Raw genomic sequence first — 72,089 nt, 5'->3', positions numbered from 1 at the left:
GCATCTCTTCAATATTGCTTCTGTTGATTTCCGTTCTATATGACCAAACTATTTCAATCTATTCTCTCTCAACTTATCTTCTATCGTTACTACGCTTACCCATTCTCGAATATACTCATTCCTAACTCTATCTTTTCTAATCTTGTAACACATCCACCTTAACATCATCATCTACAAAGAGAATAAAAAAATAGAGATTTTCTTAGTTTTTTTCAATTGTAATAAAAAAAAAAATACACAATAGATTTTCTCAATAGATCAAAAAAAGGAATTTTTTTTTTTATTTTGCTAGTAAATAGTTTATTTTACATAAATTATGTTCAATAAAATAATTATGTTTATACATATACTTTTATATTAATATGGATGTATGTACTATATAAATAATATATGTTGCATATATAATCATGTAGTGCTATAGAAGTGTAGTGGGAAGAGTGTGCTGTATAAGGTTTATGGTGTAGGAGGTTGGCGGTTCGAGTCTCCGCAAGAGCGGATCAAATTGTTCTACAACGAATTATCGTCACGAATGACACTTGATAGCGTCACGAATAGTACCTACCATGACATTAAAGTGTCACTGAAAGGTTTTTGTCTTGATGGTGTAATGACACTTATAAGTGTCACTAACTCTTTTTTTAATAGCGCTTGATAGTGCCACAAATAATATCTACCATGATATCAAAATGTCATTGAAAGTTTTTAGCCATGATGGTGTAGTGGCACTTGCAAGTATCTACTGTGGCACTAGTATCTACCGTGGCACGGATACAAATGGCACTTGTTCAAAATGCCACAAGACTAAAAAATGTCATTAAACCAATAGTTTTGTGGCACTTTCAAATGTCACTAAACTAAGAAAATTTTGTGAATATGAATATCAATAAACACAAAAAAAAAATTAAAATTAGATTTTCTCAATAGATTTTTTCAAGCATGAAAATTCTTAGTACACATCTTCTTCTTTTTTTTAATATAAAAAATAAAATAAAATAAAATAAAATACACATATTAGATCAAAAATATGTAAATAGAGACATTGAAAAAAATTTAAAATCTTATTTGAAAATACATAATCAAATAATTCGAAACTATAGAACCAAAAATATATAAATTGTTCAAAAATATAAATTTAATTCGGAAGTATAGAACTAGACATTTTTCCCTTGTTCAATAGTTGTATGTCAAAAATTTATATTTTATTCAAAAATATAAAATTGAAATTTATTGTTTTATTCAGTTGTTGATCGCCCCATTTTTTAAATTTATTTGAATAACCAGTGCCAATAGTTTTCATTCTCTTTCTTAACCAATATGGAATGAATAACAAAAATAGTAAAACAATAACCTAGTTTTTTCAAAATAATAATTGTTGATTTTCGAAAATCGTATACCTTAGAGAATGCCAGAGAATATTGTACTTTAGATTCATCTTTTGTTGTGCAAATCGTCGAAATATTTTCAGAGAGTGACAGAAAATGCCGTGTGTAGGGCACAATTTAGGTTTACGCTTAAGGATGTAGTGTGGATTTATGTTTTGTGTGGTGTGTGCACATAATGTGTTGGATTTTTGTGTTGATGCGTGCACACATTATGCCTTAGGGATATATTTGAAACATTTGGTGTGTGGAATGAGTAAAACAAAAGATAAACAAATTTATAAGTGTTTGCACTGAGAAATAATGTACACAGAGAGTAAATTGTGTGTAGAAATAGACTTATCCAGTGATTAGCTGCGAAATATTTATTATACCAAATTGAAAAAAGAAATCTCACTTCTATCTCTTTTCACATACTTTGCTTTCTTACATATTCAACTATGATAGTAAAAAATACAATCATATTTTTTAGTGCTACTATTAGCACTTGCTTAAATTCTTTGGAACACCCCCCCCAATTTTTAATTTTTTTTATTACAATTATATATTGAAATAAAATTACATTAAAAGAAATTATTTAACGGAACATCCACTTATCAAATAAGAACTAACACTCTACAATATTGTACACCCGCCCCCACTCCACCCCCACATCTAACTATACATATTCCACCTTTCTGAACCCTAAACCTATTACTCCTCATAACTGTCTTAAACCCCGAATGCATCCTCTTCATCACCATCATAAACCCTTCTGAACCAGAAACCTTGAACCAACAAGCTCTTTTAAGTCTAATGTATTACTTTTCATCAGTTATTTCACCTTGCAGAGCAATGGAGAACGATGACAACAATTCTGATGAGGTTGGTGTTCCATTGGTAAGTTTATCTGTCTTGCATTAACATTCTTGGTCGTTTTTAATCGTTGTTATTTTGTTCAAACTGTTCGGTACTAGTTTGCCGACTGTTAAGATTATGTTCGATAACACAGTATTGAACACAAACATTTAGTTCAATATATGGGTTCCGAACAATAATCCAGATAATCGAAATTGGTGTGTTGAACGGTTCGATTTTTGTATCTTCAACACCAGATTGTGTGTTTATTGAGGGTTTTACCTAAGAGGAATTTCCGACGAGTTTTTCAACGGTATTTTTTGGATACGGTCGAGTCCATTCCTTCTTTCATTGAGAGTTGACAGGAATTTCAATGATGGACCATCAATGCAATGTTCTTCACTGAGACAATGATGTTTATTGATGTAATGACCGTCATTATTCTTTTCAACAGGAAATGAATGGTCATCAAAAGGAGAAGGAGAAAGGGTGTGCAAAATTACGTAGGTGTGTCCGTGGGTGTGATAATATTATGAATATGGGTAAATTTGGTATTAAGTGGAGTCTTTAAAGAAATCTTTATGAAATTTAGGGTTTAGGATGGGGGCTCAAAGAAATGGGAGGTCCAAAGAATTTAGGCATGTGCTAATAGCAACCCTCTTTTTTTCATCTAGATGATAGACGACAATTATCTCATTTATTTTCCTATCTGACCTTAGGATCCAAATAGAGTAGAAGTATGTGTTTTGGGCTAAGCTAAAGGACTTTCTGTGCTTTTTAATGCACCAACAAAAAAATTGTTCGATACTCAACGTTTTATGAAAGTAAAGAGTAAAAAATAATTTTTAGTACCATTGGCCATGGTCCTAAAAATTGAGTTTTTTTATTTTTAGTAAATTTTTAAAAATATTTTACGTAATTTTTTTTATAAATGCACCTAGTCTAAATACATTTAAAAGGGGATTTTTTTTTTTTTTTTAAGGTTCCTAGTATTAAGATTTTACAACATAAAGGACATCTAATATTTTCATAATGTCTAAGGTCTCTCAAATTAATCTAGAGAAAATTCGACTTCATAGAGAAAATCTCACCAAAGGATTTTCTAGATAAATTCACTTCAACCCAGAGAAATTCTGTCAAAACCAAAGAAATTCCCCTTTCAAACCTAGAGAAATTCTGTCAAAACCAGAGAAAATCTCTCTCCAATCCAGAGAAATTCATTCAAACTCAGAGAAAATCCCCCTCCAATCCAAAGAAATTCACTCAAACCAGAGAAATTCTCCATATCCAACCTAGAGAAATTCACTTAAACCCAGAGAAAATCCCTCTCCAACCCAAAGAAATTCACTCAAACTCAGAGAAAATCCCCCTCTAATCCAGAGAAATTCACTCAAACCATAGAAATTCTCTCTTTCAAACCCAGAGAAATTCCCATCAAAAGATTACTCCTTCAAATACATAAAAAGAAAGCAAAATCAAAACTTGACAAAAACCTAGATTTTGATTTGATTGTGATCGAAATCTGGGGTAGCTCTGCTTGTAAAGAGGAAAATGATTGAATACCTGATGGGCAGTAACTTAATATGCAAAAACAAGAACTACCTAGTTGAAATGGTGAAATGAATGAGAGATTTGGAGGATTGGCAGAGGTTTTTTCAGTAAGAAATTGAATGGCTAAAAGTCAGTGGACATGAAAATGGAAAATATAGAGGCGAAACAACCGAGAAAGATAATGAATGAAATTGGTAGTTGTCTTTTCAAATCCAAATTTATCATACTCAATATAAACACAGAGATGAAAATGAAATTCTTTCATGGTGTTTTGTTGAGTTGGACTACCAAGTTCTCTCTAGCGACGATCTCTTCGACGACAGACTTGGCGATGACGACGGCCATCGACGAACTGCCTCCTCCTATCCGAAATTCTCATGCCTAAATCGGAGGATTTCGCGATAATGGTGCCGGCGAGGAAGCTCCTGTCTTCATCTAATCTTCCTTTAATCCAGCACAACTGTCGATCTCTCTTTCTCTCTCTCTCTCTCTCTCTGTTCGTTGCCTACAAATATGTGTCTCTCTCTCTCTAGAAAAAATGATAAAGACTTCTCATATATAGGTGTGGGGTTGGAGGATCTTAGACATCATAAAATAATATTGTGGATCTCTTCCATTATTAAAAATGAGAAAGGGACCTTAGACTAATTTTCCCCATTTAAAAAATATAATATTTGTAAAAAGAAAAACTAAAAAAAATTCGCAAAATGCAAAAAATATATAATAAAAAAAATACAAAAATTCAATATATTTCGTATTTTATTGTATAATGAATTTTTTTAAAAAAATTATACAATTTTTTTACTTTTTAAGTATATTAAGATAAAGTGAATCTAAAAATTTTAAAAAAAATGATTAAAACATGGGCAAATTACATTGACAGTCCTTATAGTTTGGGGCTTATATCACTTTGATCCCTAACTTTTCAATTGTGACATATTTGACCATGAATTTTGAATCTTGTTCTAAATAAGGACAATTAAAGATATCATTGCTTAATTTCAAGAGCAAAGTTTTCAATTTTATAAAATATAAACTAATTTGACAAAAATAAATGTCAAAAAAATATTTTTTAATTTTTAAATATTATTTCTACCCACCAAAGATAAAATTATGTAAAATTGATAAATCTTTTACACATTTATTTATTTATTTATTTTTATCAAATTAATTTTTATTATGTGTTTGGATAATGATAATGTAATGGGTGGTTGTTTTTATTTTCATTAAATTAGTTTCTATTTTTTCAAAAATCAAATATAACCACAACTTTGATATCATTATTAAACCAATCGATTAAATCAAAAATCAAAAATCCAAAACTAAAAACATTTCATTTATTAAATATATCGATTACACATTAAAAGCCTAACAGCCACCCATTACATGATTATCATCTAAACAGATAATAAAAATTAATTTGGTAAAAAAAAAAAAAACTAAATGTGTAAAAGATTTATCAATATTACATAATTTTATCTTTGGTGGGTAGAAATAATTTTTAAAAATTTAAAAATATTTTTTTGATATTTATTTTTGTCAAATTAGTTTATCTTTTATCAAATTGACGACTTTGCCCTTGAAATTGAGCAATGATATCTTCAATTGTCCTTATTTGGAACAAGATTCAAAATTCAAGGTCAAATATGTCATAATTGAAAAGTCAGTGATCAAAGTGACATGAACCCCAAATTATAGGAACTGTTAGTGTAATTCACCCTTAAAACATTTAAAAAAATCATTAGAAATATAAAATTATGAATTGAAAACTCAGAAAACTATTTTTGAAAACAAACAACCAAACAGGGTGATTATATCCCCAAGTCAAATTATCATCAAGGGCAAAATTATAACTTTATGCAAACCTCAATTTCTTTGTACACCCTCTTTTAACCACCACTTCGCCTATATCTAACTGTCAACCCCCACCCCTATCTACTCTTTTCAACTCCCTCGTCATTGCCTTTTCATCTTTTCTTTCATTTGCTACCGTCGTCAATCGCTGGTCTCTCATAGTCATTCGAATGCTCTCTTACGACTACTTTTGTTTTCTTCTTTGTTTGAAATTGTAGCCCTTGATTCAAACAACTTGTGTTGAACATTATGGCAACAGTTCGAACACAGACTATTAGACCTCGTTTGTTTGACGGATTAGATTGGATGAGATTATGAGTACGGTGGGATTGAATGAAGAGATTATTAGTGTGATGGTATTAGGTTGGAAATATAAGATAAAGTATGTTTGTTTGTGTACTAGTGTAGTGGTATTAGTTAGTTAGGACTAAATTCATAAAATTACCTCAAAACCCTTATGGCACATAACATAATTTTGTTAGTTTTGTAAAGTGAAGGGTGAAATGATAATTTAGCCATCAATTTGTGTGAGGGGATTAGCTATCTCGACCCGCCCATGAGAACGTTAATCCCACCGTGGGAGGAGATTCATACTCCCATGAGATTGCTAATCTCATGACATCTTGTTGCACACAAACATAGATTTGGTAAGTCTCACAGATTGATAATCCAATCCTCTCTCCCAGATCCCTAATCAAACATGGCCTTAAAGAAATGATGGTTGGTTTGGACGTAGACCACGAATTAGGTAGGAGAGAGGGAGAGCACCAGAGCTAAGAGAAGAGTGAGATTGTAACGAAATTTAAAGAATATGGGGAAATTGCGATTCTCTATTTTAAGTGGTGGTTGGGATGCGTTTTGGTTAAAGTTTAAAAGAAATGAAATGGTGATGGATAGTGAGGATGGAAGGTAAGAGGGCTGGATGGCTTGCTAGGATGATGACGACAATGAAGGTGGATGGATGATGGATGAATAAGATATAAAATAAAAATTAGTTAGGTTTTTTTTTTTTCAAAAAAAGAACAAAATTCAAATTTAAAATTGAGGTGTTGAACAATTTTTTTGGTGCCTTTAACAAAATCAATTAAAATGATTTAATTAGCGGGCCAAATTTAATAATTTTTATATATTGGGGATTGAATGATACAATTTAAATTTGGATAAATTATAATTACCCTCTGTAAGGTTTACTTAACATATGGATTATCCCATGTTATTCTAAAAATTATATACCGGCCCTTTAAATTTTTAATTACATAACAAATAACACATTTAGTAATAATTTATCAAGTCAATTAATAGTTTTTAATAATGTCATAAATATATTTTAATTAACAATTTAGATAATTTTATTGTTGTCTATTTAGATTTTTTTTTTTGGTTAGTTTTGTTAAATAAAAAATTCTGACAAAAAAGTATTTATAATTTCTAAAACTATAAAGAGCAATCTGTATTTTAAATAAATCTAAAAATGTATATTTATAATTTACTCTTTAAATATTAAGAACAAAAATGGCACAAATTTAAAATTTGGTACAAAAAAATTATTTTCTAAATTTCGTGGCCCTACATTCAAAATTACATTTTTGAAAAAAAAATGTGATTCTAACAATCTTTGTAATTCATTTGCTCCCTAAAGAAAATGACTTTATTTCCAACTTATACAGGCCATGCATACTTGATGTCATCCTTATCTTCCTTTAGTATATCACTGGCAACTAGAAGTGTAAAAATGGTCTGCGATCTGTGAGTGGCTCGAAACCTGTTCACGGCTCAGGGTGGGCCCGGTCTGGTTAGGTCCAGTTAGGCCTTGGCCCGAGCCCAACCCGGGTGTAACACCCCAAAAATAATACTATAAATCCCACTCATAAGAGAAGTGATAACAGAAATGATATGCTTTCATTTATCAAAGTTTGTATTACAAAAGATAACACATGCAATATACATTCATAAATGTACATCCTGAATCTATAGCATATAATACTAGTTAATGCTCAACAAAATAAATACCCTACGGGCTTACATCTTTCCAAGTCATTGCTTGGTTACAATAAAAGAGAGTCATAAGCTTTGTACATATAAAGCCCTAGACTTGAACGAACATTAAATACAAAATAAATAAAAAGAGCCTTCGGCTCCAAGGTCCTCCCAAGCTACATCCTTGGAGGAGGCATGTCACCGGTACCTGAAAATGGTTTCCTAAAGTAGGGTGAGCTAAAGCCCAATAGAAATAATCTAACACAGTATATGAGAATTAACAAGATATAAGTACGATGCACATTTTCATTGTCCTACAACAAAATCTTTATAACTTTCTCCAAAACCATGGTATGCCAAACTTACATTTCATTCCTTTCATTTTGGTTCAATCGATACATCCACTGCATTTAATCCATCCAACAGAGGATACACCTCACAGGTTTCCAGCAAATTAAAATCATCACACCATACATTCACTTCTATTTGCCATTTTACGGAAATTTCGTCCGCAAAAATTGACATCCATATATACAAATGGTTTTCAGGACTTTCACCCTAGATACACAGGCCAACTTAGTTCAACGGAGTCCATCCCCTTTCTTTTCCTCAAAACATGGAGTACATCCCATTTCTCCTCCCAAATATCATACATATACAGTGTATATCATTCATAATCATATTTAATGATAATGGTTAAAGGATTAGTTTCAATTTGCCTAATCCACATGTAATGTCTACAACAATCATGACTATCTTCCACCGATAATCCAAAACAGTTATCTCTAAACTTATACAATCTCTCTAACATGTAAATCCTTAAATTTCCATAGGAGAGTGATTGAGCAAATCCAACAACACCATTCATGTGCACAACCTCCCAATTTCACATTTTTCATACCAATTTCATTATTTATAAAAAAAACAATTATTCAAGATATTCTAAGGCAAGCTCCCCATTTTCCAAATATTAACCCAAGGGCCAAAATTATCTATTTTGACACAAAATAACCTTATATCTAAACCCCATAATCATTTATATAACACCCACATAGAAACCCCTCTTCTCAAACTTGAACCCAAACCCTAAGTTTGCTCAAAACACCTTCAAATCTCATCATTTTCAATTAACAACCCATAACCAAGTTAAAATCCATATTAAGGTGTAGAGAGTCCCTACCTCAAGTTTAGAAGACCAATGGAGCAAGCACGAAACTCAAACGATACTGAAACCAAACTCCAATCGGATCAAAATGAAGCTCTCAAGATGCCCTACCTTTTTTCCAAAGCCACTAGGGCGGATAAATCAACGGATCTAGGAGAAAATTTAGAGAAAGAGTGTATTTTAGAGAGAGAGAGTCTCACTTTAGGATTTTTGGTAGAAAAGATCTGAAAAAGTGATGTAAAAAGTCATTTTCGCGATCTGATATACGCACAGCCTGCTTGAGCACAAGAGTTGACGCTCGAGCGTCAGACACAATAAGTTGTTCCGCTCGAGCGCAAAATATACACATCCAGTACTTTTGCAGATGACAGACAAACCACTCGAGCGCAACAAAGGCCGCTCGAGCGTAGGAAACGTCGTTCGAGCGAGGAAAACACCCCTCCAGTACTTTTACAGACGTGCAAAGTGCTGAGAGTTTGCAAATCCTGCTCGAGCGCAAGAAGGGCCACTCGAGCGGAGGACTAAAATTCTAAGTAACGCAAGGTTTGAAAACCAAGCAACCAACCTATTCCAAACACACTCAACACATCCAAATAACCAATTTTAAGAAGGAATAAAGAGCAAAAGACAATGAACAAATACAAAAATCATAAACCCGAGTCCGGACTACCACAAGTGTCGGGTCAAAACTGGAATCATTATACCGGGACCTTAGGCTTGGGCCTGAACCATCATTTTAAAGCCTGGCCTGCCCGAGGCCTAGTGTCATTTTTAGTAAAAAAAAATAAAATTTTACTGAAAAAAATAATTAAAAAAATTGTTCAAGCCCTACCCAAGGCCCAAGCTCGCCGACTCGCCCAAGGCCCAAATACCTCCTGGGTCTGGGCCTAACTTACTGGCATGTGGGTCAGGCCGAGTTTTAGCGGGAGCTCACGAGGTCCGACATGGGCTGGGCCGAATTTACACCCATACTAACAACCCTTTGTAAGAGCAGTATGTACAGTTTCTTAACCATGCAATTGCTATTCGATCCCCATTATCCATTGAACCTAAATCCTTTTTTTACGAGATTATTACCGATGTAATTACCAAAAACTAATTTTTCAGGAGCCATTTTATTGTTATTGTTCTAGTTATTAAAATTAGGTCTGCTTGCCTCTGACTTGATCTTGATACTTATCTATAATGATCAAAATCGAATCATGAACCTAGGAGGTTTTATTCTTTGAAAAAACTTTTTAATAAAATTTTAGCTTTAGCTAGTAATGACCCAAAAATCACTAGGCTCGCATTCAAAAATATAACCAAAATAATATTTGAATAAATTAAAAATGCGCTTTGAGATTTGTTTAAAATGCAAATTGTCCTCATATAATTCTTAAAATTACATTTCAAGTTTATAATTTCATAACAAATAACTTATTTTATTAATAAATTATCAATTTTTAATGATGTAAAAAATATATTTTAATTAATAATTTAAGTAATTTTATTATTATATAGAAGATGACGGATACAATTTTAATTTTTCTATTAATTTTGTTAAATAATTTATTTATTTATTTATTAAGGGGGCATTTATAATTTTTAAGATTATAAGAAACATTGTACTATTTGTAATTTATCTAGGGTAAATTACACTCACCTCCCCTAAGATTTCTGACAAATACAGGGACCTCTCCTATGGTTTGAATAATTACATAAACCTTCCCTACTTTACCTAATATTCTCTAGATTCGACCCTATTGTAACTTCTGTTAGCACAAGTAACAGAAAATGCTGAGGTCATCAAAGACAATCCCAAAAATGCCAATAATTCCCTCAGGGCTCTTGAACCCAGCTATATATACCTAAGGAAATATCTCATCTTCAGAACCAAGTATAACACACAGAATTGAAAGTAAATAAAGCAGAAGATAGAGCTCCACAACTAAGCACAACATAGCTCCACAACCAAGCACAACACAGGTATGCTACCATACACATTCACATTAAGTAATTATTTAAAATAAAAAATAAAAATCAAGTCCATAGTCAGCAGTCCGACACAATATATAAGTATGATGCAGTTTTTTGACTATACATCATTCCATTACATTCCCAAAATATAAATGTAAACACCAAGTGTGCACTATACATCATTCCATTACATTTTGTACTAGTTGTTATGTCCACTACAAAAATGCAAAAAATGGAACATTGTCTTCATGGTCTATGTTTACTATTTCATGTCCACTACAAAAATACAAAAAGTGGAACATGATCTTCACTAGCTGTGCACTAAAGCAATATGTATTATATACCTTAAAGTTATGATAAGTACTTGTACCAAAAACATCATCATCATCATAGCTAATTCATCTGCAAGAAACAATGAAACAAACAAAAAGAACCACTGTTGCATTCATGCTATGTGGAAAAAAAACTTACATGTGCATGCTAAAGTAATGTAATAGGAAGACTAAACAAATATGAAAGACTTACACTTAAACATGCTTGGCATTGGCTTTGACCTTGCCTCTCCTAGTTAATTTCTCCCTCCCAGTTGAAGTGCCCCTCCCAAATGAACTGCCTCTTCGAGATGAACCGCCCCTTCCAACTGAATTGCCTCTCACAAAACCTCTGCCCCTATCAGTAGTGGTGTCATTGCCCCTACCACTAGTTCTACCACTGCCACTAGCTCCACCTCTTATTGGACCTTTTTGGTAGGTTCTTCTATTGTGTCCAAATTGCGTGCACCATTTGCATTTCAAGGTACTAGACCTCTTGCTTTGACTTGTTCCAGCTGGAGGCTTATGAGCAGCCCTCTTCCTAGCATTCCTTAGTTTTCCTGGCAATCTTTTTAGAGGTGGAGGTTGTAAAGGGTCCCCTGGTATAAGTGTCCACATGGTATGGTCTAAGATGGGATGTATTATCCCACCATTAACGGTCAAGTAAGTTTGCTTAGAGTAGTATGGGTGGAAAAAATCTTCTAAGGTCAATCTACTATGAGAAATTGCAGCCACAGCATGTTTGCATGGGACCCTAGAAATTTCCCACTCTCTACACATACAAGTCATCATGCCAAGATGGACAATGTGATTCGCCCCTTCATTATCCTTCACCTCATACTCATGACCTCCTGTATACTCTACTCTACAATATCTTGACCATTTCAGTGTGACCTAAAGTTGTTTTTTAATGTTCAAAGTGACATTAGACTTCCATTGTAGAGCCTTCTGATATCTCATGTGCAACTTACCCATCAACTTGCAACTTATGTTCTCCAATATGGTTAAAATAGGCTGACATCTCATATTTCCCAGCCAATTGTTGAAGGATTCTGTCATGTTATTTGTGATGTGATCAATCCTTATTCTAGCATCAAATGCATCTTAACCCTTCTTTCAACTGGCACTTTTTGCAGCCATATGAAAAGCATTATTTGATATATCCTTAATGGCTTGTATAGCCTGCTCATACTCCCTATGATTATATGCCCTTGCTGCCTTCCAGATTTGCTTCCTCAACATCAATCCAAGAAATTTTGCTCTAAAATTGTTGAATAAGTGCATGCAACATCTTCTATGAGTAGCTTCTGGTATAATGTCACTCACAATCTTGTCAAGGCCCTGTACACACAAACAATAAAACATTAGTAACCATTACAAGTATAAAATTAGAGGATAATGCATTATGTAAATAAATTAGTTGTTGAACAAATAAGTAAATTACCTTTTGCTGATCAGACATGATGGTCCATGGCCTAGAAGGCAATGCATCTTCTATGACTGTTCTCAAGTTCTCCAAAAAGAATGCCCAGTTGTCCTTACATTCACCCTTCACTACTGCTAATGCCAATGGAAACAACCCATTATTTCCATCTAAGGCAACTGCTGAAATTAACATTCCACCATAGGGACCCTTCAAGTAACAACCATCCACCCCTATGAAAGGCTTACATCCATCAATAAAACCTTTTTTCATTGCCTCAAATGATACGAAGATTCTTTGGAACAATGGATACTGAGGAATAAAAGTAGGGTCTGGTTCTTCTCCATCTTCTGAGACTGGGGTAGGAGGCAGCTCATAATTTATGACTGCTAAGCTACTAGGGTTTGTTTTCTTAATTTCCTCAACATATGTTGGTAGCAACACATACTGGCTTTCATGATCACCCTCCAGATCCTCCTTACACTTTCTTTTAGCTCTATACAATTGCATTCTTGAGGCCTCAATCCCATAAAGTTTGTTAAGCTTGACTTGCATAGTGTCTAACCCCATGTGTGGATTCTCTTTAAAACTATCAACCAATTTCTTGGCAATCCAAGTTGATGTTGCTTCACTATTTTGGTTCATCCTACTACACGTGTGATTAGGTACCAAGGTTTTGATCTTGTAAGTGATCCCATCTAGAAGAGAAGAAGCATGAATCCTCCAAGGGCATCTCTTAGCAGCACAATAGGCTGTCACTTTGGCTTTCTCATTTTTGTCCCTCACTATCTTGAAACCAGTGTGCACTGCATAGTCCCTCAATGTAGCTCTGAACCTATGCATCTGGAAAAATCATTCCCTTTTCTAATACCACTTCTCCTTCTTGATTGAAATACGATTCTTTTCCACTGTAGGTACTATCAAATTGGTTGCCTGGATATGCCATCTCTTCATTATCCATCCACTCTACTTTACCATCAAATTCATTGTCACTACTAGAATATCTTACTTCATCATCACCATATTGGTAATCACTAAGTACGTCATCATCATCTTCATTTGACTCCTCGTTACCCTCATCACTCAAACTCTCAGTTCCATTTGATGCATGTTCATCATTAACAATTACATTCCAATCCCTATCCTCATCACTAAACCCATAGACATTGTCCTCACGGTACTCTTTATCTACATCTATAGTATGTACTCCATCACCTCTACTATTTCTATCTCCAACATCATTTATATCTTTACCATCTTCCATTCCAAGAGAATATGCAATATCAACATATAAATTAATTGTTTTACTCCTACCTTGCACATAAAACATATCCAACACATCAAGATCATTTTCTATTAATCTCATATTCTCAGTACCAGGTATATCACAATGCAATGTGATAGCTATTGCTTCACTACAAGCAATGTGAGAGAGGACTGTTACAGTCACATCCTTCAAGGCATCAATGTAGCAATACATATTTGGGTCCACATCTTATACTCTGCCACTTTGCCTTTATAGTTGATGATTAGATCAAAATAAGGGAATGCAATCATACTATGATCACAATGAGTAACAATTAATTACAAAACAACTCATTCAACAATTACTCACCCAAATATAACAAAATTCATAAGTAGGAGACATAAAAAAAAAAAAAAACCATAATAAAAACTCATATAATCATAATTGTATAACAAAAACAATTAAAAAAATTCCTTAAATCATTATTCTAAGAAAATTAAGAAGAAAACTGTTTTTACAATAAATTGACAAAACCAAATCCTCACTTTTATAACAAACATAAATAAAAGTTCATATAATACAATTATAATTGCATAAAATCAAAAATCATAACAAAAAGAAGACAAAAAAAAAAAATTGTCGAACATTTAAAAAAAAAAATATGGCTTGGCCGATTGACCGACCTGACATCCGGCAGGATATCCCTACGGACGGCCGATCACCCAACATCTCCCAATTAAACTGCTCATCCGTTCATAAAGGTGTACAAATCCGAAAGAGATTACGAATCCGAAAGGGACTACAAATCCAGAGTTTCAAAATCAAAACAAACATGAGCTAAATGACTGTTACTCCAGAAAACAAACAGGATGAAGTATGAAAGAACTGGACTGCTACTCTAGAAAACAAACAGAGACGAAGTATAAAATGTTTGAAATCTTACCTGGAAGCCCTAAAACCAACTTCTCACCGATCAATCTCTTTCACATTTTGCATTGGTAATGATGATCTCACCAAAATCTCAACTTTATTCGTCGTTTGTTCACACCGATTGGTCTTCTTCAAAGATTTCGTCTCTCTCTCTCTCTCTCTCTCTCTCTCTCTCTCTCTCTCTCTCTCTTCTTTCTCCTACAAATTCTATCGAAATCAGAATAGAAAGTGAATTAGGGATTTAGGGTACAAAGGTTATTATCATCTTTTCATGCTCCAAAGCAAGGGTAATAAGGTCATTTAGTATATGTAAGTAACGTCGTTTGTGCTAATTTAGGGAGCTTCTATTTGCACACATCCATTCCACTTTGTGCATACGCTTAATGATAATTATTTTTATTACAATTTTATTCCCAAGTGAAATTACTATTATGGACATCATACTGTTTACTTGAATTTTTGAAGGGCCGAACCAAGCACATGACTAATTTAAGCAATAAAATGCTTCGAATAATATCAACAAAGTGCTTCGAATGATATAATAGCACCAATGAAGTGTTTCGAATGAGTATGAAATTATGACTAGATGTCTCGAATGCTAGCTATTACAAACTAGTAACAAGCTTCGAAGGTGGTACAAAGGACCAAAATCATCTTTCGAAGGTTGAAAGTGCCGACAAAGGACAAATTACATCCTTAGAAATACTCGGCAAAGTTTCGAAGGTTCACAACCACCATTATTGTTTCTTCGAAGCTGTTAATGCAAGATGGAGTGCTTCGGAGCTTACAAAATTATGGCAAAAGAGCCTTCGAAGCAGCTTTTGGCCAACATTGTAGTTATTCACATTTTGTATGTTCTGGTTCATACATAATTAATGAAAATATTAATTTTGTGCTTCGAACCAATTATTAATTCTTTGAAGACACCAAAACTGTTATTCTTCGAACCAACTTATCATGCCAAAAACAGGTATTATTCGACAACTAATTAATTGTCATTTTACATATATTTGAAGAGATGTATACATTTCGAAAGTTTTCAAAGCTTTATACAGTTTTGAATGTGAAGTAGTCAACATTCGAAACAACTCTTGATGTTTCAAATGTATCTTCAAAGCTTTATACAGCTTCGAAGGTGAAGTAATCAACCTTCGAAACAACTCTTGATGCTTCGAATGTATCTTCGATGCTTTGATTGTGTACATACAAACGACTGGCCATCAATTTGAAAAGATAAGCCATTCTCAAACATTTATTTAAATGCACAGGCTTTTTCTAGCCAAGTTCATGCATTTTAAATGGTCATCCCTTGTTTTTAGTGCTTCGAACTCATAAGAACAATTTGTTAATTTTATTAGCCACATCATCAGAATTATATTTTGATGTGAACCACAAATCCAAAAAGGATTTTGAACACCAAAAGTTATGGTATAGTGTGACCATGAAAATTCATACTTTTTGACATTTTGAAAAATGTCAAAAATTTTGAATTCATGAACAATGGCTTGTTCATTATTCTTGACCATGTTTGTTTTAAAAACATGACTTTTGCCGAATGGATTTTCATAATTATTTGGCAAAGTGGGTTGTTTTTCCATGTTAGCCATTAATGACTTATGAAAATCACCCATAGATATGTTATTTTCATGACTTGACTCTCTAAAATTTGATTTTTGGACCCCCCGAGTCATATATGGAATATCATTCTTAGCCAAATTTGGCTCAAGAACATGCTCTTTCATTGTGTTAATTTCATAATTTGGCTCTTTTAAAACGGACTCTTGAACCCCCCGAGCCATTGATGAAATCAACTCTTTGGTTTTGCTATTTTTAACCATGGACAAATTCTGAAAAAATTCACCAATTCCGGCCATTAAAGCCTCAGTTAAAGACTTGGTAGTGAGAGTTGATAACTCATCATTCCATTGGCGAATTTCCATATCAGGTTGATAAATTTCTCCAATTAAATGGTGTCTTTTTTCTTCCTCCAAATAATATTGTATGGAATGAAAGTTTATTTCATCAAGAAAATGGATCTCTTCTTGAAGATCCAAAATTTCTCTTTCACGCCAATATATTTCATATTGACAAGTTCGAATGGTGAAATCCAAATCGTTTGTCATTTCTTACACTTGGCTGTCCCACTAGGCGTGCCAAAAATTGTTGGCTTATTTTTCCTATGAAGAAAAATATCATAAATGCGAGCGTGCCAGCAAGAATTGAAAAATCTTTACAGATTAAATTCAAGCCAATTATCAAGCGATTGCGTTGACGGTTCTTTTGCCTCAACAAAGAGAACTTCAAAATTGCCAAAGTGTAGAGAAAAGAAAAAGTAAAAGAAGAAAGAGGGACGGAGAAGGACGATTGAGTGAACAATCAAAGTAATAATTACTTACCTCTACTCCTATGCTTCGAAAAGGAAGTGCATAAAATGCATCGAAATGAAAATACTGAAAATAAATGCTTCGAAATATAAATTTATGTTAAACTACTCCTAAGATAAGAAAAATGACAAGAAATATTGAAATCAAGTGCCTTTGATTTAAGTTCTGGATCTTTTACAATGTAGCCATTAATGGCTATTTATAAAAGAAAAAATACAGCAATAACTATTTAGTAACTACCCATTTCTTCCATCTTCATTCTTGTCTTGCCATGTGTCCTTCCACTCATTCACTTTGTCCTCCCACTCATCCACTTTGTCCTTTATATTCTCCATTATCTCTATAACTTCTTTTAATTTCCAAATGAATAAGAGAATGTCACATGTCCTACAATTGTATAAATAATAAATAATAATAAAAATTGCAGATTTATGGTGCTAACACATACACAATTCAAATAAACACATTCGGAGTTGAATGTCGAAAAAATGAAAAAAAATTCGAAATTCTACAATCGAAAGAAATGATAATTTTCGGAATGCGACTTCCGAACAAGTTTATTTTTGGAATGCTACTTCTGAACAAGTTATTTATTGAGAAGGATGTGCATAGAGTATAATGGGTGTGTGTAAATAGAAGCTCCCGCTAATTTGACGGAATGAGAAAATTTTGACAATATTAAGGAAAACAAAAAAAAAGTTTATGTAATTATTCAAATTACAAAGAGGCTCTTGCATTTGTGAAAACCGCACGAGAGTGTAATTTACCGATTTATCTATAACTTATACATTTGAAAGCCTCACCGGAAAATTCGTAGTAGTTCCCGAGAGATTACAGAGTGGGGTGTGTGGGGATGCAGTGGACGGTTGAGATTCAGCCAGAAATGGCGGTGACGAGAGCACTGACACCGAGTCTCCTACCAGCCGTCCGATTCGAGGCCACAGAGTCCCGCAACGGTGCTCCTCCTCCGCGCAATCCAAGACCCCCTCTTCCCCTCCTCTCTGTTTCCAAGCCATCTTGGATCGTCAAAACTGAGGTAAACCCATATCTCTCTCTCTCTCTCTGCCTGTTTGGTTGCTGAGAAAATCGAGGAAAAGATAAAGAAGGTAAAATAAGCAAGAGCAAATTGCATATACTAAACTGTTTTATGTTGAACATTTCATACTTTAATCATCAATATTCTTTAATTCTTGTACAATATTGTTTGCATTTTATGGTCTTTTGGATGTGCAAATTTGAATTTTAATTATCTGAGATATTAACCAAGTTGATGTGAGTTGTGAATTTGATATGCAAACAATGATATATCTCTATATATACATATGTGTACTCAAACAAAAATTATTTGCTATTATTGCCTGCTAAATGACTCATGATAATTCATGTATGGATTGTGAGGAATTTTGTGAAGTTTCATGAAAAACTTAATCAGACAACTGCCAAAATTTGTAGACAAGTTACATTTTGTACAAAATACAAATTCATATATATGCAAGTTCGAGTGCATTATGCATTTAGTACAATTTTCTCCCCTCCTCCCCTGCATCTCCCACCCTTCCTAACGAGGAAGTGGGGCGGGGACGGCTTTTGTTTTCCCCACCCCAATTATATTTATTCAATATATTAGATTATATATCCCTTAACCTTTTTTTCAATATAGTAAGATTAATATATTACACTTAACGTTCATTTTCACCCATTTATTTCTCATCTTACATCTTTTAACTTTCATTAATTACAAAATTTTATCCATAGTATATTATATTGTCTATGAGTTTTATTAATATTCTGATTTTTTAAGTTACAAAAGTAACCCGCCCCTAACCTGCTCCCACCTTGCCCTTGACTACAATCCGATTTGCCCCATCCTAGATATAATAAGGAGTGTGTGTAGGGAATACAAACCCACCCCATTGCCATCCCTATGTGGAGGTATTTTGAGATCTTTAAATTATGACAATTGACATGTAGACACACACTAATATTGAAAGATTGGAAGGGATTGAATTTTGAAACAAAAGGTATCTTCTTTTTTGTGTTTTCTTCATGCTGGCGTAAATTTTTTTTTTTTTTCTTCGTTTCTTGTATTGGCAATACTAGAAGAAAGGGAAAATTTTCCTAATAATGTTTTCAACCCTGAGCAAATGTTTCAACATCTACTTGTTGCAGTCAAATGTTCGGATAGATCAAAAAAAGAAGCCTGATCCACCTTGCTTGGTATGCTCAGGTAGCGGAAGAGTTGATTGCCACCATTGCCGTGGAAGAGGTCTCTCTCTCTCTCTCTCTCTCTCTCTCCTTTTGTATGTAATAGCACCGACAATTTTTGGCATTGTCAAGCTTAATTTGTGAGTTTAATTAATATGAATTCTAGATCGAAATGTTGCCTAATCTAATATGAAGAGCACTTTCCATATCAGTCGAAATTAAAGAAAGACCAAGTTAGCTTGCAGCAATATGAAGCAACATTCTTCGTCATGAAGTAGAGCAGTGTAAAGCAATGAGAAACTAATTGCAATTATGTAGATCAATATTGAGGAATCATTTATACATAAATTGAAAGCTTTCAGATTTGACAAATACTAGACAATGTTGATATACACAGCTGTCTTGTCCTTGTAAACTGTAATGGCTTCTTGGATAGCATATTACATGTATTAATGTTGTACTTTCGCGTGCTAGATTTGCTTAATGACTGACTGTCTTCAATAATTTCTTATTGTATCTGGAATTTTTTTTTGCTGTGTAGTCAAATTTATTTATTTTTGGTTCACCAGCTTTTATTGTCCGAATCATATTCGGACCTACTAATATTTGTCATTTCGCTTCATGTTGGGTAGGGCAACTCATTATTGGGGAATTTGGTCACAACTGAAGAGGAAATGGTTCCTTTTTCCAAACACTTCGAATCAGATTACAAAATTTTGATTTCTCTTTGATTTCTTTACATCATAAGACACAATTTCGCTAAGGTGAAATGAAGCCCCTTCACAGAAATGATACCTAGTCAATGAAAATGAGTTTATTGACATGATTTTTCAAGTGATCTAAATGTCTTTATAAACACACTGGAATAATCTTGTTTCATCTGGCATTCAATTAACATATTTAAAAATTATAGACACTGTAGCTTTATGAATTGTTTCATTTTTCTATTCCCAAATTTACGTGTGTCTCGTATTACTGTTCTTATGTCTTAAGATCTTAGGCAGGACGAATTCTGTTCATCTAATGATGCTTCCGAAAGGGGAATGGCCAAAATGGTAAGGCACCAAGCTTTATGATATGTTAATTTAAGAAGTGGTTTTTAAAATAATTTCACCAAAACTGCCCATAACCACTCTTTGCAGGTGCAAGACCTGCGGTGGTAGTGGCCTCGGCTATTGTTCTCGTTGTGTTGGGACCGGAGAGTACAGGTATATAATGGGCTTTCATTTCATGAAGAGGGAATCGAATGACATACAAAATCACAAAAAGTATAAGGTTCGTGATTACTCTGGACCTCAGACTGCAGCTGATTTTCTTCTAAATGGTGAACAACCAAACTCAAATCAATGTCCACGCTAGCTGTGAATATAGCGTTATGTGGCCATGCAGAAACTCCAAGTAAGCTAATAGCTCTAATTGTGGGGATTTCTTAGAAAATATGCCCTTGTTTGTGTCCTTTGCTTTGGAGTTGCTAGATTAGTCGCAACTGTTTTGTAACTAGTAAACTATCACCTCAGAAAGATAACTCCCTGGACCGTTCAATTTGTATGTTTAATTCTTAATCGTGAATTGGGTTTTCATGTCTGGAGCAGCTAATTTTAGCTGTAGATATGCGTCGAAATGTATCAAGGGATTGTTGCTTCAAAGTAGTCATAACAATGGAAAATCTGTTACAATGTTTATTTTCTAATCATGAATTTGGTTTAATAGCCTGAGTGGCTAATTTTTTTTATGTCGATGTGTATGAATGTATCACGAGGTTGTTGCTGCAAAATATCTTTCCTCATTTTCTCCATTGCATAAAGTGAACTGTTTGTTCCATGAAGAGAGACTATGATAAACACATCTAGAATCGCATCTTTGTTTGAAGGAAGCTTTTTTTATTTTGATTTTTTTAGGGGTTTTTTTAAATTTTATTTTTTATTTTTTAAAATTCATTCATTTATTTTAATTTTGTTTTTAGTTACTACAAGAATCTATAAGTGACTAAACCCACCTTCTAAATAGAGCTTCCAAGCTAAATATAGGTCCACGTGTTCCCTGAGAATGAGGAAGCCCAAAAATAGAAAAATCCGTAAGTTGTGTTTGGATTATAGATTTAAGAATTTGAATAGGAAATGAAAAATGCAAGATAATTTAGGCTGGTTTGGTAATTTTAAAAAAAGTCAAAAAATTATTAAAAAAATTAAAAAGTTATCACTATTCACTAAAAAAAATATAAAATAATTAATATACATAATATTAAAATATAAATCAACTTTACGATTTTCTAGAGACTGACGTCAAAGCAAAGACTGAAAGGAAGGGAAAAAAAAATTACATGTGTATACTCACTAAGTTGGATGGTAAAGTTGTACCTGTGAGGGCTCACCATGAGTCCCGTTTTGATGATTCGAACCGTTCAATAGGTAAAACTCGTCTGGTACTATATGTCTATAAAAAATCACGTCTATCGAATATCGTTAACTACATGATCAAATCGTTTTTGTATAAAAAATAGATGGTGTTATAGTTAACAGTTGACAAAAGAAACTAACACGATCAGATAGCTATCGATATTCAATCAACGTGATTTTTTACAAACATATAGTACTCGACGAGTTCTACATATTGAATGATTCCAATTAGAAAAACGGGACCCGTGGTGGGCCCCACGAGCTGAACAATACCGTCCAATCAAAACCCGAAAAAGAGACAATCTTTTCCCATCTCCTATCCAGCTACCCAACTCGTACGGATTAATTAATTATCTTCTCCTACACATTTATTTATATAATATTTTAATACACATTTTTTCATAAAAAGTCAAAAAATTAACCTAAATATTCATATTTTTTTCCTCAACTTTTTAGTCCAAAAAAATAAAAAATACATTTATTTATAACATCCCAAACAACCCCTAAATCTCTATTCAAATTCATGATCTAAATACATTAGAATAAATAAATAGTAAAACGTGCAGTGACAGAAGAACAAAAAAATTTTCTTGCATGAATTTTGTTAAGATTGAAATTTTGCAAGGAAAAAGAGAAAATATAAGAATTCTAATTCTAATTAATTACTTTTATAACAATTTAAACTTTCTTATAAATTTAAACTTATATTTTTCTTTGTTTTTTTTGTAAGAAACTAGTAGCTTAGAAGCTTATTTTCCCTGGATCCTTTGTTTCTTGTAACTTTTACAACTCTCGTGCTAAACAAACACAAATTTTTTTTTGCTAACAAATCAATCATAGCAAATGCTTCGCACAATCTAAAAGCATTAAACAAATGTAAAGCACATTGTTTGATAACAGATCAAACTTGAAAGTTAGGAATGAAACAAACAACCTCAAAATTATTACACCAGTAAACAAAAATGTGAAAACTATAAAACAAACTTGTGTATTTATACTGGATGGAAAAGCAAATCCCTCCGATAAAATTCCTCAATGCCAATATACAATACTTTGCATCATCAGACCTACGCACTATGAATACTGGGCTAGACCCAAGAGTGAAGTTTTGTCAACATATTGGTATAGACAAGGAAACAAGAAGCTGGGGTTCACCGGGTAAAATTTTTCACTGCAATACAGTTCAATCAATGCCGTATGAGAATTCATCAATCAATGCCCAAGCTGGAAAATGATTCGAAGCCACCCTGACAAAAATAAAATAAAATCAAGATGAGTTTGGTCATTGCATTTCATTTTTTGAAGTGAACACAAAACAATGTAAACATCTCAAACTAGACTAATATACTTGGCATAGAGAAACTATCAGAGTTGGAAGTTAAAACTAGACAAAAGCACATGTGCAAAGAAGAGTGATTTCCAAACACAGACAGCTCTGTTCTCTCTTTTAATTTTATTTTCGGCGGTTAAATAGATTCTCATTTAAATTCTCAAATGTGATCTATTTCAGCATTATTTGCCGTCTTCTGGAAGACCGATGCATCACTGGCTAAGAAAAGGTATTCATAGGGACAGCTGCAACAAAATGACATTACCATGTCTAATGAAGTTAATTAACAAATTCAGTTGATTAATTTATTAATCCAACTACACCAAGAGGCTACTCACAGAGCAATCATCATGAACACGCCAAATGGTCTCGCCCAGGAGGTTAGCCACAGACAAGACTGTCAGCTGGGGAAAATAGTTCTGCTCCAACACTGGAATGGTATTTGTTATGATCACCTCTTGAAACAGGCCACTTGACAACCTTTCTATTGCAGGAGGACTGCAAAAATGTGAACTCAAATTAAAATTCTGTGTAAAAAACAGTTTTAAGGCATTTTGAGTATCGAAGATGACACTACCAACTTCCTGGTTCAACAGCATGACAATTACTTTAGCTAGCAACCTATAAACACATCCCACAAACTTGATAGATTAAAAATCTTTCAACTCTATAATACCTCCTTACTAAGTGACTAAAGGCAATAAATAAGACATAAAATTCTCTAAAAAGAATCAACTCTTGTGAAAATAATGGAAAAAAGCCATGATATCCCCCAACAAATCTCTATGTAACCATAAAAAATGTCATAATGAAACCATCCGGACCCAATGCCTTGCCCCCATTGCAGTCTTTCAAAGCTCCAAAGACTTCCTCTTTTGTGAACTGCTGCCCTTCCAGATTTTTCGATCCCTTATCGGAATAATGTCAAAGTCCAATAAATCAAGACGAGGTATCCTGACAAAAGTCTCCTCATAAAACTCCTCATAGCACTGTACCCCTCCACTCTGAATCTCCTGCTCCCTCCTTGTCTCTTCCTCATCAATCACCAAGCTTTCTTTCTATGTAGTTGTGCCTCCTGTGGGAATTAGTCAAATTGTGAAAAAAATTGGTGTTAATATTTCTTTCCTTCGCCTTATGCCTCCAATTGATCTCCTTCATAAGAATAGTCTGCCGAAATTTTACTTTTGGCTTCATCCTCAGTAAGATCACCTTCCTCTTTCCTGAGACCCAAAGCCTTGGTTTTTTGGACATTGAAGCCACCAAGCACCTCATTCCATTTTTTAACCTCATTCTTGAGCTAAATAGAATTTTAGGTTGCGTTTGGTAGAACTTTAGAATTATGATTTAAGAATAGAATTGTATTTTGAGTTTGTGAGTTTTGGAATTATGATTTGAGTTAGGAAAATTTGTTTGGTTATAAGTTTTGAAAAGAATTTTGAATTGAGTTTGAAATAATTGATGTGACATATGATATTTGATTCAAAAACTTACAACTCAACCAAATACACAACCCAAAATTCTATTCAAAGCTCATAAATTTTTTTTAAAAATTCGGAAAATATTTTTTGTTTAATATATAAAAAATAACAGGTGTCAATTGCAAAAAAAAAAAAAAAAATTACATTGTTTGGGTCAACCGGCAAAAGGTCCGGGAGGATGACTGGGTAGGCCAAATTTCAAAATTCAAATCCCGCTTGAAACGAGTTTTCAAAAGTGTGGAATTAAGTTTTGAAAGTAACAACCAAACATCATACTCAAATATGGGTGTGCAATCATGATTTGAACTCTACACCAAACGCAGTCTTAGTATTTTCAGTTATATCTGGATTCCCCAAGTATTAACTGGGAATTTTCAGTTTTGATCACCAACTTCTCAAAATATGCCACAGAAATATGGAGAAAATCATGAGGTTAACTAAAGAGAATTTAGGTACCTAAAGACAGCATGTGTACTGCATGCATACACTTCTCTGGCTCCCTCTTGATGTAATAGAGCTGCTCCTTTGGAAATAGTACCTACAGAAAAGCAGCAAATCAATAATTCCATCCAATGCAACAATTAATAAGGACTAATCTCCTAACACTAGTTAAGAGCAAGAAAAAGATCAATTACGATTCATGAAAAAACTCCACCATTTAGAACACCCAAAAAAATCTCAAATATGAAATTTGTTGCCAATATGACTACTGATTGGGATGAGGAACTGGTGATCCATAAACTCAACAGATTCCATGAAACAACAAATAACTAGATCAATAGAACTAAAACTCGTGATGTGGCAATACCTGCTCAAATCAGGAACTTTTAAAAACTAGTTTCAAGGTTGATCAGTGAACTAAGTTGTATGGGGAGTCGATGTTTTAGCCTAAAAGCCAAAAAGTCACAAAAGAAGCCAAAAAGCCAACAAACTATATAAAAAAAGTCAAAGATTCCTTTTTCTCTCTACTTTTTGCACGCTTTTTCGTAAAAAACCAAAAAAGTCATCCCAAATATACTAGTTTTTTTACCTTATACTTTAGCAAAAAAGTTACTAAAATAGCTTGTTCTCAAACGAGGTACACACAAAAGAACCTCTTGGTGGAGCCCAGTCCCCAGAGAGCAGAACAACACTACTTATTTAACTCTTAATAAATTTACTTTTCGGTACATTTACAAATCAGCTCCATAATTTGTTCTCTAGCAACAAAAAAAGAATATACACGAAATTTAAAAATACCAGCAGTATCAATCATGTCATCCACCATAACTGCTACTTTTCCCCTGACATCCCCAATCAAATTCATCACCTGCATGATGATATTCACATACCTGAGAATCCGGAAGGAGATGTTCCAATATAAACTCAGGGAAGATACAAACTAGTACTTAAATGTTCTTAGGATGCTTAAAACAATTTTTTTTTTTTTTTTTTAAAATACATGTATCTCCATAAAGAAGCAGACATGTCAACTTCTGGAGTTACTCTAGTTCCAGGAATTATGTTATTACACAAGTTTCCAGAAATCTAACTATTGTCACAATCATTAGAGCTGATCATACCTCTGCAACATTGTGTCCATGACGCCTTTTATCCACAATGGCTAGAGGGGCATCGGATAATTTTTTGGCAAAAGCACGTGCTCTGGCAACTCCGCCAACATCAGGTGAGACCACTACCAAATCATCATAACAGATGGTCTTGCTAGCAAGGTAATCAAGTATCACAGGCTACTTGTGCACAAACAAAATAAAAACCAATCAAGGAACCAAACCATATCAGCCCATGGTTTCTTGACAAATGAATGGCGAAACAAAATAAGATGATGGCAGGAAAAGAATACTTATGTGAAGTATGAAATACACAATAAGAGAGATATTTTTAACATTAATGTTGACCTTTGTGGCAAAGCCAAAATCATCTCAAACGAAATTCTTTCAGCTAGCTATATCAGATGTCGTCTATTAACGTCAGACACCAATAAATGTGTCTGTATACATCACAGAACCAAACCTACACATAGGTTATTACCTGTCCATGAACATGGTCCACCGGAATATCAAAATAACCCATGGATTGCCCAGAATGTAGATCACAAGCAAGAACGCGGTCAGCACCTGCTTCAGTAATCAGATTTGCCACCAGTTTGGCTGCAATGGATTCACGCCCCTGGGTCTGAAACAGCAGTAAATGGAGATAAAGAACAAATCAAGTAGAATTCAATGGACTTATCCTAACCATATTAGCTTATATAAATCTTGTTTTGCAGTTCTGCTCCGCCTAGGATTCAATTGTCCACAGGATACATGGATTTAAAGCTCCTGCATTTTTAAGATTATACATGCTTCTAAGATTTACTACCAATCTTGTTATTATCTAATTAGTAGCTATTATTTTCTGCTTCCTAAGGGTTTGATCCTGTCAAGGTCCATAAAATAAATGCTTTCACAAATTGTTTAGCTATTAAGTAAAAAATATCAAGCGTAATATCCGATCCCACATCGGGTAGGTATACAAGTGAGTTCACATCCTAATTAGTAACAAGAAGTTTTTCCTAGCCAAATTGCTGCTATGGATGGGGATGTTACACATAGCGACATCAAACAAAAATTATTAAAAAAATTCAGAACCAGCTAATTGATTTTCTTCAATTGTAAAGTACAAAGAATTTGACTCTAGGTTATGAAGATAATCTGCAGCAACTGGAAAAGTAACAATACGATTATATCAATTACACCGCAATTCACTATACACAAGAGGGGGGAGGGGGTAAGTATCCAGGTCAACTAATGTTATTTTATTTACTTGCCATGATCTATCGCCTCAACTTGGTTCATGGACAAAAAGTTTCAATGGGATATTCAGCCTATAGTTTTACCCAAAATGAGTTTGTCTCACTCCAAATACCAGCTTACCTTTCGATCAGCCCTGGCATATCCAAAATATGGTATCACTGCAGTAATATTCTTGGCTGATGCCCGCCGACAAGCATCTATCATGATCAGAAGCTCCATAAGATTCTCATTTGCAGGAGGACAAGTTGGTTGCACAAGATATACATCACACCCTCTAACACTCTCTTGTAATTGGACATATATCTCGCCATCGGCAAAGCGTTTTATCTTAATCTTTCCAAGCTCCAGACCCATGTAGCATGCAATTTCCTATCAAAGCATACAAAATTCAATCAGCAATTTCATGCTTAACATACTCATGAAAGATCAAGATAAGTAAAAAGAATTATGAAAATGAATACGAACAAGTAAATAGAGTAATACTTCAAAACAAAATAAATCACCAAAACTATAAAGAAAAAGGAATGGGAGCCCACTGCTGATAATACATTCATGTGTTGATGCAATTCAAGTGTCTGGATTAATGAAGAACTGACAAAATTGGCAGACCCACAACCTATGCTGCTTTTCCTCGATCATGAGCAAGTTCAAAATTTTAAAATGAAAAAATAATCAACAAAATATTTTCTGTTCAGAACCAGTGTTGTGAAAGGCATGCCTAGGCGCAAGGCGCAGCAAGGAGCAGGTTCTGCGACAGAAGGGACCCAAGGCGAGGCGAGGTAGATAAGTCGCACGCCTTTGCCGCTTTGCCGAGCCTTGAGTCAGTCGTGAACAGGCGCAAGGCGACGCTTAAGCATGCCTTTTGTATTTTTTTTAGGCTCTGATCTGATCTGATGGCTCTGATCTGAGTTTGAATGGGGCCAACCACGTATGATTGCAACTCATACTACTCAATACCCAATAGTTGAGGATCGAAGCCCTAAACTCTATCGAAGAAAGGTGTCGTCTCCTCTTTGCACAGTCTGCAGCTCATCGCGACTTCGTCTTCGCTTTCATCTTCGTCTTCGTCTTCGCGCAGGCGAGTCTTGTTGTTGTTGTTGTTGTTTTTCTGCTTCTTCTTCTTCGTCTTCGTCTTCAGGTGCTGTAGTCTCGCCTCTGTTTGTCATTTTCTTCTCTCTTTTTTTTTCCCCTGATTATCCATCGCTGCTGCTGCTGCTGCTGGTTCTTTTTTTTCCCTTCTCCTTCACCTTCTCCTCCTCTTCTTTCCTGTGCTGTCATCTCGTCTCTGTTTTTATTTTTTTTTTGGCTGCTTCTTCATCGCTGGGGTTTTTTTCGCTGGTGCTGCTGGGTTTTTTTTCTTTTTTTTTCTTTTTTCGTGCTGCTGTGTTGGTCTGTTTTTTTTTTTTTTTTTTTTTTTCCTTGTCTCCGCTAGGAAAAAAAAATTACAAATAATTAATTAATCACACATTACATTACACTGAAATTATTTTTCATTTATTAAATTTGTTGTGTAGAAAATGACATCTGAAAGTAACAGAAAAGATCCGGCATGGCAACATGCCCATTTGGTAGAGTCCAATAATTTGTCTTGATTGTCTTAGTATTATGAATGATTAGTCTATGTTAATTTATCCATTTTTTACTAAGAATGTGCGCCTTGATTCAATGAAGCCCGCGCCTCACCTTGCGCCTAGGCCCCAAGAGACCTTCAGCGCCTTGATGCGCCTTGAGCCTTTAAAAACACTGTTTAGAACCAACATTACAAACATTATTTGCCATTTATCTGTTTATGTCACCAAGAAAGAAAAGGAAAGAAGGTGAGTAAAATAAAAAAAGAAAGGGCAGTGAGCAGATAGGATATCCCGAAATGGCAAATGCAAAAGTTATCAAATAATCAAATCAGGTGATGCTTTTTGTACATACTGGCAGAGATCCTTGCTAAGCACCAACCTCTGGGTCCATGATTTTAGCATCAATCCCTCCTTTCCATACATTATTTAAGACACATCAAGACGCACTTCAACCCAAACATGAAAGGAAAGTTAGCTGTGAAATGTTTAAGCACATAGAGTTGCAAAACAAGATGAAATACTATTTATCAAGGGCATGAAAACAATACCATGAATTCATCCAAGAAAGAAAAATATCAACAAGAATCATGCTATACCAGCTATCCCCCAAATGCACGTTACTAAAAAATTCAACCCCGTTTCCTATTTTCTTTCTTATCCTCCCAGACAAATTGACGGTCATTCACAACCCCTGACTAAACAAATAAAAAAATAATAATAATAATAAAATGAAAAAGAAACCCTAGCATACCATTGGCTCTACTCTACATTTTTGTAGAGTAGAAAAACGCTAAAGTGGAAGGTGCAACTGCAGATTCGGGCAGGTGAGGAAGGAATAAGACTAGACCTCGTTTTAAGGCTTTCCTCATATGGCATTTGAAGATGTGCTGACAACCTATGTTACACGGACTCGGGTACGAGTATCGGGTGCGGGTACGTATCTAAGGGTCGGACACTTCAAAATTAAAAATTAAGGATACGTGGATATGTATCCAAATTTGGATACGGGTACGGGGATACGTTAAATAACTTTTTAAAAAAAATATATATTTATTATATGAAGATGAGTTATATTATATATATATATATATATATTTAATAAATATTTTTATTTTAATATATATTAATTATTTTATTTATTTATTATATTTTTTAAATAATGTGTTCTAATTCATTTTTTTATTTTATTTTACATACATGTGTTTATTTTTTTTATTAATATATATATAAGTATATATTATCTTATAAATATATTAATGTTATATAATAATTACTATTTAATATATAATAATAATAGTTATTATTATAGTTATTATAATAATAGATAGATAATAATAATAATAGTTAATAAATATATTATCTAATAAATATATTATATGTTATATAATAATTATTATATAAATAATTATTAACTATTATTATTATATAATATATAATAATAACATTTATTATTATAGTTATTAGTTATTATTATTATAGTTATTATAATAATATTAGTTATTATTATTATAGTTATTATAATAATAGGTAGATTGTTATTATAATAATAGATAGATACGAATAGATAGCAGAGATCTGAATCAAGAAGAAGAAAAACGACACAGAGAGAGAGGGAGAAAAAGCGAAGCATCGCAAGGGAGAGACGAAGCTGATCGAACCAGAGAGAAGAACGAGATGAAGAGATCGAGAGCGAGAGAAGAGACAGACGAAGAGAACGATCGAGAGAGAAAAGCAGACAGTTCGAAAGAAGAAGATCGCATCCCTAATCGCAGGATCGAAGCCCTAATTGCACTTTTCATAGCCCTAATCACAGGTATGCCATCTTTCTTCTTACTTCCATATGCTATATCCTCTTCTTCTATGCCGTATCCACTTTTTCCAAGCCGTATCCCGTCCGGATTCCGTACCCGTACCCGTGTCGTGTCGTGTCGACACGGGTACTTCGCCAAAACTGACGAGTCCGTGTAACGTAGCTGACAACCCACATGGAGACCTCTATGTGTTGTCGGCTCGATTTTACCAATATTTGAGCACATGTCTGAGTGACATTATTGTTTGAGTGTTTTCCCAGCCAAGAATAATTGCAGTTTGAATTTCTTTTTCTTTCAGCTCTCGTGTTTTCAAGGTAAAGCCACAAAGGGCATTCCAGAATTACAAAAAAAGGTGGGCTGCCATCTAAATAGGCCTTTCAAGTTCCTCATAAGATCCATTTCAACATAGTTTAAAGGTAATTTTTACATGCCATTTAGTTTGTCACTTCAAATAAGGAAAGAAAAGATAAAACAAAGAAAAAATGAAAAAGGAAGATAGAACAGAAAGTTAAACACATCTTCCTGTTATAGAGAAAAGTGAATCAAAAAGAAGGAAAGAAAAAAGCGGGTTCACAAGGCCAATTTATATGTACTACAATGGATTGAAATGTTGTCTTTAAAATCATTTCAAAGTACTCCATAGACATGTACCATTCTTTCTTTCTTTCCACTTAAATTTTCAAATTAAAACAGTCCTAGCCGAGCTGGTTAATACCATTCATCTGTGAAGCATTCAATTTGAAGCAGAGAAGTATATAAGGCACAATTTAGAAACATCAGTGATTCAAAAGCATTTGAAATGATACCTGAGAAAGTGCAGGATTAGCTGTTCCAGAGAATATTCGAAGCCTAGTGTCATTTTTGTAAAATGCATTTGCTTCTAGATAATTAGAAGCCAAAAAACTGGGAAATGTTGCTTGTTCACTGTCAAGGACCGGAATGGATGGCTTCCCATTGTCCTTAAACTTCAATGGCTCAGTCAAATTACACCTCTACAACAAAAACAGCACAAACACATCATTATCACAAAAATACAATTATACATAAAGAAAGCTTGAATATATAGGGAAACACAAACAAACAAACAAAGGTATATAACCGCATCTCCAATCCATAAGACTCAAACATATATCAAATTTAAATTTCTGTAAAAAGCACTCAAAAACCTCTCCACTCCTTGACTCAAACTTATATCAAATTGAGTTTTACCCTTAATTTTACCCAAATCAAGGGAGACTCAAATGTTTCCTCAAAATTTTTCAAAACCACTTTGTAGCTTTCAAATTAACAACTCTGCCATCACTGAAACTTTTACTCAAACTCATGCTTGATTCCAATCCAAGTTTGTCAATTGGAGTGTTTCGTATCAAATAAGCTTGGGAAAATTATAAATAAAACCCCAGAGTTTGACCTTTGTAACAAAATAAACCCTGGGTTTTTAATTTTATCAATTTAAACCATAATCTTTTGATTTTAGATTTCTTTTCAATCTAAACCATTCACCTATTTCCGTTAAGTAAAACTAATAATAAAAAAATAGTATTTTAGTCATTAAACTGAATGTAATACACCATTTGTTGTTGAGTTGAATGACTAAAAACGACAATAGACAGATAGTTTAGATTAAAAACAAATCAAAATATTATGATTTAAATTGATAAAATTAAAAACTTGGGATTTATTTTGTTAAAGGGGTCAAATGGTGGAGTTTTTTTCTCTTTTTTTTTTTTATTGGAATTTCCCCAATAACTCATTTTTTAACTGAAATTTGAGTAAGGGCTGGAGACCAACAAAAAAGAAAAAGAAAAGAAAAAAGAAATTAAACTAAAATTGCACTTCAGATTGTAAACCCTAAAGCAAACTATATGTAAAACTGAATCATAATGAACAGAAAGACGAACCCATAAACAGAAACAAAACGTAATAAATAATCTAACACACACATATACACACATATTATTACTCTCGCGAACCTTCAATTAATCAATTGGACATTTGGCAGAAAACATATACGCAAACTATTCACACAGTAGTATATAACAACAATTGCATTTCCAAAATATGAATGCATTTAGGAGACAAAATGTAATCAGTTAGAACAAACGATTGAGACCAAAGAAGAACTAACCACGACAGCGTTTCTACTGGGGAGACGACGCCGAAACTTGTTTGTTGCAAAGAGAGTTGCAGAGAATGCCAGAGAAGCCATTTTTACGGACGAGAGCGAATCGGTGATTAGGGTTAGGGTTTTGGATCGGAATTGCTTCTTCTCAGTTTTTCATTTTCATAAGAAGAGGTGGAGTGGGAAATGACAAAACTGTGGGTAGCCCTGCGTTGACGGAAATCAAAACTGTTTTATACATCATTTGTAAAAATTTAGGAATAAGATTCTTTACACTATTTTAGCCTAAGTTTGGCGTACTTTAAATAATTTATTTTTTTATTTTTTTTGTCATATTATATCTTTATTTTTTTACACATCTTTTTATAAAAAATAAAAAATACACTTATTTAGGTCATTCTAAACAATTTCTTATTTTATTATTCTCTAAAATTTAGGAATAACATTCCCATAATATATATATATATATATATATATATGTTTTTGGTAAGAAAAGAATAATTAACTTTATCTACTTCCACTAAACAAAAATATAAATAAATTTAATTTTTTTTTACAAATATTAATAAATTTGAATTTTTTTTTTATGTTCTATATAAAATTGATGGGAAGCTTTTTTGTAATGTTAAAAAATAAAATTAAAAGTATTATGTAAAAACTCAATAAACTTACTTTTTAATGTAAATGGTTATTTAATTATCCTCTGTTTATCATCTTATTTAACTTTAATTTTTTGTACGTATCTTTTATTATTTTTATAACAAGTTAATTCAAATTAGAAAGAACTTTAGTTGGAAATTATTTTTGTTTGGTTGAAGTTTAAAATTTTATTTTGAAAAATCATAAATTACTTTAATAAAAATAAATACAAAAAAGATGTTTTTAGATTTTTTAAAATTATTTCTATACCAAAAAAAGAAAAAAGAAAAAAAAAAAGAAATAGAAGTTCCAAGTTTTTACAAAACCAGCTTTCAGAAATTTTCACTCACGAGGGCCTAACTTGTGGGTTGAATTTTACAAGATAGTAAGAAGTAACTTTTTAGCTTTTAATCTATCTTAAATTACATCTCTCTACTTTTTTACACGTTTTTTTTTTCACTAACTTCTCAAAACAATTCAAAATTAGCTTTCGAAGGTTTCCAACGCATGAGTGCCAGACTTCTGGGTCTCTTTTGACCGAACGGTAGATGTTGTCACTCTAAAGCCTTTGCAATAACAAAATTATGGTTGAAAGGATAAGGTGGGAGGTGTCAAAACAGGTACTATTTCTAGATTTCCAAATGGCCCAATATGTTAGTGGGAGAAGGATGCTCCAGTTGGCAGAGGTGTGGTGAGTTACCTTAGATATGCAGTTGGTCTCAATCCAAGTTCCAGGATCAAGATTGAAGGATTCTAGGGCTTGAGAAGGTATAATGCTGTTCCAACGGATTTTTGCGAAAGGAGCAGTCTCTAAGCACATTGGCTGACAATTTCAAGTTCTGAGGTACACAGAGGGCCGTGGTTGAAGAGCAAACTAAATGAAGTGTGAAATGAGCTTGACGAGTAAGCCAATGTAAATTGTATGACTGAGTTTGTATTATTGTCCAACGATTTGTACTATGACAAGCATACCCACATACTGCCCATGTGTCTGTCTTTGTTGTAATATGTCCTGATGCTTGTCTATAGAAGGGATTTTAAGTCAGCCTTAGCCAAGTAATAAACTAATTGGACATATGGGTTGGTGCAACATTTGTAAACATCCATCAAATGAAACCATTCCCAAAAGAAAATTGCAGTCACAGTTAAACGTACATAATTAAGGAACCAAATCAGTAAACAAGCATAAACATGTCAATTGAAAGTGGTACTTGAGTGGCTTTTTCTTATGCACTTAAATAATCATTATTCCAAAGAAAATGTGATGTTCAGGGCAACCATCCTGAGCAATACATCTTTTTTAGCCTACAGTTTGGAACAGTTTTTCCAGGTCTTCTCTTAACATGTTTGGCATAAACACGCCTACAAACACGAGTCAGTGAAGAGTCACAATACATCGCAAAACCAAAACTGACACAACAGAAAGTTGTATACTGAAAGAATTCAACTAGGTCAGTATTCACCAAACAGGTAACTAAAATGTACTTTCAGTTTAATTCCATATAGAGATGTGAAACACGGATAATGATCAAGCAGATCTATTCTCAAGAAAATTCGAGCAACCAAGAAGCATTTACATATACAGTCTGGGCTTCAAGAAGAAACTCCATATGGGAGAAGCGCAGCAGCCACAATCCTGCCTTCCTCGTTCAGTATGTTGTATGTTGATGAAGCATTTCTCTGCAATGAATCAAAATGAACATTATGAGGATTGTAATCAATTTTTAAGTAGGTAAAGGGAATCAATAAATTCCCAATAAGGTCAGACTTCATGGATACATGTTTCCTATACTGCAATTTGTACCAGCCTGCTTGCAAATTGGAACAGAAAACTATTTCTACATAGCCGACACACTCTCCACATTGAGTGTATGAATCAATCTTCGTTATCATCATATAAGCATATCTTCAGATGTCAACCATTTCATATCAAATGGAGAATATATGACATGTGGCCAATCTAGAGACCCTTGATCTAGGAATGCATGATCTCAAATCACAACTAATCCTCTTCTTCCTAATTCAGAACACCAACAGATAAAAAATTGTATGTTTTCATTTCAATCATGCCTAGTTTAAATTCTCCTCCATTTTGTCCAACATAAAAGTTAGCAGTTAAGATTGAGGTCAATAAAAAAAATGTGACCCAACAATGAAAATAATGGTGGGAGCGGTTGAGGCTGAGTATCAGTAGAAATTACTGAAACATTCAAGGTTCATGAAATCATTTGTGGCATCTCCAGATTGCAATAATGTAGCAATGAACAGAATCGCCTTTAACAGAGGTCTCAAGCTATGAAGCAAGGACACGGACACGGGACACGGCAATTTCCAAAAAATGGGGACACGGACACGGCAGGGGACACGGCAAATTTCATTTTATTTATTTTATATATTTTTATGTGTTATGTAGATTCATATTACTTTCATCCTAAATTAAAATTAACAAACACTAACATAGTACATAGTAACATTAATTGAATAAACATAACCATTACATTTAAACAAATTAATAGATCATCTATTCATAAAAAAGTCATAATAAACGATAACAAGAACTAAGACGAGAAGGGGGAAACATTCAACATCCAACAATATTTTTCACAAAAGCACTAAATAAGAGAGAGGCAAAAGATTATAAAAAAAATAAAAAAAAAAGCCCTGCCGTGTCCCATGCCGTGTCCCTGCTGTGTCTCCTACAAAAAAATCATTAAATTAAAGGGACACGCCATCTAGCGTGTCCCGTACGTGTGCCCGGCGTGTCCCCGTGTCGGACACCGCCACGGCACTAATTTTAGAGTGTCCACGCTTCATAGATCTCAAGCCTTTATCCTAGAATTTTTTTGAGTTAAAGAGGAATGAACCTTGTTTAACAAGAAGGATTGAATAAAATGGAAGATGAAACAGAACTAAATGAAAAAATACAAGAATATTATAAGTGCAATGTAGAAAGAAGAACACGGTAGTAGGTTAAGATTACTGTAATCCCTCCTCAACTATCTTATCTTTATCTCAACCTATTCGTGTAGTAAAGTTTTGCACTTCTATCTGAATCCAAAATTTAGGAGAAACTCTTTCCAAAGTTACCCGTTGTTGTCAAAGACAGAACACATACATTATAATCATCTTCTCCACATGATGAAGAACCAACACAGCCACATAGGAGGTTAATTTGGTGGAACACCTCTTTTAATCATTCTGGTTCAAGGCAACATTCTAATTGTCATCAGCAAGGACGTCAGTTCTAACTGGTAACACTATATATTCACATGGATTATTATTGTTTGGAGTCACTCTTAACTCTACCGCCTGAAGGTTTTTGAGAAACCATTCCCTTTGGTCACCAAAAAAGCAAAAACAAAGTACAGAATCAATACACGAGGAGTTAAAATTCCAACCACGACATAAAGTTCCAAAATTTGGTTCAATTCCATCTAGTGTAAAAGTATTGCCATTTCAAAATCTCAACATGCTCAAGCAATCTTTTGTTGTCTCCAAGTATGTTGGATCTCAATAAGACCAGAACTGTGAACCAGAGTCATGAATCTTAACTAGGTGACAAGTTTTATGTGATATTTCATACATACTGAAACAAATTTTCTATCAGCTGCGAACCTGCATGACAATAGTTGTTTCATGATCTATGCATTATGTTGCCTTTGTGGTCAAATGTTGCTCACAATGTCTGTATCAGTTATTCATTCTCATTATAAACTCACACCCACATTATAGTGTCCCCAAATGAAACAAAATTCTATAAATTATTAAAATGGAGCAAATAAAGAGATCATTACCGAGTCAAGAACTTCAAGTTTCATTCCAGTAGACCGAATGAAGCGCCGAAGTTCAGGATGTACTTGCTGAATATTCCTCCCACAGCCAAGAATCAAAATTTCTGTAATTTACCGAATGAATCATATGTGAAGGACATGATACACAGATACAAACCAATTTTTAACAATTAAAATCGTTACAAAAGCTCATAGCTTCCACTCTATATTAGAGGTTCAATAAAGGTTGTTCAAATGTTAGGCTTGTGTTATATTTATCAAAAACAATGTTAGGCTTGTGTTATACATGAACTTTGAAAGGTTCAAGTGCAAACCCCAAATCAAGTGCCTGCAACTTTGAACAGTTGAGTAAAATGTAAAATATTGAATCTGTGATTTATTACCCTTCATTTTACAGTTTCACATCACTTTCTTCAATAACTAGGTACGATTTGAATCTCACCTGGTATGGGCCGCACAATTTGGAACATAGATAAGCTGCGTCATATCATATTGATAATAATGTGTCAGATACAAATAGAAATGAAAACCAAAAAATAGAACTTTCAATTATTCCAGAAAACATTTTTCAAAAAATAAGGTAACGTAAGGATATATGGTTCGTACTTTGCAAACAAGAAAGTTTGTGAAGAGGAAAACTTTTTATGCTATCTACTCAAAAGATGCAGCTGAGCATTCAGAAACATCACAAAAAATGTTGTACATAGTGAACAAATATTTAAACCTCTGTAAATCAGACTTAATTGAGTCTGGTGCGTTGGTCAATCACACACGCACATGGACAGTCTGTCTTGGTACACTGGGAATGTTACATAAAATCAATACATTGCTAACATGGACTTTGTGGAGTTTGTAACCACAGTATTAATCGGTGTTTAATCCCAAAATAAATGAGAGAGAGAGAGAGAACTTCCACACACGCACACAACAACAAAAAAACCGTTGCTAAAATATTATCAATCTGCTAATCTATTTATCACTAGAAATATGTCCTTAAACACTAATGATGACAAGTGTGACGGGTAAAATTAGTTCTTCCAGTAGTGCTGACTAAACTTAAGTTTGACTTGCAGATGATCAGCAAGAAAGATTTTGATAACAAATCTATGGACTACGATAGAATAAACAAGCATTCATTACTCAAAAGGTCAGGTTTGAAGCATTGTTTTGAGTTAGTACCTAAAATACACAGCTTTAAATTACTTCCTGTCTCAATAAGGTATTTTGATCTGCTGCTGCTTCTATTCTAGACTTTTGCATATAAAAAATTGTGTACAAATTTCGTTTGCATATAAGAACTCATATCAAAATTTCCTTTTTGCGGCATTTTTTATCACTAAATTGAAATTTTCATATATTTCCTGAAGCTTTTCTTATTCTTCAATTTTCCCCCCCTTTTGACAGACATTTCATGAATCTTCATTCCAAAAGGAATGATAAGAGTGCTTCACACTATTGTCCTAAACACATTTCTGGAATGAAGCTTCACACTAGTGCGACAACATATCATTTAACTATGACTTTGAATATTTTTCTGTAAAGTGAGCCAATCACAACATACCTACACATGCATAGCACAATCCTAATATCATTTTTTCACATCATCAAAAGAAAAGTAGCATAAATTTGTCTTTACTTGAATCTAGCATAACCACCAGAGGTGTTTCCATGGCTTAGGTTTCAGTTTTTTCTTAGATTTTTCATAGCAACATGTGGTGTCAGCCTGAAAAATGGTGAGAAGGCACAAATTGTGCTGTGAGCAAATGTTTTCATAGCAGATGACATGTTTGCAAAAGTAAAATCATTCTTCAACTTTTTACTAGGATTGACATTGCCAAATGTAACTAGGACTACTGCGCATGCCTCATACATAACTCCAGCATGTACCCTGTTGGAAGACGTAAAATAAACATAGAAACGGAACCAGACAGTTCCAACCAGAAACTATGGAAGATTTCCGAAGCACTAAATCATTTATTCCCAAAGTACACGTTCAAGAAATCAAATAGAATATCAAGTGTGGGCATGCAGTATCCGAAGTTATCATAGCCACCAATCCAACCAACGTCCTAAACACATTTCTACCTCAAAAAGGTAACAAATAGAAAGAGCAAAAAATTTATACACATGTACCTATCTGCAGTGATCTCCGAGAATTTTTTGGGACTCCAAGACGTTATCAAGTTCCCCACGCAAAGCACACTACCTTCGTAGGCAACCCCATTCACTGTGAACCCCTCATCAGTATACCTAACAAAAAAATTTCAAACAAAAAAATTGCAGCATAAAACAAACCACCCTATTAATTTATACCATCCAAAAAACACTAATTCTAATTATATCATATTTTTGCAAGCACTAATGACACGGAGTTGATCTGAATGCAGCTGCGAATACAGTGCACAAACCAAATTGAGCCTAAATAATATTAGAACAACTATCAGCTTAATTCTTCACAGTTTGCACTAGTGAAAAATATTCAGAAAAGTAGGTTGATCAATATCATCATATAAAAAAGCACAAATATGGTATACATCAGTGTTAACACTATGGGATCAGCAGACTCCATCACATTAAAAAAAAAAAAAAACTAAAAAAAGTAGGTGAAATGCGAATAAATATATCTATATTTCTTCTAATTTCACACATCTTTTCCCTTTTCCTTTCCAAATCCATTCTCAAATCCCCCAACCAAACAAAGCGAAAAGAGAATGAATTTACAAATTTTGGGTGAGATTTCTCATGTGACCATCAGGCTGATCGAAGAAGTACGTAAAATAGCATATTGGGCTCAATCTAGTCTTTTGTTTGTCATTTGAGGTCAATTTAATCTTTTTATTTACTACTTTTGAATTAATCTAGTAAACAAATAAAAGAATTACAAATTAAGGTTTAAAGTTTTTGAAATTATGGGGAATTAAATTGAGTTGAAATTAATCATTTTTTTTTTAAATAAATAATTTCATTTGAGTAGAGGTTGGTTTGATGTTATTCAACGTGTGAGGGAAAAAAAAAAATACCAAATTGGACAAAATTCCTAGAGCAGCCCATTGGTATACATTATTAAACAAACATATCTATACATATATTCACAATAAAACAAGCTAATTACATATGGGCTATGAACAATGTATAGAAAGCACACAATTTGAAGGTAAAAGGCAGTGTAAATAGCAATAGGCAAAGAATGAGAAGAATTAGAGGCAAAAAATTGAGAATTTTATAAGGAGGAGATTGAAATGGAAAATACCCTTGGAAGCGTAATTGGTCTTCGGGGACGTTGTCGATGAGATTGATCTGATCGTAGAGAGAGAAAGCGCGCCTGAGTGAGGGCAAAGGTTGCTGGTTCGGTAGCTTTGGATTTGGGTTTGGGTTTGGAGTCCCTTTTCTTAGGACTCTCATGAGAGTTGGCAGTGTTGCCACTGCTCTCTGTCTCACCGCCATTTCTCTCTCTCTGTCTCTCCGTGCGAAGCTCGGGAAGAACAGAGGGAGGAGGATGAAAATGGGGGCGTCTTTTGGGGTTATTTTATATTAGCCCCTCCTCTTCTTTTTTATTATAGAAGTTCCTCCATTATGTGTAATTTTTGAAGTTTTGCCTCATAATTGTTTCCATTCCCCCCTCCCCAAGAAAAAAGGGTTGAAATATCAAACAAACAAAAAAAAAGAAGAGTAATCCTAGAGATCTTAAAAATTTTACCAAAATTTTTACTAAATGTCTTACATTGGGGCGGGGTTCACATCATGTGGTTGCGACACGCACATGAGATATTTGGTAGAACTTTTAGGATCTCTAGCATTTTTTAAAAAAGAAAGGAACATTTACACACAAGTCTTAATTTATTTTAATTAAGATACTTTAGACTTTCAAGTCCCATTAAAATTTTAATAGTTTAAATTGTCTTTCAAATAATGATTGTTTATCATTTATGATTATTTATAAAAGAACATAATGATTTGACATTTGTTTTGATTTTCAAAACTTTAAAATATTAACTTTCAAATTGAAAATACTAAAAAAAAAAAAAAAAACTATGTGCAAAAAAAATACTCTATTTTTTTTTTGAAAAATTTGAAAAAACTGAATTATTTTTTTGTGGACAATTGAAAATTTTGTCTATAAAGGAACATGGTGATGGAACATTGATATGTAAAATTGAAAAACAAACTTTAAAAATGAAAAAAATTAATAATGTTCTTAGTTTAAAAATTGAAAAAAATTGTTCATATTCTCGATTTTATTAGATAGTTGAATCAAACCAATAAGTAAAAGGGCAAAAATATTTAATCTCATACTCTATTTTTTTTCATCAATTAGTGAAATAATTATTTGGAACATTACTATGCAAAATTTACAATGTTCTTAGTTTTAAAAATTAGAAAAAAAATTGATAATATTTTTAGTTAGACTGAATAGGACTTATTAGTTTAAATTTTTTAAAATAAGATCTAAACTATCATAACATTTGTAAATATGACTTTTGAATAATTACCTTAAAAAAAAAAGAAAAAAAAGAAAAAAAAAAGTATGAAAGATAGTATCAAAGATGGTGGTAAGAGAAGGGGCTGTTTGCTGGTAAGAAAAGAAGTTGGGGTGGTAGGTTGCAGTATAGAGTGGTTTGCCATTAAGAAATAAGGGCTAAGTATGGAGTTGTTGGTGGGAAAGGAAAGTTTTGTCGGAAGTGAAGGCCTCGACATCACTAGAGATTGAGGGTGGCGGTAGGGTTTGAGTTTGTGTTTGAAAAAGATGATGATAGATTTGGCGTTGCTGCGAGTGTGAGGGTGGGAAAAAAAAAATTCAAAATTTCAATTTTTTTTTGGTAAAAGTTATAATAAGAAAAATGATGTAAGTAGACCCTTTTGTACTGTAAATACAATTATCCAAAAACTAATTTTCACAGAAATGAAAATTTGGACAAAAATCCCTCCATTCCCAATATTTCATTTATTTTTTTCTATTTGTTTCCTCTTTTACTTTCTTATATCAAAACTTAAACCAGACAAAACAAATCCTTTATTGCTTTTTTTTACGCTGTGTTTGGTTGGAGGATTTGGCGAAAAATTTGAAAAGAAAAAAAGAAAAGATGTTTAAAATTAAATGAAATAAAAGTATTTTTTATTCACATTTCACCTACCGTTTCTATTTTCTTTTTCAAATCCATTCTCTAATCCCCTAACCAAACACAATATTATTGTTTGGGAGCATTGAGAGTTTAGACTTTCCCGGAAAGGGTTCACATTAGAAATAGAGGTAGGAACGGCAATGTAAGAGTAGAAGGCTTGGATGGCAGCTGGAGAAGTAGATATGGCAGTGGGATTGGTAGTGCATTGTAGTGATGTGGATGAATTGATAACTGTATTTCATTTTTCTCGCTTTTTCATTAACAATAGGGTGCAAGTTTATAAATTACAATATGCACAACTTGCACCCAACACAAATTTCACTTGAATCATGAAAGACACAATCCTCTGCTAGTACTTAGGTTGACAAACTTGAGTTCGTGCATCATTTGACAGTGGACGGAGGGAGGCTGCAGTGGAGTTGACAAGGGCTGGAAGGGTTTAGTTGCAGCAGTGTTACAATTGAGTGGGTCAAACATCATTGTATATTTTACAAAAAATTTAGGCTTGAGGGGCCTGTCTATAGACTGTCATGGTCCGCCCGATAAACAAATCATTTAGTAATTTTCAAACACCATTTCACTATGTTGAAATAGTCAAATGCAGTATCTTCTCACTATATAACTCAATTGAACTGGTTCCATACAACTGATACAACTTGAAAGCTAACAAAATCAACAAATTAAACACTACTTATTTGAACCCAGATCAGGTAAAAAAACATGTAAATGCAGCAAATGGCATTTTCAAACATAGTGAACATACAAAATGGCTTTTCCATCATTATTGAGGAGTAAAATCTGTAAACTATATCAAGGCATAGCATATGTAGGAGCTGGCAAGAACGGAAACGGCGCAACAGAAGCATATGCTACGGGCGGCTGTGCTTGAGCACATACACCTGAATGTTTCGCCTTTTTTTCACAGTTCGCAATTTCAATCTCTTGTACCAGAGTTTCTGAGGAAGACAACTGTATGGTAATTCCCTCTGAATTTTCTTCCCCGAGTAACTGCTGGTTATCAGGAAGCCGATGTAACAACATCCCAGACATGAATACAGGAAGATACAGAAGGCTAGCATGGAACATTCTTCTAGCGTTCTTTGTTGTCCGGTTTAGGTAAAATGAGAGTGCTGTTCCACTGATTGCAAAAGCAAGGAGTGTTGATTCAAGACAAAACCATCCAGAAGTTATACCCCCTGTAGACAGACTTTCATGTTTAAATTGTGTGATGCAATGAATTATTTATAGTAATCACAAAGTTATCATAAATACAAATCATTCGAACTATGCCATTGCTGCCTATTGGGCTATCAATAAGGAAAAAGGGAAAATGAAAAGAGAACATTGGGGTTGGGGGGCAGGCAGATCAACATGAAGTTTAAAAACATTTTTTTTTTTTTTATCAACAACAAAATTTTATTTTATTAAAACAGAAAAGAGAAAAAGGACAAGAAGTCCTCATACAAAGAAAGAAAAAGAGAAGACGAAAAAGCAAAACAAAACCGCAAAACTCGAAACCCTAAGGATGGCAAACAGCAGCCCAATCTCTAGAGATCAAAAACAAAGGGACTCCTTTAGAAGGAGGAGATACAAATGCCCAAAATGAGGCCAAATATTCCGCCCTATCCCACAAAGCCTCTACACTTACTTCCTTGCCTTCAAAGATTCAAGCATTTCTCTCCAACCATATAACCCAGAAAATAGCAAAAACAATGTTGATCCACATTGTTTTGGCTTTCTTGGTACTCCCAAACCCGTCAAACCTAATAAGAGACATATGCATACACTCCCATGGAGCAACCCACTGCACATCACATAAACTGAAAAGACGCTGCCATAATACAGAAGCCACCGGGCAATAAAGAAAAAGGTGATCCGCTACCTCCAAATTTCTCTTGCACATCACACACCATTGAGGGCATAGAGAGTGATTAGGCCTTCTCCTCTGAAAAACATCATTAGTTATAACACTCTTTTGAGCCAAAGACCACATGAAAAACTTCACTTTATGAGGGATACCCGCTTTTCAAATGTTCTTATGAAAAGGGAACAAGGGAAGCGAGGGATTATCAATAATCTTATCAAAAAAGGATTTACATGAAAAGGCCCCTAAAGAATCACGATTCCACCCCCTACTATCACAAGACGAAGAAAGAGGAACCCCTTCAAGCACTACCAACAAAGATGCCAACTCCCCTGCCTCCCTATCATTCAAGTTTCTAATGAGATCAAAATTCCAGGAGATGGGTGCCATAGAAAAGCAAGCCACCGATGCTATTGACACATTTGGAGAACAAAGAACGAACCAACCTGTAAAGAAGGGGAAATGATCAAGCAAACGAAATATCCTCTAGCCAAACATCCTCCCAAATCCGAACATTCTCCCCATTCCCCACTTTGAATGAAAAAAAATTAGACACAAGAGGATACAAACGAGAAATGGATTTCCACGATGAACGACAATTGCCTCTATTAGCCACATTAGAATCCCTACCATTGGATTGAACTCCATACTTGCTTTTAATAACTGAACACCATAACGATTCACTTTCAAGAAGAAATCTCCACAACCACTTGCTCAAGAAAGCAATATCCCTAGCAACGATGTTTCCTATAGCCAAGCCACCTTTTGTCCTAGAAACAGAAACAATGTCCCACCTAAGCAAATGAACCCCTTTACCCTCATCACACCCTTCACAAAGAAAATCCCTCATTAGTTTCTCAATCTTTCTTGCAATGCTAACCGGAATTTTGAAAAGGGACAGGAAATAAATAGGAACAGATCCTAATACGAATTGTACCAACGTATACCTCCCTCCCTTAGACAACAAAACACACTTTCATCCCTCCAATCTTTTCCCAATTTTGACAAGAACAAGTTCCCAAAAAGACGCCAATCTAGGATCTCCTCCCAACGGAAGCCCAAGATATTTGAGAGGAAAGGAATCAATTGAACATCCCAACATAACCGCCATCCTATGCACATGACTATCGTCCAAATTAATACCCACAACACTGCTCTTGCTAAGATTGACCTTGAGGCCCGACACTATTTCAAAAATTCTCAGAATCTTTAGCAAACTCCCCACCTTATTTTCCTCCTTTGATGAGAAGAATATAGTATCATCCGCAAATTGTAAATGAGTAACGCCTATCCTATCCCTTCCCACCACAAACCCCTCAATGACACCCTTATCTTTAGCTAAACCAATAATCCAACCCAACACACCAGCAACTAAAATGAACAAAAATGATGATAAAGGATCACCCTATCTTAGACCCCTAGATGCTTGAAAAAAATCCCCCGCCTTGTCATTCACAATGATTGCCATATTGCATGACGACAAGCACCCTCAAATCCACTTTCTCCATCTAACGCCAAACCCCTTCCTTTCCAAAACAAAATCCACAAAGCCCCAATCAACATGGTCATACGCCTTCTCAAAGTCTACCTTAAATACAATACCCTCCTTACGTAGTCCCCTATACTCCTCCACAACCTTGTTAGCCACCAAGACTACATCCAAAATCTGCCGACCCTGCACGAACGCACCTTGTGCCGAAGAAATAGTTCCCCCCAGGACAACTCTTAGTCTCCTAAAAAGCACTTTAGCTAAAATCTTATAAAGAGATGTGACCAAGCTAATGGGTCTAAAATCTCCAATCTTGACCGACTTCTCCTTCTTGGGAATTAGACAAATGAAGGATGCATTGGTACACAAATTAACCTTCCCACTCTCAAAGAACTCAGCAAATACCCTCATAAGATCCCTTTTTACAATTTCCCAACAATCCTGAAATACTGCCATTGAAAAACAATCTGAGCCTGGAGCCTTATCTCTGTCGCACTCAAATACAGCCTGTCTCACCTCATCTTCATCGACGGGCCTTTCCAGCCAACTAGCAGTCGCTAAATCCACTGGAACCCAATTAATGTCTCCAATCCCTGGACGATCCACACCCCCATCAGATTATAGATTTGAATAAAAATTAAAAATTTCCTTGACAATAAGTTCCTCCTTACACACAACCTCACCTAGAGCCACATCCAAATTTTTAATAGAACTCTTCTTCCGCTTCCCCGATGCAACTCTATGATAAAATCTAGAATTGGTATCACCCTTTCTAGCCCATTTCAACTTAGCTCTGACCCCCAAAAAATTTGCTCTCTAAAAATGATCTCTTCCAACTTCATTCTTAACATTGACCTCCTATACCCTAACGTTTGAGATAAACCCTCCCCCGCCTCCTTCACATCTAACTCCCAAATCTCACGAACTAATCCCGCTTTCATCTGAACCATATCCCCAAAAACTTCACGTTTCCAAACTTTAAGATTTTCCTTGACTCCTCTCAACTTTCGCATAAACTTAAAGCCCTACCACCCATGGACACGAGCATTTTCCCACCACTCCTTAAAGAATGCCTTGAAAGCTCGATTTTCCAACCACATATTCTCAAATCTGAATGGGGTTGGACCCCATCTAAAAGGACAGCTCTTAAGGATCACAGGACAATGATCTGACACAACTCTGGGCCCTACCTCTTGCCTTACATCCGAAAACAACTCCTCCCACCCTAAAGTATGAAAGAACCTATCCAACCTACAACACACCCGATTTTCCTGAAGATTAGACCATGTGAATCGCGCATTACTCAAGGGAAGATCAATCAACTCACACTCCTTGATAAAAGAATAAAAAGTCCCGCATATTCCTATTTGTGGAAACCCTATTTAGTTCTTCCAAAACCTGCCCAACCACATTAAAATCCCCACCCACACACCAATAAGGGGAACAAAGCCCAACTCATCCCACCACTCCCATCGATTCCTAGATCTATTAGGACCATACACCTCTGTCAGCCACCATTCCTTACTATCCCTATTCCTAAACCTAATAGACAATGAAAATACCCCGACAACTATCTCACACTTCGATACAACTCTCTCATCCCACATAATCAAAATTCCCCCTGATCTCCACCTAGAAGGCAATACAGCCCATCTCCTAAATCGAGTCCCCCAAACACTTCTAATAAAAAACCTATCACACTCCTCACACTTTGTCTCTTGAAACATTACTATATCTGGTTGTTGAATTTTCAAAACCTCGTTAACTACCGCCATTTTCTTACAAGACCGTAGTCCTCGAACATTCCAACTAAAGATCTTCATCGAGAACCATCATCACCCCTTGCCACTTTTCCCCGCCCTCATAATTGACGCCACTTTCAAGGTTTCTTAATTCCCTCATCCCTTTTCTTAGGCCCGACCCTCTTTGTCTTCCATCCCCCCTAGATGGAATCCCCACCCTCCTAGACCGAGACTTCTTCCCAGTGTTCCTGACTAGTGCCAACCCAAGAGTCTCAAGTAACTATGCAAAGTGAGGCACATCATCCTCGTCCAAAGGAAAAGACACATACTTACTCATTTTCCTCAACCACATTTCAGACTCAGCACCATCGTTGCCACTAAAAGTGTTCCTTTGAAACCTATGATTAGGAGACTCCTCCCTCGAAAGATCAGTCCTATTAGTATCCATATTGTTTAGCTGTGGGTTCAAGCTGCCACTGGTAGAAGTCCTATTCTCATGTAATAGAGACATTATCATTCTTGTTAGAAACCATTCTGGTAGATTGTAAGAAACAAGGGCCCAATAATGACTCTTCCCCCCCCCTCCCCCTCCCCCTCCCCCTCCCCCTCCTCCTAACTGACACAGAATCAGGACTCTGAAGATGAGGATGAAGTGAAGGATTCATGTTGTCCCTGTCAATAGAGTCACCAACCTATTCACAAGAATTAAAGACTGCCACACCCTCAAATCCCCCAGTGTGCTTAATACAAGAAGAAAATGGTACCTCCTCTCCATGGTATAACCAATTGAGATTCAAGTCAAAATCATCAGCCCTCTCCTCTTCCGAATAAGCATCAGCTTCCTCGTTTGGACCTAGAGATTCATCAAAACTATCATGAGAGCCATATCCTTCCAATGCCTGGAGCACCCCTTGTGGATCGCAAATGCCCCCTTCCACTTCATGAATCATGCTGTCAACACCAGGTAAAAACTCAATTGCTACATCATCATCTTCAGCTAAACCATTAACACCAATGGGTCGCTCAATCTGAAGAAATTGACCTGTGGAGCGATCGACCACATTGGCCAAACCCAAATGAATTTCATTCAGGTTTAACCCAACCAGCGGAGTCGGAACCTGCTCGGCCCCGACCTTCTTATCCTTTTGTCGCCGACAGTCGTTACCTTCATGCCTATCATCCACCTGGTTCGTTGTCTGTATACAGTCGTTCTCCCCATCGAGAGCACCCATCGTCTCCTTTACCCGACAAAGCCCTAGATCCGAACCTGGAATAGAACTACCCATTTGGTCTGATTTAGGCCCATCGTAATTCAAATTATAATTTTTTTTTTGTTAGCCAATGGGCCATCACCCACCTGGTTCAAACCTTGACCCAAATGACGAGTGCTAATGAGGCCCAAATGAATACTCTCATCATCACCAACCTGGTCTGTAAGTGATACAAAAGAAAGGCCCAAAACTGGCCTAGGCCCAAGTTCACTCAACAGCCCATCTTCACCTATAATAACCTTTCGTGATCTGGGACCCTAAACAGCAAGCCCATGTTCAATACACTCTTGCCCAACCCTTGACCTCCCCTCGTCGTTAACATTCTCTCTGTCGAACAGAAAAGCCTCTTCGTGAACCCCAACTTCCTTGAGAACCAGACATCCACATGTCCCGACTGTCCCCTCAGTCTCGTCATCTCCCTCACCTCTGGCGCCAAGTTCCGATGGAACCTCTCGTCGGAAATTCCATTGCTAATGACCCTCCCTTCATATGAAAGACTTCGAAATTGCCTTCACTCGCACAGTGATTGCTCCATGAGCCGTCGAAATCTCCACAGTTGATGGTAAAAACCTAGAAGCCGATCCTCTCACCTTCAATCTTGCCTCAAAAAGATTTTCAAAATTCTTGGTTCTGTTGTCCACTTCTAAGAGCCCTCCACATTTCGCCCCAATTTGTTAAAAAATCCTGATATTCCATAAATTAAATGGCAAATCACAAATAGCAATCTAGCCTCCATAAGAGGCAATCACAGTAGATCTCCTATGCTTCTCTTCTGACCACCCCTCCAACAATACTGCAATACCCTTATCAAAAAACTACCAACCTTTATTCCCATAGAACGCAGCCATTTCCTCGGTCTTGGTGAAAAACAGAGCTTGATTCAACTGAAAGGGACGAAGCTTGATAGATATCTTGTAAGATTTACATAATTCCTTCTCAATTTGCTCCCACCCTATGAAGAAATCTGCTCTCTCACACACCACCACCACCTAATGGAGTACGAACGAAGAAACATCTGTTAACGAACCTGATGATGGAAGCTTGAGAACCTTCGCATACGACCAGCCTTTGTTTGCCCCTGTTTTCATTTGCTGACTCATTTCCTCTGTGTCAGCCTCCTTATTGGCCCCATTCGGCTAAACATCATTGCGAAGATCCTTTGCCATGGCTACATGTCTTGTCTCCTTACCTACCTTCTTACCTTCATCACCTCTAACACGGTTGTTCTGCCTTGTACCAAATAGGATTGTTTCAAGTAACCAAGCCACATCCTTCCACCCCCGATTGACTCCTGCTGGAATGATAATGTTTGATGTCCTTATCCCAGCAACCCACTTGGATAACTCCACAAACTCACCTCTCCTATTTGAATAACACTGAAGATAGAAAACAGCCGAACTATTCGTATACTTTCTGAAGAACTGCCTCATGGCACTCATGGTTCCAGCATCTTTGATAGCCTGTGATGCCCAGAAAACCCCTCCCAAATCAAGTTTCAATGTGAAACTGCGGTACCTATTCCTTTCTATGATTTCCACAACCTCCACGTGTGATCTCTCATCGACCTGAACAATAATTACCTCCTGCTCAATCTTCAGATCAAACACACGATCACTGTATCTCCTCATGTATCTCTCTCTTCCCAACCTCCCCTCTCTCCCTCACTTCTGATTGCCAATATGTGATCTCTTCTCTTCAGCCCAATCTGAAAACCTTTCAGATCAAGACTGAAAGTTAGGCAACTGACATTGTTGAAAAGGGTCATTTTATGGCCTCAAACAACTTAATCAGAACTCATGGATTGATATATCTAACAACCTGACCAACTACTAAAGTTTTACAGAGATGAATCTACAAGTTCAAGAGCAACTTAAATCTTGCAAGCAGAATCACTAAACCTCAAACAAATATGAAATAGTATCATGCAAACTTTGTCATCACCAACCACTGCAGTTGGGTCACAATTTTGATTTGATGTGCTCCCACAATGAGCTAAGTTAGCACTCCATTTTTTTTTTTTTTTTTTTTTTGGGGGGGGGGGGGGGGGGTGAGTAAATATTGGATGTAACAGTGATACCGCATGGCAGTATCACCATCCGATGAGCATGGTTGATTTGCGGTAGAGACCACAACATTGTTGGGTTAGTGGGAGACCAGGGTTGACCACTTAATTACATTTGCAGTTTTTTATTGGCCGGTGACACCATATGGGATGGTATCACTGTTACACTATTTTTTCGGGGTTGGGATGGAATAAGGAAGCATAAGAATAGCTCATGGAGGAAAAACACTAAGTAGTATACAAGATACAAACTATATAGAGTTGTTGTACTGGAAACATTATGAACAAACAAAGAAATATCTAACATTTTTTCCTCCTTTTCTTTTAGTAGAAAGAGAATAATACAATGGGTCTAAACCCCTCAACCCTAATAAAACTCTACGGGCTCACCAAGTACAAATTGATGTTTAATTTCTTAAAACTGAAAAAGATTAGGAAACCACCAGATACATGTTTCAATCAATTTTTATGGCTCACCAAAATGGTAAACTTGATGTTAGAAGATGTCCCATTAGCTGCTATGTCACTTGACAGGATTTTAATTAAGGAAGGTCAGCAATGTAGTTTCTATTTCTCATATTATTCAGCCAGAAACCTTTACAGAAGACACAGAAAGCATGAAAGAATTCCCTCAGTACAAAACATTGCTTCTGATATCTAGACAGTACAGTAACAGAACTCCGACTAATGACACAGAAATGTGACCATGGTCTGAATCACCGTTGTTTATTAAGTCATAAAAAACATTAGATAGTTTAAAGGATGTTTCAAACATAACAGGGTGCATCATCATCTCCAAATGTCTAGTTAAATTTCCTCCTTCGAAGTGCAACATACAATCTTTGCATTATTCAATTTCATTACAACTCAAAAACCTGAAAAATTCAGGAATGGCTGATAATGAAAGTTGCCATGGGGGGAAAAAAAAAAGCAGAATGAGAAACTATGCATGTACGATTTCTAAAGAGAGTGACTCACAATCATAGGCCAAGTATCCCAAAGGAATTAGATACAGGCAGTTCCTCAAAGCCACCAATGCAGTTCTTCGGCCAGAAGCATCAGCAAGAGAGAACATCCTAAACCTGAAAACAAAGCAAGAAAAAAATAAAAAGAAGGAAAGACACCCAAGGGAACTGCTTCAGGATGCCATTGTCATGACTCACATGCAGAAAGCAATCACACCAGCTGCATAAAACATCTACTCAGAATAAAATTTTCCTTTCGACTTTTTGAAAACCCTAGTATGAATAGCAATGTACTTTATCACAATCTTTTCACCAGATGTACTGCATATACATCATCAATAGCATTTGTAGTAAAAGATAGTGAGGATGATGTCACCATGTAATATGTCGCACAGCCCCAAGTTGAAAATTTTCCAATTGTTAGTTTTAAGCCAATCATAAATATAGGGCACAATATGGTGTACATGAATATCAGCTATATGAAGATTCTCCGTGCAAATAATCTCTCCTAATCCAGTTGGACAATTGAAGTAATATCTGTGCGGCTGACTCCACAACAATTGGACTGACTTTGACAACAAGGATGACAAAAAAACGAGGTTTTACAAATTCAAATTTCAAACAGAACCTCGCATACATACCCTCCAGCAGCATAATCGTCACGACACAAGTATGCAAGGGCCATGAAATGAGGTATTTGCCAAAAATAGAGGGCAGCTGGGAGAATCATTCCATTGAGTGTAACTTGACCAGAAGCCGCAACCCACCTAAAGAATACAGAAACAAATAAGAATTAGCATGCCACATTGAGAATGAGCCAATGGCTGTAAATGAGGTATGTGTGTCACACATTCAGAAAATTGAGTTGGTCAGTGTTTAGAAATACCAAAGCAATTAACAAAGCCAATTTAGAAAGATCTACTAAAAAGGATTAGCTTTCAATCAAGATACCTTCCTATTTTGATGGAGAAACGAAACTTCATGCATGATTGAAAAATGGCAGTATATCAAATCCTCATAATCAAACCTTCAATTTTATTTTATGAGCAATCACCCATTCTGGTAAGCTCCTTCATTCAATATCAGCTCACACACATAGCAAGAGTCCACTAAGAAAGGGAGTTATCCCTGTTGGATATATAACTGTAGAGATGAACTACGAATGGATTACATAGAGAGGTCCTAAGTCTAAAATGTGCACAATGTGCTTAACAAAAATGTAGTAGATTAAAAGATACACATTCAGCATTGCTATCATTTGAATTTAACAATGTTAAATAAAGTTTTAGATGTTGAAGTAATTACATTCTATTTGCATGTAGTTTCACCACCATAATCTCTTTCCTCACATGCAATTTTTAAGGAGGTACCATGATCACTAAATGATGCAATCAATGTGGAATCGTAAAACCCGCATACAACAGTGCTAATTAAAAATTCTCTGGCAAAAGATTTTTTGACCAAGGATATGGAATTCCATCCTAAACCATGATTTGGACCTAGTAAAATGTCTCTTCACTTCACAAAGAACCAAGACATAATCCCTTGCAAAAGGAAAAACTATAGCATGAATTTGATTTGGACTAAATGGAAACTGGAAATGTTGACTAAATCATGTACTGTCACCACCATTAAGAAAAAAAAAAGTAGGGAAAACCTATAAGCCAAACAAAGAAGCCAAAGATATCCAAACAGAAAGTTACCCAAGAAGGGGAGGAATAGCACCAACAACAGCTCCAACCCATGTATTTACTGGGTGTATTTGCTTTAAAGGAGTGTATACAAATGCATATAAAAACAGATTAGAAGCTGCAAGCCCAGCTGCCAACATATTAGCCTGCAAAAACCTTGTCATAAAAGCAACATCAGTCCTCTATAAGTAGAATATTAAACATTAGGACAGAAGCAATTCAAATAATTGACAAATAGCAAGAACATAGATAGTGAAATTATTCATCCACCTCGCATGCCAACAAAGCAGTGCCAGCAGCACCAACGGATGATGCCCAGCTGACTGCATGAGGTACAGTAATACGCCCTGAAGGCAGTGGTCTTTGCCTTGTTCTCTTCATCTTGGCATCGTTATTTATTTCAAACACCTAATCCAACAATGTCCATGAAAACCAGTTCAATGTCTATCAGCTCAAGAAATCAAACAAGTTCAGTCCATGCTGAATATCCAGACAGATTGAAGCTCATAAGTAGCAGTAAAAGATAAGAAATGCTTCACTTCTTTTTCTTCCATCTCCTCAATCCTTTTATGGATGACAAGCACTGTTTGGTTGAGTTTTCAGAACATGTTTTCTGAAAAAAAAAATCAAAAAATTAAAAAAAAAAAACTCATTATTTTCATATGGCTCTCTTTTTTGGGGAAAAAATAATTTTTGAGAACCCAAAATATTGTTTTGGTGTTTATTTTTGTCAAACTAGTTTCTCAATTTTCAAAAATCAAAAAACAAGTTCTAAAAACTCAACCAAATAGAAATTTTTATGTTAAAAAAAAAGAGAGAACATAACAAAGGAGGAAATGCTGCACCAACAACGGGAAGCTAGAAATAGTATGAAACATGGAAGATTGTTTATGCAATATAACAAGCAAGGATAGGAAGTCCTTCTAAAACATCGGCAATCAAAATGTGGAGCAAGGAGAACAACAAATAAGATTTTTCATTACAGTTATTTTATATTTTGATAACTAGATGTCTGGGCCAACTTGTACGAACCTCGACTAATCCTAAGGCCCTGAAGTTAACGACCGGGCAAACCTCCAATGGCCCCTTTCATTACAATTATTAACTTATAAAGATACAACTTTGAACACATAGATCAACCAAAAATTATGCTCATTAGAGTCATTTGATAATATTTGCAGCCTATTCTACTATGTTATTTAGACCACTAGTACAAAGATTTCAAAGAATTGCACGACATGACCAAATCTCAAAACATGGACACTTTCTGTATGGTTTACAATGTTGGAATGTTCTTCCTCCTTTTGTTATTTTATGTATTATGAAGGGTCCTTTTGCAGCAAGAGGCAGATTTTAATGCATTAATTTTAATTAATCACACAAAATTGCTCAACATTTGTTGTTTCAGTTCAGAATTTGGTCAATTACAGTTGTACATTTTAAGAAGTAATGTTAAAAAATTTATATGGAATCCACATGTAAAGGGAATAGGATAGTTCAAAAATAGATCCAACATCGTTTGGCAAGAGGCTATTTTAGCCAATTAGCCAAAAAGTTACTAAATTAGCCAAAAAGCCAACAACCCATACCAAAAAGTCAAAGATTCTCTTTTCTCTCTACTTTTTGCACATCTTTTCGTAATTAGCCAAAAAGTCATCCCAAACATACAAGGTTTTTTTACCTACCTTTTTAGCCAAATAGCCAAAAAGTTACTAAATTAGCCTGTTCCCAAACGAGGCCTCATGGCCATTATAGTTCCAATGATCCTAGAGTTAGGAGTCAACTTTGAGGAGAGCTTAAATTGGATTCTTCTTCTTCTTCTTCTTCTTCTTCTTCTTCTCTCTCTCTCTCTCTCTCTCTCTCTCTCTCTCTCACACACACACACACACACACACACACACAAATAAATGGATGGGTGAAACTAAATATCATGCAGGCTATACAGTTCAAACATATCTCACAACCAGCCAGTTCGCAATTAAGGTAAAGAAAGAAAGATGTCTTGTTGTTTAAAGACAATAAAGTGACACTTGTTAATAGCTTACCCATGAAATAAAGTAACCAATATCAACAACTAATCAATTATGTTATTCTGTCTAGCCCTTTACTCATGAAATGATGTGATTACGTCACAAAAAAGGCTTGCATTACTATATCCTATACTTTTATTTTATAATATATATTCTTTTTATGTACATCACTTCATTGAGAATCTTCGATATACTACATTGCAATAAAAACTCAGTATCCATTTGCAAATTTTAAAGAGAAGAAGAAGAAGAAAAAAATTTTGACTCACAATTCAAATCTTGATTCAACAACTATGGTTATAGTAGCTATAAAATTTTCGATTCAAACCCATTTTAGTGAAAGAAAACACAAGGGTCGGGTACAATATGTAAGACATACCTTTGCCAAAGTGTTGGCATCTTTGGCGCTAAATTAAATGAAATAATAAATAAAAGAAACTGACAAATAAAGATACCATTCAATAACATAGAACTTTCAATTGTAAAACAAATTAAACAAAAAATTCTCAAGTAGATCATTTAAAAACCTGATTTAAGGAGTTAGCAGATGCTGCAACCATCATGGTACCAGCACAGGTGCAACAGAGCCCCACATAATCAATGGCATTGCCACTCCCAAGAACATATCCGGTCCCAGAAGTAGCAACAACAAGCATGCTGAAGAGAATGTGGAAAAAATATCAGATTGTGCTCTTAATTACTTTAAATTTCCACATAGGTTATATAACCACAACTGGCAATTATCAGAACCCCAAAAATCTCCCCCTCACTCCCAAGGTACTCTAGCTTGTCTATTCATAGAAGCTTCCAGCCAACTTAAAGATATTAAAGAGACAATAAGAGTTTACAGCAGGACCACAAGAAGAGGATTTTTTTTTCGTACCAATGCAATTGAATGAGAAATATTATATCAATTAGTCATTGAAAATGCATTTCACTTATGTTGCTTAGTAGGTCTAGCCTTGTCCGATCCTATTAGACGTACAATAGTTAGCCCTATAATCATTGATGTCTGGGTCTGCTATACCATTTCGTGAAACTAACCTATTTTGTTATTTATTTATTTATTTTTGTTGGGCAAGGCATCCGTTGAACACTTGTTCATAAACAAAGGTCATCACATATTGTTCAAAATAAGAATTCCTCTCACACAGAGTCGCCCTGGAATCAAAATTCCGGGGCGCCATTTCTTTCAATACAGTTTGATTCCAAGGTGCATCCAAATCTTGACACCCAAAAAAACAAAATAATAATAACGGAATCCTAATTAAGCCTTTCAATTAGAGTTGTCATTATATGCCAAAAAGATTATCTTATTTTTCTACAGTTGTACCTCACAGCCTAACAACTTAGGGCTTGTTTGATTGGGCAAACTACAGTATACAATACCACTGTTTGGTTGCAAATTTTATTTATCCGGATTAGATTCCAATGGTCATCCTATCCAACAAAAATGATGAATTTTTTAATCGTACAACTAATAACCCAAAACATACATATAATTGGGATTATATATTTCTATTTCAGGGAATTATGTATCTCACTAATCCATCCATCTGGATAACCAAGCCTACAATCTCATGGATTGTTAATCCCCTCACTATTAATCCTGCTAATCAAACAAGTCCCCCTAGTCAATATTTTGTAGTGAATATTCTACATTTCCATCAGTTGAGAGAAATCAAAATCAAAATCTGAATCAAAATTCAAACACAGACTGAAATCATCCAATAATCCTAACCTGAGGCGAGCCTTGGAGAGCTCCCAATAACACCGTCCGTAATGACGAGCCAAGTCCACCACATCCCTAGCCCTCGACACCGACGCAGCAGCCAACGGAGACGCATCGATTGCGGCGGCTGAAGAGGTAAAGCCCGAGGATCGAACAGGATCGAGTTTGGGAAACCCTAGTTTGAGAGAATCGGGAGAGGAGGAAGAAGGTGAGGTGGCGGTGGTAGAATAGAATTGAGAGTGAGAGAGTGATCTCTCGATGCCATAGTAGGTGGTGGAAATGCCTGGGAAGAGAAAGGTTGATTTGGAGTTAGGGTTTGAGGAGGTGAGGACTTTTGAAGAGAAACTCACTGAGTTTCTCAGCATCTTCAGATTGGCAGATTTGCAGAGAGAGAGAGAGAGAGAGAGCAGATCGAAGGAGTTCACATGAACAATGACGGTTTGGTGCGCAGAATGTACAATCGTCACGAGGGTGGGGCTCATGTGGGACACATTTTCATGTAAGACCGTCTTCGACGCTTATTTATTTATTTATTTTTTATTAAATTTAAATTTAATTAAAAAAGTTTAATTATTTTTAGGAAAAATTACCTATAAATCCTATCCTAAAAAAAGTTAAACTATTTAGTCCCTTAAATTTTCTTGTATACCATTTAGTCCTAATGTATTGTCAGATTTTGAGGGTGTGATTTGATTCCATTTATTTTTACATCAATACCCTTTTACATCAATAACTGGCCAGATCTTAAACCAGATGAGTTTTTCCGAGGCTTCCATGGCGGAGGAGGGTTTGTAGCGAAATGGCCCGTCCACGGTCGATGATCTCTCTGTCGTTGTTATTCATTCCTTGCTTTGCGTCCGAATCCATAGGGTACGAACCACAAGAAGAAGAATGGGAAGAGTTCTTAGAGGAATTGCTGTTGAAGCCATTGCCAGATCGCAAGGTTCTAGCCCATTTTCACTTCCAAACCAGAGTTCCTCCTTCGGAATCGCCTCAGATTTGAGATCTGAAACAGCCGCGAATGGTTTGACTCATAACACTCTCCACATGTTGAAGCAAGACAAATAGTTGTTCCAGATCTGAGATCTGTTTCTGAAACAGATGTGCGAGAGGAAAGAGGGATCTATTTCCCAGTTTCGAAAAATTGCAATGATACACGTCACATAGATCGGATCCGACTCGATTCAACTTTGTGCTCATCGTACTACCGGTTCTCACAATCCTTCTCCTCTTGTTGACTCACGCCACCGCCAATATACTGTTTTTGGTCTTGATTGGAGTTGTGCTTGTTTTGATTCACGCTGCTTTGATGCTTTGATGAAGATTGATGACTTGGTCTTTGATGAAGAGGCTGACGGAGCTAGTGCGATGTGTAATTTTTCACGATGTTTGCTCCTAATGTTCTGACGTTGATGTTCAATGTTCATGATGTTGTGATGTTTGATGTTGTTGATGTGTTTGATGATGTTTGATGTTTTAATGTTTGATGTTGTTGATGTTTTTGATTATGTTTTGTTGATGGGAAAACAAATTTTTATAGAGTTTTGGGCATTTCAGTCAATACCATGTTGGGTTTTTCTTAATTTATCCTTACTAAAAAGCGTAAAACATAGTGTAACATTGGTTATTTTGTCATTAACATTAGTTTGGGACTAATTGGATCATAAGATAAAACATAGGACCAAATGGATCATAAGATAAAGATTTGGGATTTATTGGTGCATCGCCCTTATTTTTAATTATTTATTTATATTTTATTAAATTTAATTATTTATTTATATTTTATTAAATTTAATTAAAAAATTTTAATTATTTTTAATTAATTAATTATTTTTTATTAAATTTAAATTTAATTAAAAAAGTTTAACATTAAATTAATATTATCTTTAAAATGTCTAAATTTTTTATTAAATTAAGATATCTTGAGCATTTTATTAAATTTATAGATGATCGTATGATCGGACATCCTCCCAAACATCTTCTTAGACACCTTCTTTCTTGCAAATTTGTCCTACAGATTATGGTCAATTTACATTAAACCAGTTGAGCGGTCGAACATCCGTCTAGTTATCCTCCCGTTCAACCAATACTTTGATAAAAATTCAAAATTTTTCCATTAAAACACGCAATATTAAATAAAAATTTTATTCAAATTTAATTAAAAATAAAAAAAAATAAACGTTCGAGACGCTCTAAGAGAGTTGTGTATTATGCACACCAAAGGCCCGTTTGTTTTGGGATGTAGAGGGTAGTATGGGATTAAGATGGAGGTGGGACCCATTTAGTGCTGTGTTTATTTGTAGATTTGGGGAAATGATTGAGATGGAGGAGGGGATTAGGATAGAGGGTGGAAGGGGAATTCGGATAGAAGAGGTGGAGGTGGTATTAGAAAAATAGTAAGGGAATTAGAATTTTTTTTTATTTTTTATTTTTGAATGTTGGGCTTTTTTTTTTTAACATTAATGTTTAATTTTTTGTATTTTGTTATTTGTTTTATTATTTTATATAAAAATAATTTAACAATTCCTACACTAACAATTATCATCAAAACAAATACAATTTTACTTAATCCCCTCACTATGAATCCCTTCCATTCTACATCTAAAAACAAACAGGGCCCAAATCTTTTGTACACTTAGCATTTCTCAGTTCATATAAGATGAGCTTCGTGACGACTAATGCTATATGTATTAATCAGTACACTAACTAGTGTACCAATTGATGATGTGGCATAATTTAAGATATTTTTAGTATTTGTAATTTGCATAATGAGTGAGTTCAATAATGATATTATAACTAGTATTGGTACACTAATTAGTGCATGTAACACCACTCCTTGGTGACTCAGCGACAGGACATAAATCAACAGACACAATTGCAAGAAATTTTATAATTTTAATAATAAATCTCATAATTTTGATATAATTATATTAAATTTTTTTTAAAAATTATTATCTATTTTATATTAAAATAGATTTTTTTATTTATTCTTATGTATTTACATCGTGTATATTAATTTCTGTCAATTTAATTTTATTAAAAAAGGTTGACGTGATTATATTAATAGTATAGAAGTTGTCATATTTTGTTCAAACATTAAAAAGAGGTAAGTGTAAATTAACCTTATTTTTTATTTTTTTTAAATTTTGTTATTTTTAGTATATATTTTTAGAGGAAAACTTTTACTTTTAAGTCATGTTTATTTGGAAGATTTGGGAATGAGATTGGAGTAGTAAGAAAGTGGGTTCCACTAACCCTTGTTTGGTGGCTTCCTTGTAGATGGAGATTGCTACTTGAAGCGGCTTGCTAATCCCCCTTTGGGTGAATTTTGGGTGGGATTAGGAAAACAATGAGGGGATTGAGTCTATTTTCTATAAAAAAAAAAAAAACTATTTTTATTTTTTTTGACCAAGTGCACCTGTTTGTTTTAATATTTGTTTTAATTTTTTTTAATATAGAAATAATGTATTTATTTATTTTATATAAAAATAATTTAACAATTCCATCACTAACCATCTCCCATACTATCATCAAAACAAACACACTTTTATTTAATTCACCCATTAACAATCCTCACATTAATAATCTCTTCACTAACAATCTCATCCAATCTAATCCGCGAAACAAACATGGCCGTAAGTTCTACTATAAAAAAAATAAAAAACGCAAAAAAAAATAAAAAATTCCCTTTTTTTGTTATTAGTAAACAATTTTGAATTTTAAAAAAATATATATATATTTTTTAAATATTTTTAGAATAAACAGATTTGAAAAGTAAATAATTTTTTATACAATTTCTTTTTAAAAAAATTAATGAAAGCAAAACAAATCTATGAATTTTTTGAGGAGCATTTATTCATAAATTTATTTTCATTTACTTATATTCTACTAAATCTAAATTATTTTATTATATTCCAATAAATCTTATAGGTGACATACTTACCAAAATACCACTCTTAATAATATTCACATTAAAAATGTAAATTTTCATGATGTGAACATTCACACTGTCAAATATGAATATTTACATCACCAAATTGTTAAGCGTTCAAAAAATATTTATAAAAGAAAATTGTTCACAAAATACCTTAAATATGAGAATTAAGATTTCATAAATCAAATGTCTAAATAATAAGATTTATTAAAAAAATATAAAAATATATTATGAATTAATTAAAATATAAATACTTAAAAAAAATTTATTGATAAACTTCCATTTTTTAAATGAAAAATGATGCAAACTACTAATTAATGGTTGCACTAAGATGTGGTAGTGGGTCCCACCCACTGCCACATGTGTTTTGTGTCTTAGTTTTAGTTTTTTTTTTTTTGTTTTACTTGCCACATCATCAATGATGATATTAGTGATAAAAATTTAGTAGTCTGTACCATTGTTATTTTTAAATATTGCCAGACAAATTAACGGAGAATAGCTGCGCCACCTACCAATATATAAAAAGTCTCTTCACTATTTCGATGGGGAAGGAAATGAAGGTGTTGATTTCGGAAAGGAGGTCACTGATGTGTTAAAAGCACAACATTAATTGTAGTGCTTCTATTTAAGGTATATTATGGCCTTATTTTCATAATTCAAACCGTTTTACTTTGTAGGTTTTGTTAAGTATTTTATGCCTACCGAAAATCATATTAATCGGATATCAACAACTATATGATCGATAACCAAAAAATAAATAATAAGTTTTTTTTTAAGAAATAGTATAAACAATATGCAATTCGATCATATAGTTATTAATATCCGATTAATATGATTTTTGGTAGGCATGAAATACTTAATAAACTCTACAAAAGAAGCGGTTTGAATTATAAAAATAAGGCCATAATACACCTCAAATGAAGGCATCACAGTCACTGCTATACTTTTAGCACAACAGTGACCCCTTATCCGTTGATTTATAAAACTAAAAACTAAAATTTAATAATATAATATTAAATTGTTGTTAAACAAATACTTGTTACCATGGTTTTTGTTATTTTTAATAATTTATTTTATATGTTTTATTAATTTATCATATTATGTGACACAATCATAATTATTAGAAAAATATTGAGATATTTAATTTATTATCTTTAAAAATCATTTTGATGATATGTCTGATAAATGTCAAATTTTAATTTATCAAACTTTTAAAGGTGGTGTATAAAAGAATGTAGTATTTTTGTAATTATTAATACAATAATATGAACTCTGCTAAGATGGTGTCGCTTCCACAAGTAAAAAGTTGATAAAAACCAAACAAAATAGAAGTTAAAAATATTCATTTATCTATATATAGTCTATATATATATATATATATATATTAAATCTTCATATTTATGAGAGAGTTACAGACAAATCTTTTATGTTAGAATTGGGGGTGTTTGTGATTCAGTTGCGACCGAGGAATCTTTAATTCATCATCCGTCCGTCCGTCAGATTGAAAAAAATCAATCCGCATCCGTCCGTTGAATTGACGGATGTGTATTGGCGGACAGATACAAATTGATTTGGCAGATTAAATTTTTATAAATTTTGAACATAATGCAACAACTTGTTAACATTTTTTTTTTAAATAATAACCCAACTCAACATAAATAAAAGATTATCAAGTAAATTATCAAATACCAATAATAAATACATATAAGAAAACCATGCATTATCAAAACTATTTCATTACTTTTTTTTTTATTCAAAAGCTATTTAATTTGATTTTTAAAAAAAATGACAAAATTAAATCTTATATTTTTCATACAAACATACTAAATATCAACTTGTACCATTTGATAAAAGGATTTCTAAATTGAAAACAAATTAAAAACACAACAGAATATTTAAACTCTTTTTCAACTGAAAACACAAACAGAATATCTAAACAAATTGAAAATATAAAATCTTACAAATTATTAGGGGTGCTCGCGATTTGGCGGTTCAGTTGCGGCCAAAGGAATTTTAAATCTGTCATCCGTCAAAAACTAGGCATATTGAAAAAAATCAATCCGCAACCGTCTGCTCGTCATCACGCATCCGTCCAAAATACGACGAATCGATTCGGTTCGGTCAGTTTGGACAAATCAGAATATTCGTTGCTCACCCTTAGTTAGAATTATATTCTAGTTAGTTCCATAATTTTTTTTTTGGTGATCCATTTAGTTTTTTTGGATGTGTAATGACTCATTTGCCATTATAATCTCCTTAATTGTTGCTGTTTGTTAGAGTATTACGTTTGAAAAAAAAATACAACAAGAAATGTTTTGTATGTTATTTTTGGAGTGTTACATTTACATTTAGAAAAAGTATACTAAAGAGTTTTTTTTGTGTTACATTAATTGGAGTGTTATGTTTAGAAAAAATACATTAAAGATTATTTTTTGGAGTGTTATGTTGTTACATTTAGAAAATGTATTTTAGAGTGTTATATTGAAGTAACGGAAAAGTGATCTCCCAGTGAGGAAGAGCAGAAGCATCCACCAAATCATATCAAAATTTAAAATAGTATCTCACGTTAAGGTTGTCAAAAAAAATATGACCTATCATAGAAAATTCAAGGGACTGATTGGAGTAACTAATTCCTGTATGGGACTTTATCATAATTTTCTCTATATTTATATATGTTACTTTTTTAAATTACTTATATGATACAAAATTTTAAATAAAAAAAAATTGAAATAGCTCCATAAATTGCACAAAATAAGTTATAATAAGAGATGTGAGGTAAATTACAGTCACCTCCTTTGAGGTTTTTGACAATTACACTGTCCTTATTTTTTTTGAAATGATACTGACCTCCCCCTGTGACTAACGGTGTTAATGGGAGGATTAGTCACAGGAGGTCAATATAATTTTAGAAAAAATAGGAAAGACCAGTGTAATAATTGTTAGAAATGTAAAGACTACGAATATTATAACTTGTATATTGTACACATAAAATTGTGTGTAATCTAGAATAACTTATTGTTATGACAAAAATAATGATGAAACAAATTAAAAAAAATTAATTACGTATATATAAGAGAAGTTATTTGGTGGTTTTAACTTGATATTATATAGTTTAGTTGTCTTAAAAAAAAAAGAAGTTAAAATTGATGATGTTACCCAAAAGACAACCTAAGAGGGGGGTGAATTAGGTTTTTACAATTTATTATAATAATACTGTAATAAAAAAAATTATGACTAGCACAATAGATAAATATAGTTAATGAAATAAAAATAATTAAAACATGTGTTATAACAGCTATGTCAGTTAATGATTTTAGCACAACGAAAATGTGAAATATAGCTGTGGTAATTTAAATAAAGTAAAGAGATAAGAGAGAGAGAGAGAGTCAAACAAATTTATAGTGGTTCGGTTTCAACTCGGCCTACGTCCACGCCTCAAGTTTCGCTTAAGATTTTCCATTATACTCTAGCTTCACAGGGTGCGAGCAACCTTTTCACAGATCGAGCAATCCTCCACAGATTTTACACAAACTTTCTAAGTCAAGAACACAGAGTGTACTACACTCTTACAAGGTTGAAAAGAACGTGTTTTTGCTTTCACAGAAAGTTACAATAATTATCTCTCAAATATAGATATATAAAATGAAACTCTGGTTTTTCAGTAAATCTCACACAGGAAATATGGACTTAAAGCTATACGTCTCAGTGTATAATTTCTGAGAGAGGATGTAAACAAAAATTGAAGAACACTTCTCAGAGAATTTTTCAAAGAATAGATGTGAGTGATTATAAATCAAAGAATATTTTATGGTTTCTGTAACTTGTACTGCTTGTTCAACAGAGGCTCTGTATTTATAATGAAGCTTATAGAGCCGTTGAACTCATTTGACAATAAAATCTACTCCATCATTTCTGATTTGGACTTTGTAGGAGACAAGGTTGGTCTAGAACATCTTTATTTTGAAAAATAGCTGTTGTAGCTCAGAGTTGTTGAGAGAAAAGTTCGAAACAAAGCAAAACTGGGCAAAAAGACCTTGGCCGATCATTCGGCCGGATGTCCACCCGGACGTTCGATGCTTGGAAGTTTTGAACCATTTGAATGGCTATTGTGCTGGGCTGTTTGAACTTCTATTTTGGGTTGTTTAAACTGCTGTTTTGGGCTGTTTGAACCCCTGTTTTTGGTTTGAAATGAACTCCTGATTTAAGCAAATATTAAATGCATTCTAACAACATTTAGGATAAAAGTTTAGGTGAGAAATAATGGGACAAAATAAATTTTGATTCTATTTTTCTCTTTCAAATAAATTAAAACATAATTAAATAAATCATCAAAATAAATTGTGATTCTATTTTTCTCTTCTAAATAAATTAAAACATAATTAAATAAATCATCAAAATAAATAAGTCTAACAATCTCCATTTTTTTGATGACTGCACACAATGATGTTTTGATTTATTTTGGGAGTAAGAAAAGCTCCTCCTCAAGTCATGCTCCCTGAATGATTGTTCATTTCTAAAAACATAGGTTAGCACATTTGTAACAAATAAGCTTTAATCAGAGACATGATATGAGACTAAAATAATAAGAAAAAAAATCATCATTATAAATACTAGTTTGAAAATGCATAATACCACAATGCATATCAACATAATATAATACATAACATCATAATAATTTTCAACATCATAATAATTTTCTCCCCTTGTGACATTATGAAAAGGAAATCATGACTCAGAATCTGGAGGAGGAGGAGGGAAATGATAATGATAGATGGCATCAATGTGGGCCTTAATGTGATCAACATGGGTGTTAAGGGCGCCAAATTGTTGAAGCATTTGTTGTTCCCAGGCAAGGCGTTAGTTGTAGCGGTCTTGTTCCAAAGCCAAAAAATCCGTCCAATAAGCAGGAGGTGGGGGGTGAGGTAGTGACATAGCAACGGAAGGAGGATCTTGAGGTTCCTCCATGGGAACAGCAAGAGCATCCAGACTAGCTAATAGTACCTCACTGCAGCTAGCACGGGTGATGGTGTAGTCACTAATATCGGAGGTAATAAGGATGTGGGGCCCGTCGGAAATCTTGACTTTGAAGTGTTTAAAGAGTTTTGTCAATAAAGCACCAAAAGCTAAAGATTTGTCACGGGTTTTAGAAACAAGGTCCATTTCCTGCATGATAATATAGCATAAATCAAGAGTGTGCCCAATCTCAAAACAATAAAGCAGATAGGCATTAAAGGAAGGAACAACGTCATAATGACCGGCTTTGGGAGTGACATTTGCTAATAAAAAGCGATGAAGAATGCGGAGATGGGCTTTAAGGTGTTTGGCTTGAAGATGAGACCCGGTGGTTTTGTCAAGACAAATGGTGGTATAAACTTCAGTGATGTTACCCACAAGTTGAGCCATTTGGGCCTTAGTTTGAAAATAAATTTGATTTGGACTTGTGTCAACATTGAGAATAGTGGCCAAGGTGGTAACACTAAACACAATATCGGTGTCTTTGACATAGGAATTACTGGTGTACTCGTCCACGTCTATGTCAGAAGATTGAAGGTGGACATAAAATAAGGCGAGAAGACAAGGGTATACCTTTTTAGGCAAATTGACCAAATTTTGCCAACTCAAGGCCTCAAGTTTAGTGAGGAGAAGTGCATCATACTGTGGAGCAAGGCTAACACGGCGACCAGTAATGATGGAGCGCATGGACATGGTGCCAAAAGCTTGCTCTGCGACAGGAGTAAGAAAGTCAGTAGTGGGATAGTCACGTGCTGGTTCTGAGGACTGACCTTTCTCTTTTGCCCGAGGCTTCTTAGTACGAGGAGCCATAGTTGGGTGAAAACAGAACAACCAGTGGATAAAAAATTTGCATAGAACGATTTAAAAAAGAACAACCATTGCAAGCACAAATGGCAAAAAGATTTCGCAAAGGTCAAAAGGAGTTCATAGTGAATGCATAAATTTCAGAATGATTTCAGTTCCAGGACATAAATCTCAGAATGATGATTTCAGAAATTACAGAAAGAAAAAGAATTCAAATTGAAGAAAATGCATAACATGGCAAAACATAATGCAAGCATTTAGACAAGGTGCAGTTCATAGAGAAATTAGAAAAATGATATATATAAAAAAAAATTGGGGACATAACCAAGTGGAGATTCAGAAAGTGATAAAGACATGTATATATATATATATATAAAAGATGCAGAGATGAGGGATACACGGCTAACTAGTTGTGAAGCACAAAAAAAATGATCGAAGCAGTACCAAACTATGCGATTCTAGGAAAGAGAATGAAGGTGGAAGCAAGAATTTAGGGAAAATTGGCACCATTTTTAAGTGGGAATAAAAAGCACATAGACATGGATAATCTGAAGCAAAAAAAATGACATTACAGTGAAGAAAACTAGGAGAATATGAAGACTTACTTGAGTTGGTACACAAATTTGATGCAAGATGAGATTTTTGGAGAGGTTTAGAAGAAGGAGAAAGGTATAGTGAACAACTAGGGCACAGAGTCGTCGAAGAAGAAGGGAAAAATTGGACTGAGCAGACGGTTTGGGGGAAATTAAAGACGATCCAGGTGGGCACCGGTCGACCGCCCGATTGTCCTCCCGGACGACCGGTTCAATTTTTTTTTTATTTTTTTTTATTTTAGATGAAATAGTGAGTTTGTATGGCTAGTAGGGTAAGTCCGAACCAAAAAAAAATGTGAGGGTTTTAGCCTAATAAACAAATCAGTTAATTTTACCTCAAGATGCAGAATCCAAAAAAAAAAAAAAAAAAAAAAATTACACAGTTGAGAATAGTAAACTGTTAAGGATAAATGTATGAAGGACTTGAGAGTATTCAACTGATATAAATGTTTCCATATCAATGTAGCAATACACATATATCATTTTAACAAAAAAAAAAATTCAAGTTTCATAGTCACAACAAAACCTTTTAAGTAAAAATCGACATTCCAAACTCGCCACGAATAAAATTGAAGCGATCCTCGCTTAGGGGTTTTGTGAAAATATCCGCCAATTGCTTGTTGCTGTTTACAAATTCAAATACAATATCCTCTTTTTGAACATGATCTCTTAAAAAATGATGTCGAATTTCAATATGTTTTGTTCGTGAGTGTTGAACCGGATTTTTGCTTAAATTGATGGCACTAGTATTATCACATTTAATAGGGATATGATCATAATATAAATCAAAGTCCTCCAATTGTTGTTTCATCCAAAGTATTTGGGCACAACAACTTCCGGAAGCTAGATATTCAGCTTCGGCTGTTGATAAAGCAACAAAATTTTACTTTTTGCTAAACCAAGCTACTAATGAGTTACTAAGGAAGTGACAAGTGCCACTAGTGCTTTTTTCTATCAAGTTTGCATCCGAATAACTAATTAAATCAAATGCAACACCTCTAGGATAAAATAGTCCCAAATTTTGAGTGCAAACAAGATATCTAAATTTTTTTTTAACAGCACTAAGATGTGATTCCTTAGGATTTGATTGATATCTAGCACACATACAGACACTAAATATAATATCGGGTCTACTTGCAGTTAAACAAAGGAGTGAGCCGATCATACCTTGATATTTTGTTTGATTAATGGACTTACTTTTTTCATCATTGTCTAGCTTAATGGATGCGCTCGTAGCAGTTCTAGCTATTTTTGAGTCATACATACCAAATTTTTTGAGTAGTTCTTTTGTGTACTTAACTTGGTTGATAAAAATTTATTCCTTACATTGTTTGATTTGAAGTCCAAAGAAATAATTTAGCTCCCCCATTATGCTCATCTCAAACACACCTTACATACACTTAGCAAATTCTTCACACAAGGTTTCATTAGTATTACCAAATATAATTTCATCCACATATATTTGCACAATAAGTAAATCATCATTTTTAGTTTTAACAAAAAGTGTTGTGTCAATCGTTCCTCTAGAAAAATTATTTTCAATTAAAAATTTACTCAATCGTTCATACCATGCACGAGGTGCTTGTTTCAAACCATATAAAGTTTTTGATAGTTTAAAAACATGATCTTCAAACCTGGCGGTTGTTTAACATAAACTTTCTCATCTATAAAACCATTTACAAAGCACTTTTTACATCCATTTGATAAAGTTTGAAATCTCTAAAATATGCAAATGCAAGTAACATGCGAATGGCTTTCAATCTAGCACCCGGAGCAAAGGTTTCATCGAAATCAATACCTTCTTCTTGATTGTATCATTGTGCAACAAGTCTAGCCTTGTTTCTTATAATTGTGCTAGATTCATCAAGCTTGTTTCGAAAGATCCATTTGGTACCGGTAATGGTACGATCTTTAGGTTTTGGCACAAGTTCCCACACTTTGTTTTTCTCAAATTGGTTAAGCTCTTCATGCATAGCTATCATCCAATGTTCATCGAATTCGGCTTCTTGAAAGTTTTTAGGCTTAATCTGTGAGAGAAAAACCAAGTTATTACAAATGTTTCTAAGTAAAGAGCGAGTTTCGATACCTTTTGTAGGGTTACCTATGATTAAATCCTTAGGGTGATTATGAATAAACTTCCATTCTCTTGGCAAATCACCATTGTTTCCTCTTTCTTCTTGAGGTGGGAGAATAGGTCGGTCAATCTCTTTGTTCAACTTACATGGTTAGTTCTTTTCTTTGTAGATGCTTGAATCTTTCACATTTGGTTCCAAATCTATATCATCACTAACAATTTGCTTTTGAACAGAGATTTGAGCAGAGATATTAGTTTTATCAAATGCCACATGTATGGATTTTTTCACAACAAGAGTTCTGTTGTTAAAAACACGATAGGCTTTGCTAGTTAAAGAATAGTCAATAAATATTGCTTCATCAAATTTTGAATCAAATTTACGTAAGTTATCCTTACTATTATTATGCACAAAACATTTATAACAAAAAACATGCAAGTGACTAATGTTGAACTTTCTATCATGCCAAAGTTCATAAGGAGTCTTTTTGAGAATAGGTCTAATCAATGCACGATTTAAAATATAGCGTGCGGTGTGAACAACTTCCGTTCAAAAATATTTAAGAAGATTATTTTCTCAAAACATTGTTCTACTCATCTCTTCTAAAGTTCTATTCTTCCTTTCTACTACACCATTTTGTTGAGGGGTTCTTGGTGCTGAAAAATTATGTCCAATACTATGCTCATCACAAAACAATTCAAATTTCTCATTTTCAAGTTTTCTACCATGGTCGGTTTGAATATTAGTAATAAGAAAGCCTTTTTCATTTTGAATTCTACAACAGAGTTTTGTGAAAGAAGAAAAGGTTTCATCTTTATGTGCCAAAAACATAACCCATGTAAATCTTGAATAATCATCAACAATAACAAGACAATAATGTTTACCACCTAGACTAGATGTCTTTGAGGGACCAAATAAATCCATATGCAATAGTTGTAAAGGTCTAGTTGTGAAAATGTGAGATTTTGATTTAAACGATATTTTAGTTTATTTTCCTTGTTGACAAGCACTACAAAGATGATTTTTTTCAAATTTAATTTTTGAAAGTCCAATGACCAAATCTTTTCTCAAAAGTTTAGCAATTAAATCCATATGAGCATGATCAAGTCTTCTATGCCACAACCAACTGTTATCACTATTAGTGTATAAACATTTAACATCACTAGCATAGAGATCATTGAGATAAAAAACATAAACATTATCATGGCGATTATCAATGAATAAAGCTTTATGATCATTTGTGCTTTCAATTGTGTAATGTGCTTTATCAAAAATAACACGATTACCCTTATCACATAATTGACTGATACTAAGGCTAAGTTTGGGAAGTCCCAAATAAGCCAAAAAGCCAAAAAGTTACTCAAAAAGTTAAAAAGTTAACACTATTCACCAAAAGTCAACAATTACGGCTGCACAACTCCCAATTCAAATTTTCCTCTACAAACCAATTTTTACAATTTTTTATTACACATTTTTCCATAAAAAGTCAAAAAGTTAACCCAAACATCCATATTTTCAATCTCAATTTTTTAGTCCAAAAAGACAAAAAATGCACTTATTTAGTCTTCCCAAACTTGGCCTAAGTAGGTTATGCTTAAGTCTATCAACAAGTAATACATTTTCAATAGAAGGTTTAGGAGAGATACCGATGCTACCAATACCGATGATTTTTCCTTTCTTGTTATCTCCAAAAGTAACAAATCCTCCATCTTTGGATGATAGTTTAGTAAAGAAGGATTTATCTCCGGTCATGTGTCAAGAACATCCACTATCAAGGTATCACTTCCCTTCTTTAGCTTTGGACTTAAAACAAACCTACAAGATAACAATCAAGTGTTGATTTTTGGTACCCATAGTTTCTTGGGTCCTTCTTGATTAGTTTTGTTAGATCCCTTAATAATCTAATTTTTTTTAATTCCCATGTTCATATTCTTTTTGAATGGACAATAAGATATATAATGACATTTCTTTCTACAATAATGACAACTAATATGAGGGTGTGTCATGAGAGGTGCCTTTTCAAAAATTGTATTGAGATTCTGTTGTTTCTTAATAGGCTCATATCCAATACCTGCTTTATCGAAAACACATCTTTGATTTTCAAGAAGCATGTTGAGATTATTTCTACATTTTACAAAATTTTCAAGTGATTTTGTTAAATCATCAATATTGTTTTTTAAAGTAGTTTTCTTATTAGAGATGGTATCAAAATTATTTTTCAAAACAATTTTTTCTTTCTTTAATTCTTCTACATTACTAGATAAAGATGCAACAGATTTTTTTAACACATTATTTTTGGCACAAACTTTTCTAAATTCATTTTGTAGTTCATAGAATGTACTTTCAAGTTTTTCATAAAGAGTAGTTAACTCATCTTGAGTAGAGTCTTTATTTTCAAGAGCCATGAGACACAAGTTGGCTACTTCATTTTCAATTTCATCACTTGAGCTTTCATCTTCACTTTCTCCCCAAGCTGCTACCATGGCCTTCTTGTTTCTTTTGTAGTCTTTTCCATGGATTTCCAAGTTTGGACAATCCATCTTCATATGTCCA

General features: G+C 34.2%; 4 protein-coding genes across 6 annotated transcripts; 1 reads left to right on the top strand and 3 right to left on the bottom strand.

The window, feature by feature from the left end:
• The first annotated feature begins 17,672 nt into the window (after positions 1–17,672).
• ENA (DnaJ/Hsp40 cysteine-rich domain superfamily protein) lies at positions 17,673–20,914 on the top strand. 2 transcript variants are annotated; one of them, XM_028239401.2, is made up of 4 exons: positions 17,673–18,052; positions 19,186–19,282; positions 20,222–20,276; positions 20,364–20,914. In XM_028239401.2, the coding sequence occupies exons 1-4, from the start codon at positions 17,870–17,872 to the stop codon at positions 20,578–20,580; spliced, it is 552 nt and encodes a 183-aa protein (XP_028095202.2). In that variant the 5' UTR covers positions 17,673–17,869; the 3' UTR covers positions 20,581–20,914. The 2 variants fall into 2 exon arrangements, with proteins under 2 accessions (XP_028095202.2, XP_028095203.2); XM_028239402.2 differs by having other exon boundaries at positions 17,695–18,052; positions 20,215–20,276.
• Positions 20,915–22,580: 1,666 nt separating this feature from the next.
• Positions 22,581–32,998, bottom strand: LOC114295204 (ribose-phosphate pyrophosphokinase 1). 2 transcript variants are annotated; one of them, XR_014362183.1, is made up of 9 exons: positions 32,731–32,966; positions 31,409–31,594; positions 27,341–27,589; positions 26,457–26,600; positions 25,988–26,155; positions 25,665–25,734; positions 24,882–24,963; positions 23,286–24,022; positions 22,581–22,864 (listed from the first exon to the last, which is right to left on the bottom strand). XR_014362183.1 is itself a non-coding variant. In XM_028239403.2 (9 exons), exons 1-9 carry the CDS (start codon positions 32,809–32,811, stop codon positions 22,826–22,828), a joined length of 1,179 nt encoding a protein of 392 aa, XP_028095204.1. In that variant the 5' UTR covers positions 32,812–32,998; the 3' UTR covers positions 22,581–22,825. The 2 variants fall into 2 exon arrangements, 1 of the variants encoding a protein (XP_028095204.1); XM_028239403.2 differs by having other exon boundaries at positions 23,286–23,445; positions 32,731–32,998.
• A 1,585-nt stretch (positions 32,999–34,583) lies between these two features.
• On the bottom strand, positions 34,584–40,768 carry LOC114295206 (NADH dehydrogenase ubiquinone 1 alpha subcomplex assembly factor-like protein (DUF498/DUF598)). The gene is made up of 5 exons (XM_028239406.2): positions 40,405–40,768; positions 39,288–39,404; positions 37,597–37,631; positions 37,158–37,258; positions 34,584–35,043 (listed from the first exon to the last, which is right to left on the bottom strand). The coding sequence occupies exons 1-5, from the start codon at positions 40,596–40,598 to the stop codon at positions 34,957–34,959; spliced, it is 534 nt and encodes a 177-aa protein (XP_028095207.1). The 5' UTR covers positions 40,599–40,768; the 3' UTR covers positions 34,584–34,956.
• Positions 40,769–42,865: 2,097 nt separating this feature from the next.
• COX10 (cytochrome c oxidase 10) lies at positions 42,866–57,616 on the bottom strand. The gene is made up of 7 exons (XM_028239408.2): positions 57,130–57,616; positions 55,916–56,045; positions 53,629–53,766; positions 53,371–53,504; positions 52,309–52,434; positions 51,681–51,784; positions 42,866–43,470 (listed from the first exon to the last, which is right to left on the bottom strand). Exons 1-7 carry the CDS (start codon positions 57,600–57,602, stop codon positions 43,085–43,087), a joined length of 1,491 nt encoding a protein of 496 aa, XP_028095209.2. The 5' UTR covers positions 57,603–57,616; the 3' UTR covers positions 42,866–43,084.
• Positions 57,617–72,089: the final 14,473 nt, after the last annotated feature.

The sequence above is a fragment of the Camellia sinensis genome, chromosome 2 (assembly GCF_055761805.1).
Source record: "Camellia sinensis isolate YWXY chromosome 2, ASM5576180v1, whole genome shotgun sequence".
Taxonomy (NCBI): Eukaryota; Viridiplantae; Streptophyta; class Magnoliopsida; order Ericales; family Theaceae; genus Camellia; species Camellia sinensis.
This window is presented reverse-complemented; position numbering and strand designations above follow the sequence as displayed.

What these genes read in the sequence shown, in the direction of transcription:
- ENA (XM_028239401.2), top strand. Translation starts at nt 17,870, where the DNA reads ATGCAGTGGACGGTTGAGATTCAGCCAGAAATGGCGGTGACGAGAGCA. An exon ending in CTTGGATCGTCAAAACTGAG is followed by an intron (nt 18,053 to 19,185) that starts GTAAACCCATAT and finishes TACTTGTTGCAG; the next exon opens with TCAAATGTTCGGATAGATCA. An exon ending in AAAGGGGAATGGCCAAAATG is followed by an intron (nt 20,277 to 20,363) that starts GTAAGGCACCAA and finishes CACTCTTTGCAG; the next exon opens with GTGCAAGACCTGCGGTGGTA.
- LOC114295204 (XM_028239403.2), bottom strand. Translation starts at nt 32,811, where the DNA reads ATGGCTTCTCTGGCATTCTCTGCAACTCTCTTTGCAACAAACAAGTTT. An exon ending in CCAGTAGAAACGCTGTCGTG is followed by an intron (nt 31,595 to 32,730) that starts GTTAGTTCTTCT and finishes TTTTTGTTGTAG; the next exon opens with AGGTGTAATTTGACTGAGCC. An exon ending in ATGGACACAATGTTGCAGAG is followed by an intron (nt 25,735 to 25,987) that starts GTATGATCAGCT and finishes ATCATCATGCAG; the next exon opens with GTGATGAATTTGATTGGGGA.
- LOC114295206 (XM_028239406.2), bottom strand. Translation starts at nt 40,598, where the DNA reads ATGGCGGTGAGACAGAGAGCAGTGGCAACACTGCCAACTCTCATGAGA. An exon ending in GACCAATTACGCTTCCAAGG is followed by an intron (nt 39,405 to 40,404) that starts GTATTTTCCATT and finishes TTTTTTTGTTAG; the next exon opens with GTATACTGATGAGGGGTTCA. An exon ending in TCGGAGATCACTGCAGATAG is followed by an intron (nt 37,632 to 39,287) that starts GTACATGTGTAT and finishes GATATGACGCAG; the next exon opens with CTTATCTATGTTCCAAATTG.
- COX10 (XM_028239408.2), bottom strand. Translation starts at nt 57,602, where the DNA reads ATGAGCCCCACCCTCGTGACGATTGTACATTCTGCGCACCAAACCGTC. An exon ending in GCTATTCCTCCCCTTCTTGG is followed by an intron (nt 52,435 to 53,370) that starts GTAACTTTCTGT and finishes TGTATTCTTTAG; the next exon opens with GTGGGTTGCGGCTTCTGGTC. An exon ending in GGGATACTTGGCCTATGATT is followed by an intron (nt 43,471 to 51,680) that starts GTGAGTCACTCT and finishes GTCTGTCTACAG; the next exon opens with GGGGTATAACTTCTGGATGG.